General features: G+C 42.2%; 2 protein-coding genes across 6 annotated transcripts; both read left to right on the forward strand.

Moving 5' to 3' along the window:
• Window positions 1-5,465: 5,465 nt before the first annotated feature.
• serinc1 (serine incorporator 1) lies at window positions 5,466-26,381 on the forward strand. The gene is made up of 10 exons (XM_058613521.1): window positions 5,466-5,625; window positions 6,100-6,261; window positions 18,406-18,599; window positions 18,777-18,856; window positions 19,070-19,207; window positions 19,730-19,899; window positions 19,974-20,064; window positions 24,216-24,357; window positions 24,734-24,958; window positions 25,486-26,381. The coding sequence occupies exons 1-10, from the start codon at window positions 5,587-5,589 to the stop codon at window positions 25,622-25,624; spliced, it is 1,380 nt and encodes a 459-aa protein (XP_058469504.1). The 5' UTR covers window positions 5,466-5,586; the 3' UTR covers window positions 25,625-26,381.
• A 23,558-nt stretch (window positions 26,382-49,939) lies between these two features.
• LOC131443671 (NLR family CARD domain-containing protein 3-like) lies at window positions 49,940-65,384 on the forward strand. Of its 5 annotated transcripts, none has more exons than XM_058613503.1 (17): window positions 49,940-50,133; window positions 52,656-52,748; window positions 52,830-52,949; window positions 53,371-53,493; window positions 54,249-54,341; window positions 54,423-54,545; window positions 55,301-55,393; window positions 55,475-55,597; window positions 56,015-56,093; window positions 57,592-57,781; window positions 57,866-59,666; window positions 59,763-59,936; window positions 60,034-60,207; window positions 60,298-60,471; window positions 60,569-60,742; window positions 62,942-62,988; window positions 63,069-65,384. In XM_058613503.1, the coding sequence occupies exons 2-17, from the start codon at window positions 52,672-52,674 to the stop codon at window positions 63,593-63,595; spliced, it is 4,092 nt and encodes a 1,363-aa protein (XP_058469486.1). In that variant the 5' UTR covers window positions 49,940-50,133; window positions 52,656-52,671; the 3' UTR covers window positions 63,596-65,384. The 5 variants fall into 5 exon arrangements, with proteins under 5 accessions (XP_058469486.1, XP_058469487.1, XP_058469488.1 ...); XM_058613504.1 differs by having other exon boundaries at window positions 55,304-55,393; XM_058613505.1 differs by having other exon boundaries at window positions 54,252-54,341.
• Window positions 65,385-72,089: the final 6,705 nt, after the last annotated feature.

Below are 72,089 nucleotides of genomic sequence, written 5' to 3' on the forward strand. Positions count from 1 at the left end.
TTCGAAAGGCAATCTTAAAGACTCCCGCGATACTATTATGCTGCCAATGTGTAGAAAATCTTGCATTGGGTGGATGATGAACATGACTCCCTGCCTGCCTGGGTACAATTAGAAGGGGTGACCTCACACCTATCTTTGCGCTCTGTCCTATGCTCCCAGCTTCCCCTCCCTCTGATGCCGGGAACGAATCCGATTGTGTTTGCCTCACTGAAAATATGGAGCCAACTCAGGAAGAACCTTGGTCTGCAGGGCCTTTCCATCCTCTCCCCACTTTTTAGAAACCATGCCTTCAAACCCTCAAACACAGACCTGACGTTTGCAACTTGGCACAATAGGGGTATCATCAGCGTTAAGGATCTGTACACTGAGGGTATTTTCTCGTCCTATGCGCAACTCTCATCAAAATTTAATTTGCCAAACTCTCACCTTTTTCGTTTTTTCTAAATCAGAGACTTTATTAAAAAGAATTTTCCCCACTTTCCTAATCGCCCCGCTGAATCCCTAACAGACACTCTGCTGGCTGTAGACCCCAAACAAAATAAATGCTTTCCAGGGTTGTACGACTTCCTTTGGTCGACTACTTTAGAACCTCTTAATAGGGCTGGGCGATATGGACCAAAACTGATATTGCGATATTTTTTGTTTGAATGGTGATATTCGATATTATAACGATATTTTGAACAAAACCATGGATGTATTATAAGAACTGGATAGAGCACCGCCCCCTTTGCCTTGAAGACAATTTTGTCATGGTGAGTTTCACGTTTGTAAAACCTTCCTAAAGGCCATAAAAAGCCCAGAAACATCTTATTTCCCAGAGTGACGTCACAGCTGTGTACGAGTACAGCAAAGCGCGGTCATGTGGTGTCTCAGGAATGGCTACTGTCAGGGAACCGAACCGTTTCTTTATGAGAAATGTGAATAAATGAAGGCAATGATGGGTTTTCTTTTACATTTTTTAAAATAACAAAATAGGTTTTAGTTATTTGTTCGTCGCTCATTAGGATTTATTTTCAAACTTATTATCGATGTATTAACGAGCTGCTGTGTGGATTCATGCTGACATCGTGAACATGGGACAGATGACGGTGTGATGACCTGAGACCTGCGCTCACTGATTCCAGGGGAGGCTGCTTGTCTTATCGTCACTATCGGTTCATAAAGTTACTGATAAATGTGATGAACACATGAATTAGAGTGAAAGAATCTGGAGTTATAAAATTACGTTTAACATGTTGTTATTGTTCCTAATAATATGATCATGAGTCTTCAGGTTTATTTTAATATTTTATGATTATTATATTTACCATAAATTGTAATTATAATGATAAGTTTAGATGATGATGATGATAAGCTTCATTTGTAAACCACCTACAACAACAGTTAGAAATTTAAACTTCGAAAATTAAACCACAATACAAAGCAAAGCAATGAGACCAAAATCATATTCATGGTTAATATTCAATGGAATAGTTTTTTTTTAAATCATCATAAAAGTACTTAATGTTGTCATTATTTTCTCGGACAATAATATATAAAATCCCTGAGTTCTGTGACATTTTGTATTTTACAATATTTTTGATGATTATCATACAGTTTATCAGTGAATGGAAGAAAACAACATAATCCCTGTAACAAACAAATATTCACGGTCAATTAAATGAACCATTAAATTGATCATTTTAACCTGTAATGACATCATTATACTTTTCACTTTACTGTATTCACTATCGTTTACATTAATTTACAAATCCATGGTTTAAAGACCGAAGCTAACGTGACATCAGTATTAATGAAATCTGCTTGTGCACGTCAGTACTGTACTCCCATCATGCCTTTCACTGTGCAAGTCGAGCACTACTGCGCATGCTCTATGGGCCGCACAACCCGGAAATAGTGAGCAACTCCAAAGGAATGAACGGCGCCAAAGGGGCGGAGCTCTATCCAGTTCTTATAATACATCCATGAACAAAACTGGTTAGCTCGCTAGCTCCCCGGTTGTCCGCTCACCCGACAGCTGAGTGCTGAAACAGCTGAACAGCAGCCGGAGTGTACTGTACAGAAACCCGCAGGCAGTCCTCCACAGGATTCATTACACAAATGCAAAGCTAGCCAGGTTTTATCCCACGGTTAGTGATGCCTGTAATAGATGTAATCACTCCCCGGCTAGTCATTCTTATATGTTTTGGTCTTGCCCTAAACTGGCCCCTTTTTGGCAGAGTATTTTCGATACCAAAGGTGGGGCTTATGGTCAAACTATTTCGCTAACCCAGTATTAGCTATTTTCGGCTCCCCTCCTGATGTTCACCTCTATGTGGCTATGAAACAGGCCCTGGCTTTTTCAACCTTGCTGGCTCGCTGCCTGATTCTGCTTGATTGGAAGCTTTCCTGCTCCCTACATCATATAACCACTGGGTCAAAAAAGTTCTTTACAATCTGAAACTTGAAAAACTATTGTCTTCACTGAGTGGCTCCGTTAGGAGATTTCTTGACACATGGCACCCCTTCTTGGAATTTGTTAACTCCCCTGACCTATCTCTGGATGTGGAGGAGGGATAAACTCCTGTCCTTTTTATCTTATATTGATTTATTTACTTATTCATTCATTTATTTATCCTTTCCATTCGTTTTCACAAATTCTTATTATTGGTTATTTTCTAATTTATTTTAATTTTATTTGTTTATTTATGTTTATATTCATTTTTTTTTTCTCCCTCCTATGTAGGTGTGTGCGTGTAGTCCTAGTCCTGACCTGAAGTGGGTGGGTTTGTGGGGCGGGTAGATTGGAATGGTTCTAGAGTGGCTCACTGTTTTATACCACTAATTGTATTTTTTTTCTTTTTTCTTTTGTAAAATCTGAATAAAAAGAGTTAGAAAAAAAAAAGAGTCTTGTGGGAAATAACTGGTTTTCTTCTTGTTTCCTGTAATGTTCTAAGACAACAGTGAACAGTCAAGCTGTGAATGAATGCTGGGGTGATTATATGATAGGGAAAGGTCAACGTAAGGGTTGCACATAATGGCATCTGTTAGGGTAAACATTAGATAACATCTACTAGGGTCATAAACATTAGGTATGTGTCTGTTCTTCTCTTCTACGTTGATGTTTGTGTATAAGTGGTGAAGCTTTTTTCAGGAAGGGGAGAGACCATTTTAGACCGTCCTTGGTGACAGTGTCTCTCCTCCATGCAAAAATCCATGCATGCAGTAAAGATATGATTTACTCAACACTGATGACTCAAGAATTTCTTTCACAGTCTCCATAAAATTCTGAGACTTTCCTGATACCGTTCATCACTCACATCAGCAATGAAACTGTCTCCACTGTCCATCCATGCTGACCCTGCCTCTGACTCTCTCTCTCTCTCCGTATATATATATATATATATATATATATATATATGTGTGTATATATTTACATATATATATGTAAAAATATATATACAGACTGTTTACTATATGAAGAGGGATGGACATGTTTTTATAGATAACTGAAATAAACTTAGTTTGAACCCAATAATCAAATGCATTTTGATCAAGCACTGTTTCTATGCACAAAATACTTTTTTCAAAATAAACTTGTGCACCTTATAGATTAAATAAAGAAACAACCCAGAGATTAGCTCAAATATGAAATCAAATATAATAGCCTCAGAAGGGCTAAATATCAGCACTGGGTGTAAAGTAATTCTTTGAGGTAACTTGATGTTGGTCCACAGAGTGAAGATAAAATAGCCAACAAGAACTCAGCAGCTCCTCAGTACTGACCCGCCACAGCAAAAGTAGCAACAAGTTGGCTCAGCGCTAGCCGAGTAAACAAAGAAAATTGATTGAATTCATTTTTTTTTATTATTTTTTTTTTTTTTTACAAAATTAGGGATTTTCGTTTTTTCAAAATGATGCAAGTTGAAGTTTGAAGAAGCCACTACATGCTTCAAATCACAGTATTGTGGGTCTTAAAACCATAAACTTTGTATGTGAATTGGGGTTGTTTGTTTGGCAATAACACATTCCAGTGCTTAATCAGCTGCATCACAGAGGGAACACATGGCTACTTAATATGCAGCTGCTGCTGCAGAGGCTCCTCACTGTTACTGCTGCTTATTACTGTTACTGCTGCTTCGAATGAAGATGGAGGAGGAACAACACACTGCAGAAGAAGTAAACATCTTAAATCGTCTTAACGAACACAGAGGCTTCTGGTGATGCTTCTGCTATGTTCGGACTTTATCAATAATGCGTTATCATTTAAGCTAGTGGACTTAATCATTCTCCAGAGCTTGTGATCTTCTTCTGGGGTGAGTTTTCATTAACGTTGTTAATCTACGATGCATTAGTATTCATTCAAAGTCACATACAGGGATTCAAAGTCTTTTCCCACTGTTTCTGAACGTTATGTGGCTACATTGTTATTATGGCAACCACCTGTGTTAAAAATGATAATTGTGACAATGAAATTAAATTTTAATTAAACAGGGCATTTGTATGTAAAAGTTACTGTTAAAAAAAAGTTTGGACACCCCTGCTGCTGCATGTGAGCGTCTGCTATTAATATGAATAACAAACCAACCTACTTTGTGTATGAAGTATTGACCGTGATGCTAATGATTTAGAAACTAGCTGCGAGTTAGCACATCATTATCATTCAGCTCATTCAGCAACACTTTGACTGTGACTGATCCATCCACACTACACCACAGAGCAACTTAAATGTATTTTATATTATTTGATATTGGCATCTATCTTTGATCCTTCTAACTCTTAAGTATATTACCTTTCTTGTTTTTCATTTTAATTAAAGTGCTTTATGTAACAGAAAGATCAATAAAGTAAATTCTGATTCTTATCAGTCCACTGAAGTGCTTAAGGCAAGTAACACTACATTAACATGTATTACATTCATTCCGTTCTCTGGGAACCCCCTGGGACCTCTTCATAGAACCATCGAGGTCCTTAGGCCTGCTATTGATAGCCATTGTTCAAACTACTACAATAGTATATATTGTAATATCAGATGTCACTGACAGCTAGACTGAGAGGGGATTGTGCTATGTAAATTTGATGTTTCTGTCTCTTGGCTGTGTAAATCTTCTTCATATATACTATATATATTCTTCAAATATGTTGTATATTTTCGAATATGTGTTCGACATTGATGGAAATCTTCGAAATGACACTTTCATAATCTGTAAATAACTCTCACAGCCCACTTGCTGCTGGTTTTTACCATTGCTTGGCACCTCTGTGAACTCCTTCAAGAAAACTATTTAAGGGGACAACCTCATGCTGTCATCAAAGCAAAATGTCAGTACTTTGAAGAATCTAAAAAATATACTTCATGTGTTTCTTTATAGCTCCTCATACTCTAATCAGAATAATGTGATGAAAAAAACACTGAATGACAGGAGTGTGTCCAAACCACTGTATAGAAATAAAACAGAGTTTGTCCAATAGAGGGCAGCATCCCGCGAATGCTTTATAATAATCTACGAGTGGTGTGTCAGAAGAGGAAGAAGGGCGAAGCGTCCTCCATCTTCTGGAACAACAGTCAGACCGAACGAACGGAGATTAAGACAAACATCCGCAATCATGGGAGCTGTTCTGGGACTGTGCTCCATGGCGAGCTGGGTGAGTTCACCAACACACACTGCTAACAATGCTAACGATGCCGTGTGTGTGTGTGTGTGTGTGAGACTGTGTCTGCCCTCAGACCATGACTGCGCACTTACACGGAGGACGGGCCGCGGCTCGCTCTCTCTGTGTGTGTGTGTGCGCGTGTGTGTGCGCGCGCGCGCGCGCGCGCTCTTAGTGTTGTTGTATTCAGACACACAGCTGTGTGTGTGTGTGTGTGTGTGTGTGTGTGCTCATTGTTATTGACGTGTTCAGACAGACACACAATGCTGTGCTGTGTGTGTGTGTGTGTGTGTGTGTAACTGTCTGTGTACATAGAGTGACGCAGTATGCTCACGCTGTGACTAGATCCTGCGTGTGTCAGCTAAATCTGTTTAGATATTTTGATGTTGCAACACACACACACACACACACACACACACACACACACACACACTTGGTAAACAACTCTCTCCCCGCGTGTGTGTGCAGATCCCGTGTCTGTGCGGCAGCGCCCCCTGCCTGCTGTGTCGCTGCTGCCCGAGTGGGAATAATTCCACAGTGACTCGTCTCATCTACGCCTTCTTCCTGCTGCTGGGAGTGGGAATAGCTTGCATCATGCTGATGCCTGGTATGGAGGGTCATCTCAAGAAGGTACTACACACACCTTCTTGTGTGTGTGTGTGTGTGTGTGTGTGTTTCTGCCCTGTTGTCTCTTCATTATTAGCTGCAAAATTCCCTGAGTCAAGAAAAATCTTCCTTCTTTTTTTTGTTATGTGCCCACCAGTGATGCAAAATGACGCAAGCCTTGGTCCAAGGTGTGAAACGACAATGCTAGTTCCACACTTTTTAGACCCAGGCGTAGGAGGAACGGGACCTTATTCCCAGAATGTAAACGGTGTCTAACCGTTACGCTTACAGGTTCTTGCTCTGCAGAGTAAACTGAGAATGACAATGACATGTCTGCGAGGGGAAAATACCTGCCTCTCAGTGAAAATGAGGGGCTGGCTGGTGGCGGTGGGCAATGTGAATGTGAGTTTTTATAAAATGAAAATGGAGGGGAAGACTACTACTACTGATAAATCATTTGCTCAGTTAATCACCAACTATTTAAATCTTAATTGTGACTGTTTTCGTTTTTCTTTGCCGCCGTACACCAGAGAAACCAGAAAAGCACAATATCTTTGCTTTGTTGACAAACCAAGACATTTGAAGATGTCATTATTTTGAGGATTAGATCAACATTTCTTTTATATTTAAGGACAGTTTATGGTCATAATTACAACGGAGTATTGGGGCCACATTGAGAAAACATTTTTTCACAGACTTTGAGAAAATTTATGAGAATAAAGTTGTTTTAGAAGAGGAGAGTTGTTAAAATGAGGACTGTGGAGCATTTCGTGGAATTGTACTTTAGAATAGGTTTCACAAACAAGGAGATACAAGGAGATCTTTTGGCACATCAGCATCACATAGTCATAAGTATCAGGACTTTACTGAAAGGTTAATGGCTGCTTTTATGGAGGGGGAAATAGCTTTAACTGGTCCACTGCAGTATTATCCGTGGATGCATCAGCTGTCATTCAGAGGTGTTTTGTGGTTTCTCAAGAAACAATACGACTGATAATTAAGGATATTTCGGATCCAGAAGGAGTCGAGGTCCGGCAAGCACAGCTTCTCCAACGCCAGCAGTACACCTGCAGAGACCCTAACGCCTTATGTCATATGGATTCATAACATGATAAACTAGAGAAACCACAAAACCCCTCTGAATGGCACTGATAACCCTGCAGTGCACCAGTTAAAGCTATTTTTTACCTCCACAAAAGCAGCCATTTCCTCTAAGTCCGCCTGTTCTTTGTGCGGAAAAGATGCATTTTCTTGCTCTCCTCTTCTTAAACAACAGGTTAGAATATTATGATTTTATTCGTGTAAATTTACGACTTTAATCTCATAAATTAAGACTTTCTCAAAGTCTTTGAATTTTTTTTCCTCAATGTGGCCCTAATACTCCATCGTACAAAACAAATCAGATAATGATAACAATCATGTTTTAACCCAGTGCATTATCTGTCTCCATAGACTGAATGACCTGGGGAAACATTTGCATTATTTCAAAAGTGAGCCCACTATTACTAGCATTTCAGCACCTCCAGACCCAAGCTTTAAAGGGGACATATTATGCAAAATCAACTTTTTAACCATTTAATACTTATATTTGGGACTCTGGAGGCCCTACCAGTCGCCAAAGTGTGGAAAAAGAATACTCAGTCCTTTTTTCATGGTCCCCCTTAGTGTAAGTATAGGTGATAAAACACGCAATGTTGAATTCCCTGCACTTATGACGGCAGCATGAGCATTTCACCGCGAATGTTACCACCCACCAGTAAGTTTACTTGGAGAGCTCCACCTTAGCTCCACCTTGTCCCTATAAAATGCGAGAGTGCAGGCGAGGGAGGAAGAGCGGTATTATGTCAACGCGGAGGGACAAGTGTGCTGTTGGTGGCTGCACAGTGGAGCACAGTGTTTTACACAAACTTCCAGCCTCAGAGGATTTTATATATGAACCTATTTCACCGACGTACAAACACATCCATTTTTAAGAAAAGGTCAAATAGAGCTCATAACTGACCATTCTGACACGTCCTAATTAAAAATATTTGTTCAGCACGTCCTCCATGACCGGAGCACAGACTCAGTCTGATACAGTCACATACAGCGGCAGTTTATGCAGCAGTCAGCGGTGGTGATCAGTGGTGCTGTCCCTAAGTGTTTCAACTGATTTACAGTTGGTCAGTGTTCGGCTCGATCCTTGTGTCCGACGTCTCTTCCTGTGACGACACTCTCGCTGCCATGTTGATATTGTCAGAGAACTAGTGGAGGGAGGGGGAGAGGAATGGAGCAGAGGGAACAGGAGCTGAGCGAGTGAGCGCAGTAAAAAGGACAAATCAGAAACCCCCTGAAAGAAGTGGGCGTGTGTTTGCCTGTGTCTCATTTGCATATAAAGGGACCAGGCACAAAACCAAGCGTTCTGAAAGGGGCGGGTTTAGCAGGGTTATTGAACTGCTATGGTGCTTCATCCTTATGGTATTTTGACCAAAGCATGTCACAGACATGTTCATTAGGACACCAAGGAACTATTTTAACTTGGAGAAATAGGGTATAATATGTCTCTAATGAAAGGGTGATAAAGGGACACTTGAGCTGCTTTGAACATTCATCTGCTGTTCTGTTTATTGTTACAACTAACAATTATTTTCATAGTCATTTAATCTGTAGATTATTTTGTTGATTAATCAATAAGTTGTTTGGTCCATTAAATGTCAGAAAAAATTAAAAAATGTTGATCAGTGTTTCCCAAACTAGTAAATGATGTTCTCAAATGTTTTTTGTCCACAAACCAAAATGGCTCAGTTTTAAATATGAAGCAGAGTGACATTTTCACATTTGAAGGGGAAGGTTGTAGTTTCAGGTGACATCTGACAACGCAGAGGTGCTCGTCTGCTCACCCCCTCCCTTACCTGAGCGCTACGGTGGCCTCCGCTGATCAAATGCCTTGTCATCTGTGACTGTATCAACAGATGAGGTTTATTTGAGTATATTGTTATTGTATAGATCATAAACGTGTATGATAGCTAAACTTATTGTTATTTTTTTCATATCCTGTTAGCATTTGGGCTAGCGGTTATCAGCGTAATCATGATCCACGATGCAACTTGGACAGCAGTCTGCTTGGAACAAGTGCGTTGAAAGTCCACAAACAACATCCTCGCATAACTGCCAGAGTGTTCAAGGTGTTTACACACTGTGTGGAGGGCTGTGTTGATGGCATCCCCTGTGGACCTGTTGGCTCTGTACGCGAATTGGTGCTGATTGAGGCCGCAGGCAACAGAGATTTTATGTACCTCAGAACCAGTCTCTCAAAGCACTTCATCACAGTTGAAGTGAGAGCCACAGGTCTGTAGTCATTCAGGCCACTGACCGACGGCCCCTTGGGGATGGGTAAAATGATGGCAGTTTTTAGGCAGCTGGGGACTGTGCAGGCAGCCAGCGAGAGGTTAACAATGGTGGTAATAACACCTGCTAGCTGGTCTGCATAGCCCCTCAGTACCCTCCCCTGGACGCCATCAGGACCAGCAGCCTTAGATGGGTTCGCACCTTCCTTACCTCCTCCGTTGTCACTGTGGGGGCCAGGCTGTCAGTGGGCAGCAGTGTGGGGGCATCCTCCTCCAACCTTGCGAAAAACTGATTCAGCTCCTCTGCGAGGTCAGTGCTGGTGCTAGTGGTGGGAGCACTGCCAAACACGTCGGGGGTTCCCCTCTGCGAAGTGCCCCTCGATTTTCCTGGCGTAAGCTGCTTTTGCCAGCTTAATGCCCCTTCTCAGGCTGACTCTACGTGAACTGTACAGCTCCTTGTTACCAGACCTGAACGCAGAGTCCCTGTCCCTCAGCAGCTGTTTCACCTCACAGTTCATCCACTGTTGGATAATGTCTGATGAGCTTCTTCTCTGTGACATTATCCATGCACGTTTTAATGTAAAACAGAACCGTGGATGAGAAGTCTGTGAGGTTGTCCTGGGAAAAAATGTCCCATTTGGTGGGGTTGAAGCAGTCCTGTAGCTGTGGGATGGTATTTCTGGACCAAACCTAGTTCAGGGATGGTTTATATTATAAAAACCACTCAGTGACCTTTTTCCACATAGAAGATTAGCCCTAATGCCTAGGTTGAAGTACTCAGAGGTCAGAAATGTAACTCAACAGTTTACAGGACATAATACTCAATCTTTTCTATTCAACTCAGTGTTAAATCTCACCATATAACTAGACTAAATAAATATTCAATAACAGATTCTTAACTATTTAGAACAAAAGTCTCAACAAGGCAATATTAGAAATGAAGGGTTAACATACCAGTTTATTGAAATGTCCAGTAGTAGAAAATACAGCCAGTAAGTTGTGTGACACACAGTTGATGTGTGGGAGCTTCTGTTAAGCAGACCAACTCAACGGTGAATGGGAGCTCTGTCCCTTATATCCAAGATATCCCACCAGAATACAGACACTTTACATTTACATATCCATTGTGATTTACTCAGGAATGCTATTTCCATCTGAGGACCTTTTAATCACCATAGGGTCTTTTCACATGACAATTGAGCCACCTTGACTTGTCTACTTCCTGCACTGAGAACATCAGACCTACACACTTCAAATGAGACAGTGTTTACACTTCAGAGTGGTGGGACTTTCTCCAACTGATGAGGTTTGAACCTAGTTGATTAATTCATTTACAGATAATCAAACAACAGAATATACAGAGTGATGACGTTTCGTCTATTGTCTCCAGGGTGTGGTCTCACTGTCTTACACTAGCACATCACGCATAAAGTAAATGTAAAATGAGGGCAGATTTTTCTCTTACTGAATGTCATTCCCAGTCAAACACTGTTGCTGCTGTTGCTGCTGCTGGTGTGTGAAGCACTCTGCCGAGTGTGCAGTGGTGACTCGCTGTAATGCTGATGAATGACTGTTAATGTCCTTTTTTATCCAGTTGTTGTTACTAGTTACTATGGTGAATGTTACTGGAGTAGCTGTAAAATAACTTTTGAACCCATCCATCACAGGAGAGCTGTGAGAAATGTGTGAATTCAGTGTTGAAGTGTGAACACTGTCTGTTCTTTGAGTGCTATACTGTGCAATTTTCCTATGCACCTATTTTTTACAAATAAATGATTTTTACAAAAAGCCAAAAAATAATTGATTTGCATATAATGGGTAAAATCATTACATGTATGAAGGTGAAAAGCATGACATACAAAGATAATATGGTAATTAAGATACATATTTGCAAGTCAGTCAAGGTTTTCATTCTAAAATGATGGCTTCAGAACAACACTTGGGCACATATTGGTGAGACCTAGGGGTGGAAATTGATAGGTTTTTATCAATATCAATGCCATTGTCAATTCTGCCTATCAATCCACTTCCTTATCAATTCTCTTATCGATTCCTGAGTAGTTAATCGAATGGAAAAAAAGGACTTCAACACCATGACAAGATTTGGTGTAGAAAGAAAATATAGTCTAAATAATTGTATAATCATTCGAAATAAGCTATCAATCTTCTCGTCCTGGCTCTTAACTGGTTAAACCTCAATGTGCATCTGAGACATGGCTTGTGCCGTTTCTCTTCCAAGCTGGAAAACGATAGAAGCCTATTCCTTTGTTCTTTTTCCCGTGGCGGTCGTGAGCATGACTATGACAATTTACTACGCAGCAGCTCCTACAAAGTATGCTATACAACAATAACTTTACGCACTGCTCCTGCCAAAGATACTGACCGTTTCTTAATATCCATACTTGTGCGTACTTGTGTACTCCTGTACTTGTGAAAACGTCATCAGTCTCAGTCCAATTCTCAAGTAAGCGAACAGCGGGGACGGTTCTCAAACCCGGAAGTGTTCTCGCTCCGCCCATTTTACCAAGTATGCATCGGGTGGTGACTTGAGCATACTTGGGAAGGCCATGTATCCCAGAATGCATTTTGGCGGAACATAGCCGCAGATAATGCAAATATAAACCTGAAATAAATATGTCCCGGAACACAGTTTTAATATCATTTGATGGGGGGAAATTAGTGATTTAGAATTCAAACATGTGGTTTGTGTATTAAGATATGATGTATTTATAGTTTGGCATCGACGTTTGTTGGAGGTGATAAGCTCCGCCTCTGCAATAATCTTTCTGGATCTAATCTGCCCCGTCTGGGCGTGCAGATCCCTCCAGCAGTGCTGAACACCCGTTCAGAGGCACAGCTGGATGCTAAAATGCACAAGTATTTTCGTGCACATTTGAGAGGAGTGGCAGAGTCCCAGAATTTAATTTCCACCACTCAAGAGGGTTGTTGTCTCCGCTGATCTCTGTCATTCTGGTATAGACATCAAGCTCATGTTTGATTTGCTGTGCATTGGTCATCCTTTCCCCAGATCCGGGGGGGCAGGGGGGGGCACTGACCTCTGCTTTCTTTTTTGTTTGGATGCTTTCGAGGAGCCTTTGCATGTCTGTACTTGGCCGCTTCTCCGGTGAATCTACCTCAACTTCAGTCTCAGTGTGTTGCAAAGTCTCCTGCTCCTCGATGTCCTTGATGAGACGTTCTTTCACCTCAGGTGTCATCGCCACAAAGGTGTCTTTGAAACGAGGATCAAGATATGTGGCACAGTTAAGAATAATCTGTTAATCCTTGTCTGGGTATCTTTTGTTCAGATCCTGTAGAACTTTCTCCTTCATTTCAGGGCACAGGGGGGCATCATCTTCAGATGCAGCAAGGCAAGAGGATATGTCCCAAATGACCACTTGAACTGCAGAGATTGTGGGGAGTTTCTCTCCACTGAGAACATCTGTGAACCGTTGCAGTGGTCCAAGCACCTTCTTGTCCCTAGGCATGAGATGCCATTTCTTCCTCTCTGTGGCCAGGGCAGCACAAACAGCCTGCTGCTGCTCCAAGAACCTCTCTACCATGTCATATCATGAAGCAGCTTTTTCTGAGGTAGACCCAAGTCCAGCTGTTTTTCTAGCAGTAGCCTGGATATCTTTGGTGACAAAGCAGAGACAGTTTTCCGTAGTCTGGATAAGGCTACGGAAAACCCTGTCGACAGCCAGCGCTTTGTCAGTGGCCAAATCGAGATTATGTCCAAAACATGGTATCCAGGTGTATCTTTGTGAAAAGGCTTTTATGATGTTTGATGCATTGTCAGTAGTGACAGCTGACACCTTGTTTTTGTTCATATTCCAGTCTTCCATCGTTTCATCTAGGACTTCCAGTAGGTTTTCAGCATTGTGGTCACTGTTCATCTCAGAGCACCCCAAGCAACATGCATCCATCTCCTAGCTCTCTGTTATCATCTGCACAGTGATGGTCATGTAGGCATCCATGGCCCTGCTGGTCCAAAGATCAGTAGTACAGGAGAAGTACAGTACTTGTTGGGTCCTGCCATCTGCTCCATAACTGCCTCTCTGGTTTCTGTGTAAAGCCTGGGTATTTCTTTATACATAAAGAAATTTCTCCCAGGAAGACTAATATTAGTCAATGAGAAAATAAACAGGGCATGCTAACCTGGTATTCCACATACAGTTGTGCTCATAAGTTTACATACCCTGGGAGAATGTATGATTTCTTGGCCATTCTTCAGAGAATATGAATGATAACACAAAAACCTTTCTTCCACTCATGCTTAATGGTTGTATGAAGCTATTTATTGGCAAACAACTGTTTACTCTTTTTAAATCAAAATGACAAAAGAAAGTACCCAAATGACCCTGATCAAAAGTTTACATACCCCAGTGACTTTCACCTGATAACATGCACAAAAGTTGACACAAACAGGTTTGAATGGTTAATCAAGGTTCCCATCCTCACCTGTGACCTGTTTGTTTGTAATTAGTGTGTGTGTTTAAAAGGTCAGTGAGTTTCTGGGCTTCTGACAGACCATTGCATCTTTCATCCAGTGCTGCACAGACGTTTCTGGATTCTGAGTCATGGGGAAAGCAAAAGAATTGTCAAAGGATCTGCCAGAAAAGGTAATTGAACGGCATAAAACAGGAAAGGGGTATAAAAAGATATCCAAGGAATTGAGAATGCCAATCAGCAGTGTTCAAATACTGATTAAGAAGTGGAAAAACAGGGATTCTCTTGAAACCAAACCACGGTCAGGTAGACCAGTAAAGATTTCAGCCACAACTGCCAGGAAATTGTTCGAGATGCAAAGAAAAATCCACAAATAACTGAAATACAGGACTCTCTGAAAAATGGTGGTGTGGCTGTTTAAAGATGCACAATAAGGAGGCACTTGAAAAAAAATGGGCTGCATGGTCGAGTCGCCAGAAGAAAGCCATTTCTGCGCAAATGTCACAAAGTATCCCGCTTACATTACGCCAAACAGCACAGAGACAAGCCTCAAAACTTCTGGAACAAAGTCATTTGGAGTGATGAGACCAAAATTGAACTTTTTGGCCACAACCATAAACGTTACATTTGGAGAGGAGTCAACGAGGCCTATGATGAAAGGAACACCATTCCTACTGTGAAACACGGAGGTGGATCACTGATGTTTTGGGGATGTGTGAACTACAAAGGCACAGGAAACTTGGCCAAAATTGATGGCAAGATGAATGCAGCATGTTATCAGAAAATACTGGAGGAAAATTTGCACTCATCTGCCCTGAAGCTGCGCATGGGACGTTTTTGGACATTCCAACATGGCAATGATCCAAAACACAAGGCCAAGTCGACCTGTCATTGGCTACGGCAGAACAAAAGTGAAGGTTCTGGAGTGGCCATCTCAATCTCCTGACCTCAATATCATTGAGATCTCAAACGTGCAGTTCATGCAAGACAGCCCAAGAACCTACAGGGACTGGAGGCTTTTTGCGAAGAGGAATGGGCAGCTTTGCCATCTGAGAAAATAAAGAACTAAAGAAGCGAATTTCTACCGAAGCGGCGCTGTGGAGTTCGTTCTTGCCGGCAGAAACACACGAACAGCCAATCAGCTAACAGACGGGCGGACCCAGCGTACGGGAACAGCCTATCATATCCCCAGACGTCACCAGTAACAGGCAAACAGCCAATCATTCAGCAGCTGTGTAGTTCGGTTGCAGTAGTTGCAATGTGGGTTTGTTTACAAGGGAGTATAGCGTACAGTGAGACGCCGGGAGTAGAGAGACGGCCGTTATGTAGCGGAAACTGGCACCAGTAGTATAGTAATCCACGGTAGTACCGTCGTGTGAGTATAGTAGGAACGTCAGAATTTGGTACCGTGGGTATCGTGCAACTCTATACTCTACAATGCTGTAATATATCTATTTCCCACACTGTACTGTATATTTTAATAAACATAAATTAATAAATTAAATTAAATATTTAAAATGTGTAGATATAAACAATATATATGCATTTATTAAACATATTTCATTATGTTCATTTACCAACACTGTAGGTGGCGGTAATGAGGCTTAAGCACTTGGCGCCACCCGCCTTTCAGACAGTACAGTAGAACAAGGAAGTAGCTGCTGTTCATACGAAAAAATGACCTGTCCAGCAGAAAACACGCGACGTCAGCGTCAGTTTGTAATCGTGTGCCCCTCATCAGTGACTCCACTCAGTAACAGCGATGTTTACTCTTGTTATCTCCCGGCGTCTGCCGCGAACACGTTTTTCAGCGCCGTATTTCCTTTTCTTTGGTGACGTATGGTCGGGTACTGGTGTTCCTTTTTCAGCAGCAAAATAAGTGTGGTCCTCCATTCTCAACATGTAAAATTATCCACGCTCAGACTTGTCTCGGCGGTCTCTACAGCCAAGTAGGTCTAACTGCAGACCCGTAGAACCACTACATGAAACCCCCCCAACTACACGACACGCCTACTCAACACTGATTGGGTCGCAGAAGAGATCGCGTCTGAAAACGTGATGACGTTTACTTTTATTGAAACTTTATTGACACAAGCATATCTCATGGACACTCATTGACAAGAGACTTTTATCCCGGTGTGCGACAGTAATAGACTATTCTGTAAAAGAATATTATACTCATGTTGACTTTTATGAACACAGAAATGTACTTTGTATGCAATTTGTGAATTTTTGTCACATTTATACAATATAATTATCACGCTTATACAATAAATTATCACGTTTATAATATATAATGTCACATTTATACAATATCATTATCAAGTTTATACAATATAGTGCAGTAGTCTCAGACACGCGGCCCACGGGCCAATTGCGGCCCGCGGGATGATATTTTGTGGCCCCCCACTTGATATCAAAGTTTAATGTAAGTGCTGTCCGCAGTGGCATTAACGAAGAGCAGCGCAAGAGGGAGAGAAAAAAGCTGCAGACTGGAGCAGCTGCTGATTCAAAACAGCAGATACACAAACACACACACACACACATCTATATCACAAGAACCAAAACAACACGCATGAGTAAGAGGAATTCTCAATGGCATTATGCGCGGATACACAAATCCACCTGTTTTGGTGATAATTGATTACATCGCAAAAGTTACCTGAGAGAACACTATGGCGAGACAGATCTTTAGTTTTCACACGGATCTCGCGCTATTCTTAGCAGCGAGAGGGTCCGTAACTTTGCCAGCAACCTGAGACACAAACGTTTGATGGACATAATCACCCGCCCCACCACACTCGGTCATGCTGACACACCACAAAATCACTCTGCCAATTCAACACCAAACATCCACAGAACACAGCGGGGCACGATAACAACACTCAGAACATGCACACCACACATCAAACTAAAACACATCAGTCAATAACAGTTTTATTAACACACAAGAACCCACTCCCATGAGTCTCTGCGCCATCAGCGCTCACCGTCCGCAAACGGTACTGCTCCAGTCATTACAATACAATGCAAGGCCTATCTGACAGCATCATGAGGAGGGATGAGAAGCCCACTCTTGGATGATATAGGCCTGACTACTCCATGGCTCTCTCCGTCGCGAAGACCATGCTCCAGCAAAACTCCAACCGCATACTGTACGGCTGGCTATGTGATCGCACAGACGCCCAGCAACACACGCAAGAGTCGCTGAAATCCGTGCATCGTCTGCAGCTGCGCTGGCCCGCCACACCCGTAGAGCTGCAGTCTCTCCACCCGCAGGTGCCAGGGAGAAAATATCAGTCAAGTGAACACTCACTGCAACCAGGATATAACCGCGGTGTTCAACAGAGTTAATGGCCCGTTAGTGGGAAGTTCGACTGACTGTGGGATTGCGGTAATGTCACGAAGACAGGAGCCAAGCGTCATAACATGCGTCAAGAGTGAGTCATTGACGGATGTAATGAAGAGAATCCGGTCATTGTTCAAAATAAAACATTGTTTAGTCGCAAATATTCATGCAAGTTGTGTATTATTAGCTTATTAATAAAGATTGAGAAGACTGGACAGTTGTACTTTTTGCTTTTTTTGAATACTTACTTGATGCGGACCAGGCTCACCCAGACTCTAACTCATGCAGCCCCCAGGCAAATTGAGTTTGAATCCCCTGCTCTAAGGCTTTCCAGTTTGAGCCTTGCTTCCTTGGACATGTGGCTCTGAAGCTGTTCTCCAAGCTGTGTTATCTTGCGGATAAGACAAAATAATGAAGTATACAGCTATTACATAACACAGGTGTTCATTATATGGATAGTAAATTCGATTTTTGCTCATATATCCTAGGAATACTACAAAATGTACCTTTTAAGAAGCTAAAAAATCTGAAAGCTTGTTTTACTGTACGGTTTGGAACGGTAAAGCCCTGAGTCAGGCTTGTGTTTTGACTGTGAACGGTTAGTGCCGTTACTTGGTAGGCGGAGTGTGGGCTGTGGCTGATGGCCATGTAGCGTGAGGACATCGAATGCAACCCAACCGACAATAACACAATGGACAACAACGGAGAATATCAAGCAGCTCATTTTGTCTCAGCAAGACAGGGTTAGGGTTAACCCTATACTTTGTATAAAATAGTGCTTCCTGTGACTTCCATGGGATATTTACACCAATCGCAAGGGGGTGACGTTTTTCTGTCACCCAATCATCCAACTGTTTTGGGTGGAGCCACCCTGACCATACTGTACCATTTTACTCTAGTACCTCAAGGGAAGGGTACCAAATAATTGAACGGTTGGGGCTGGTGGTTTTGGTACTATTCCTCATGTAAAGGTAAAAAAATATGTACCGTACTTTACCAAACCTAACCGTTCCACTTACGATGAATGTCCTTAATGTGCCGCTGTAGATTCCAGGTTTCTGTGAAGGAGGCGTGGGATCGTCTATTCCTGGTGTGGAGGGTCATGTGAACTGCGATGTGCTGGTGGGGTACAAGGCTGTTTACCGTGTCTGCTTTGGCATGGCCATGTTCTTCCTGCTCTTTTCCCTGCTCATGATCAAAGTCAGGAGCAGCCAGGACCCCAGAGCCGCACTGCACAATGGGTGAGCATCTGTACACCCACTCATCAATCCGTCGTCTTGGTTTTACTAAATCGGTGTAAAACTACCCTTTGAACCGTACTCCTTCAGACAATTAGCCATGTACCCCCTATTCCCACACACTTAAAAAAGAAACTTGCATCTGTCTGTCATTGTTACACATTTTTATCTTTTGATCAGGTTCTGGTTCTTTAAGTTCGCTGCAGCCGCTGCCATCACCATTGGATCTTTTTTCATCTCAGAAGGTCCCTTCACCACTGGCAAGTATTCCTGTCCATTGTTTTTGACTCATAGATAAAATGTAACTGTCAAGTATCTGTGCTCAAAAAATTCAACTAACTTCAATAATATTGTTTTAGTATTATTGTTCTGATTCCAGAATTGATGTTGTATTATTTTCAATTCAGTCCGCTGTAAATGGTGGTTTATGTGGTGGTGAAGTAAATGAAACTGTCTGTGTTACTCTACTCTAGTGTGGTTCTACATGGGCATGGCTGGCGCCTTCTGCTTCATCCTCATCCAACTGGTTCTTCTCATCGATTTTGCACATTCCTGGAATGAGTCTTGGGTGGAAAAGATGGAGGAGGGCAACTCTCGCTGCTGGTATGCAGGTATGGTGACACGGTTATTATTCATTGGTGTCATAAGCTACTTCTACAAAAAGGGGAAACCCACACTCTGGCTGGTTTGTCTGTTCAGGCTGCTGAAGAAACAAGGCAGCATAAAATAGTTTGTTGCGACGCCACCTACTGTTTAATTTGCCCTGCATTGCTTGACATAGACTAGGCCTACACAGAACAAACATCGAATCCTAATTACTTTTATTACTACTATTAATTACTATTAATGACGCGGCAGAGAAAACTCTCCGCTGGCACGGATGTGACAGGGATGCAGAGGTAGGCTTTCGCCAGACGGCTCGGGTTTTTGAACCTGCGCTCGTTAAGTGTCCACCAGAGTGCAGGACCTTCACTGGGTGAGATGCCGTCTTCATTTGTGTAGCACACTTTATGATGTTTTTTTGAATAAGCAATGTAATAACTTGAAAGACAATGTGCACTTCACAAATATACATGAAAAACAGCTGGAACATATTATACATATTTATTTATGTGTGTTGTGTGTGTTCACAGCTCTGCTGTCAGTCACTGCTGTGAACTACCTGCTGTCTCTGGTGTCTCTGGTCATGTTCTACATCTACTACACTCACTCTGATGGCTGCACCGAGAACAAGGTCTTCATCAGCATCAACATGCTGCTCTGCATTTCAGCCTCCATCATGTCCATCCTGCCTCAGATCCAGGTCTGTATCTCATCACACTGTGTAAAGCTGAGTGAGTGATGTTCCTGCTAATGTCTGTTCTTCTCTGGATGAAGGAGTCTCAGCCGAGGTCTGGTCTGTTGCAGTCCTCGCTCGTCACCCTCTACACCATGTACCTGACCTGGTCCGCCATGACTAATGAGCCTGGTAAGTATATGGTTTTCATGCATCCATGTAGGTCAGTGAAATGGCACTAAAATGTTAAGGGGCATAGCTAGGGATGCACGATATACATATCGACCGATTTGGGGGGAGAATTACATCGTTTTTTATCAATCCGGTACATTTAAATAAATAAGATAAATTAATGAAATTGAGAAAATTGTTTTGACACGCTGGTTACGTCATCTATCGCGGCTTACTAGCGGGACCCAAGCCTGGCCCGTCACTGCCTGATTAATAATGAACATGTCAAGACCAGTGTGGTTGTTTTTCCATCGCTGTTTGCAAAAGCTGTTCAGTGAGGATTCCAAGAGGAGGAAAGAAGACTAAGGGTTTTAACACAACAAATCTTATAGCTCACCTGAAAAGTCGTCATCGCAGCGAAGCGGTACTGAAAGAATACGAAGCAGCCTCGGTAACAGTGGTTAGTGGTGCTAAAGCTAAAACAACAACACGGTAGATGTCCCCATTTATGGAGGACCGAAAGGGCCAAAATTAAATAAATAAATACACCATTAAATAATTAATTAAATGTGTCATTAATTAATTAAATGTGTCAATAATGAATTAAACATTTAATTCATTATTTAATGGTGTATTTATTTTGGGTCCATACCCATTTGGCAGGCGTTTGAAAACTGTAAACACATTTCAGGAGACAGTGAAAAGGCTGAAGCCATTAACGACAAAGTAACGACAACGTTACACCCCCCCAAGCCATCACTTCTTCTCTGATGTGTCCCTCCATGCCTTCTATAACAACAACAATAATAATAATAATAATAATAATAGTAATAGTCAAAATAATTTTGTTTTCTTATTTTGAACTATAATAGTAACATTTCTTTATTATATAATATTTCTGTAAACCTTTGGTTGATGATTCACTTTATTTTTGAGGAGGTACTTTGTTTTATTTATTTCATTAGATTTTTGTAATTGAGGTTGACATGTCAATGCATATCATTTTATATATAAAAAAATATTTAATTTCACAAATACCTTACTGTTATTGTTATTTACAGCAAATGACCACATATTTTAGTGTGATGACATGAAAAAAATAAACATTTGAAGAGCCAAAACTTGTTTGCTGTTATAGGCCAGAGCTACTAAAACATCAGTTTGTGCACTGCATCATGCACAAACGGCAGATTATATTCAGATTATATTAATTTATCGGTTATCGGTTGAAATTTTGCATATCGTGCATCACTAGGCATAGTGACAGTAACTGAAATACTGTGAGTCTGATCAGACCACACGGTCAAACAGTGTGTTTCACACAGTAAACCAACCAATATGTATAAAGACATCAGGTTATAAAGAGATGCTTGTAGTTACCTGGTCAAGCTTATATTATGCCATACACTCAGATCTGACTTGTGTTTTCACCTGGGTGTGTCGGCCTGATACATGAATTATACATAACCATTTACTGTAACGATATGCATACCAAAACCGAAATCACGAGACAACTCCCAGGGTTTGTGTTTCCACTCCAGAGACAGCCTTATGAGTTGTCAAACATTTTAAAATGACTGTTTAGGTAATATTTAAAAAAACTGCGCGGGCACGCCTCGCCTCTCCTGGGCACGACATGGTTATTTTGCATTCCCATTAGCAATAGTACCTGGTACTTTTTTCAGTACCTGCTCTGGTGAAGTTCCAAGCGTGCTGAGGCAACACTATGTATGATACAGACTGCCGGCCACTGTTTGGAGTGTTGTCACTGGAAGAGTCATGAGCACGACATCTGACACAAGAATCAAGCCGAACAGCGAACTGTATATCAGTTAAAAAGACTTAACAATCCTAAAAATGTGGTGTACATTCTGTATCTGTATTTAGCGACAGCACTGCTGATGGCATCACGAACCCTGCCGCTGTATTTCAGTTCAATGACTGTGTCAGATGGCATCTGTGCTCCGGTCATGGAGGAAGTACTAAACAAATATATTTTTAATGAACTGATTCCAGTGATTCAGTCACACAGAAAACAGGCCTACTGTTTACATTAATATGTGTAAGCTACTGTATGTACAGTAAATGGCGCGATGTCATAACAGCACTACACAGTGAAGCTTGCCAATAAATTCCACATGAGAATGTCATATCAGTGGTGAGTTTTTATGAAAGTGAGGATAAAGAGGTAGACGATGGATGGATGGACTTTTACGCTGATGTTTACACTGTTGCAACTAGACATATTTCAATCAAGGTAGAATGATTTAAACACAGTCAATAAAGTACTAAATAAGGTCTTAGTAACTTTAATAGAAGAAATTAGTCTTTTTTTAAATAATTTTTGTTTGATTTTATAATGATTTTGTGTTTGCAAGATTTAACAAAAAACAACAAACATTTTTATCCAGCATTTACATTTATTTACTCAAATTTGCTTTAATCAATAGCATATAATAGTATAAATAGCCATCACTGTCAACTTAAATCACAATGTCAGTCAGAATCTAATGTTAAATGAAAACATACTTTTTGATTTACTTAAAATCAGCAGCAAGCTTCCTCCCCCTTTCCAGACTCTTACTGCATCTCATTGTATTCTTTATTTATTGATGGCTATCCAGGCATGAAGATGATTTCAACAAAGAGATGACAATTTAAAGCTTTAATTCCAGACATTTTGGTGAATTTGTTTAGAGGGAGACTGTAGGTGAGAACACAAATGTCTGCAATGGTTGCTCTGGACATTTTCCACAATGTCCTGGTCTGATTTTCTCTGTGTAATTCTCACTAAGTGATAGTAAGTGGCAAGTCTCTTGTCTGGATGTTCCAGGAAATATAACTTTAACTCAGACAATATCCTCCTGTGTTATTTTTTAATATGAGCGTCACATTTTTAAAAATGTCTGAACAATTATCTGCTTATTTTACAGAAAATCTGGTCTGAAAAGAGCTTATGCCATGAACCTAGAGTTAAAACCTTAACTCTAGGTTAACTCTAGGTTGACCAACTCTGAGTTTTCGGTTTCAGAACAGCTGATCAGCATTAGTTCAATCAACTCTTAAAGTTAAGTTAAGTGTATGCGTTGGGAATTTAAAAAGCCATCATCAATGGAGCTCTGATACTACGATTCACCATGGCAACGGGTAAACAAAGAGCACAGCCTCCATTTTAATCCAGTTGAGCAGAAATATTAACGACCAATGACCATGACATTTATGTGAAGAGACGAGTCAATAAATGAACACTATTACATGTTATACAGTGTATTCCACTCATTTTATCATTTAACAGACTTTCATTAATGGATGTTGAAATGCTGCAGTCCTACCATTATGTGACATTTGATCTGATATTTATTCAGCTGTAACTTGACGGGGACAAATGCATGAGAGAGAAACTGAAGATGAGAATATGGATCAAAGTGATAAAACATAGTTGACTTATGGACCTATCATTCTAAAGTCCCACTCAAGTGTCAATGTTCAAACTGACTCACTTTTTGAACTCGATTTTACATTCAAACATTTTGCTCAATGCTATTTCATGACTATATTTCCACGTGTAAATATAAACACAGTCACTGAAAGTTTGCGTCTGCAGATGGATTTTAAAAGTCACTTCTAAACGACAGTGAAGTTAAAGTGTTTCCAGCTGCATCAGAAATATTCACATCAGCTATAATCTCCATCATGATGTCTACAGTAGCAGAGAGTGTCTACAGTGATGATGAGCCTACAGTAACACACAGTCTTAATGTCACACAGTCACAGTATTGTCCACATCCATGATATATTCATCATAAAAGCGCTTATATCAAAGAAAGTCCTTATGAAGTAACCATGGTGCAAACTACGGGGGAGCCAAGGGGGTCTCAGCCCCCCTGACTGAGACATGAGCTCCCCTGGAAACATGATTTGTAGGCTGTATTCACACCAGCTCCTTCTAAATTGAATCGTCTAATGTGGAACGCCCTTCTTCACTGGTTTTTCCTTTAATTGGGCTCACCTTAATTTGGCAAACTAATTATCACAGGTGGCTGAGATTGATTTCAGTGACTCAAAGAGCCCTGAGACACAGTACCATCCATGAGTTTAATGAAAAATCTTTCTACTCATCTTCTTACTTCTTACTCATCCACCTGTAACGAGACTCTTTCTTTCTCTCACAGACAGGAAATGTAACCCGAGCCTTCTGGGTATTATTGGGCTGAACAGTACCAGACCTGCAGGTCAGGACCAGGTGGTACAGTGGTGGGATGCCCAGGGCATTGTGGGATTGATCCTTTTCCTAATGTGTGTCCTGTACTCCAGGTGAGGACATGTGTTAACATAAACATAAACACATAGACATGAATGTGTGCAGGAAATCACTAATCTCTCTCTGTTCATTCTGTTCTTCTATCTGTTCATTCTCTTCTTCTCTCTGTTCATTCTGTTCTTCTCTCTGTTCATTCTGTTCTTCTCTCTGTTCATTCTGTTCTTCTCTCTGTTCTCTGTTCATTCTGTTCTCTGTTTTCACCGCTCTTCTCTGTTCTTCCTGTCGTTCTTCTCTGTTCTCTCTGTTCATTCTGTTCTCTGTTTTCACCACTCTTCTTCGTTGTTCTCTCTGTTCTACTCCATTCTTCACCGCTCTTCTCTGTTCTTCCTGTCGTTCTTCTCTGTTCTCTCTGTGAATCTTGTGCTTTAGTATCCGTAACTCCTCCAACGCTCAGGTGAACAAACTGACTCTGACCACTGATGAGTCGGCTCTGATTGAGGACGGGCCACAGAGCGACAGCTTTGAGGAGAGCGGAGGCCTCAACAGAGCTGTGGACAATGAGAAGGATGGAGTTACCTACTCCTACTCCTTCTTCCACTTTATGCTCTTCCTGGCTTCACTCTACATCATGATGACGCTCACAAACTGGTACAGGTAGGTTTGCAGGTTTCCCCCTGTGCTTGGCACTGAAGGGAAAGTAGCTATACATAATTGAAGACAAGAGCACAATCAACACAATAACGTATACAGTGGGTAGACAATAAATGGATAGATATTAGGGCTGAACAATCAATCATTTACAAAATCTAAATTGTAGTTGAAACAGTGCAAACAACAAATTGCAAAGCAATTAAAAAAATATGTAATAAAATAAAAAACAGTGTAGTGATTTCTCATGTGGTAAGGCTTCATCTAAATCTGTTAGATATAAACAGCTGATGCTTGACTTAAATGATTTATTGCAAATCAAATTTCAATTTCAGTATATGTCAGGAAGACCTTTAATAGTCAGGCAATCTCAAATTCTCCTTGCATTATTTTGTCACAGCAGCTCCACAAACCCCACAAAGCATACAACAGTTTACATCCACCGTTCCTTCCCTGTTCATGCTTCTTTCTGTCAGTCTGACCTGTGTCTGTCTGTGTGTCTGCTTGTCTGGGTGTGTGTCTGTGTCCTGCAGCCCCGACTCGAACTATGAGGCTATGACCAGCAAGTGGCCGTCAGTGTGGGTGAAGATTTCGTCCAGCTGGATCTGCATCGCCCTCTATGTGTGGACTCTGGCGGCTCCACTGGTCCTAGTCAACAGAGACTTTGACTGAAACACACAAACTGTCCCACTGCTCATATGCACACTTATGCTCTGTTTTCGCTCATGTCTAGTTTCAGTAGAACAGTAGGTAGCTAAGCGTGTGCCAGTGGTCATTGGAGGGGGCGTGGCTGTTGTTGTTAGGTGACTGCATTGAGGTTTCCTCTAACCACAACTCTGTCCCATCCAGTGTACTGTCAGTGTTGTAGTGCACCCTAGTGCTGTTGTAAATAATTCCTCCTGTGTTCCTTTGCTTTCTAAATTCCCACAGCTGCATGTGTTTCCTTGAAAACTTGATGTGACTTTAACGTTAGCTTTAAATAAAGCTTCTACGAGCAGCAGCAGGAGGAAGGCGTTTGTTCAGTGCATGAACAGAGAGCTTGAACTTGTAGTATTACATTTCAAAAGTTGTTACATGTAAAAAAGACAGGAAGAGTGCTGTTGAGAGGAATGTATGTGTGCAGCTACCATAGCTCCATCAGCTGCTCTGTGTAGCATTGTGTGTGTTTGTGTGGTATTATAGTTGTCTGCTGTTGTGTTCGCCAGCACATACACAAAAAAACGTGTCAATTTGCGTTGAATTTTGACTGAAAGTGATTCAAACTAAGTTATTTCCCAGTGTTCAGACTTAGCATGTAACTCTTCATAGAGATTGTGATTAGACAGTATATTTGTTTGATTGTCTCTTCATGTGCTTTTATCCTTCTATGATTTTACTCTTGATATGAAAAAGTATGTTGTAACTGGGTTAATAAAACAGATGAAAACAAGCTGAGTCTCCAAGTAGCTGAGTCATGTTCTGTATCAGTGATGCTGCACTTTGTGGAACTAATGCCATGAATCTCTGTACAGGTTTATTTTTTATTTCTTTCATTTCAGTGGGGATGTGAATATACCACTCTGTTGTTCCAAGACAAGTTAATGGTATGAAAGTAAATTCACAAGCTCAAACTGATAATGAAAATGAGCATAGTTTGTTTTTCAACTAACATTATAACAATATGTGATGTAGTGAGGCAAACCTATAAATGGGGACTGTGAGAAGGTACCGTGACTGGAGGTCTGTTTTCGACAAGGATGGTTTAGCAGAGGTAATGCAGAGGTGTTTTATTTTGCATATGCCCATCTCCAAAGTTGATACCGTGTGGGGTATTTACAGTGAAAGACAAATGTATAAATATTTACAAAAAAAACAAAAAAACTCCCATTCCAACAGATGGGTCAAAATAAAATAAGGGGGAAATAAAAGAATCATAACTCAATAATACCGTAATTGCCTTTACAGAACCGCTCTCTCCTGAGTTTAAAGGCTTCCTCTTCATTCTGTGTCCTCTCATCTCCCTCGACTTCCCCCAGACTGTAGGAGCTGCCTCTCTTAAGGACTGTACCACCTTACAGGTAAGTCTAGAGTAGACATTTTACCTAGAACAACTCACTAATCAAACTGATGCACTTCAATTAAACCCCAACAATAAATGTAGATGTTACAGAAAAGCAAAATGCATTAAATGAAACAAATTATAAAGGCCATAAGTGCAATACTGCTACTGCTACTGCTACCACTGTGCACTCGGGGCATGTGAAGTTGACGGACGTTCACTTCCAGCAATACCAGCATAAAGCTCTGCAGTCAGGGTGCACGCTTCCCTTTGCGACAGACTCCCCACGCATGATGGTAAGTTTGCTTGAAGTTTTCTTGATCTCTTAAGAGGCGTGGCGGGAAAGGAAATCAGCAACGACATTACTTTTGCCTGACTGATACTTCACAGAAAAACAATAATGCTGCATCGCAAGATACCATTGTTTGATTCTGGCATTTTTGTCTCATCCGGTGCAGCCACTGCAGGGCCCGTTGGTCAGTCTCCAAGGTGAACTCCTTGCCCACCAAGTAGTAGTTCAGAGTGTCCAAGGCCCACTTCACTGCCAGACAGTCTTTTTCGACGGTAGAGTACCTGGTCTCACGAGGGTTCAACTTCCTACTGATGTACTGCACTGGCTTACGGTCTTCACCCTAACCCTGGAGCAACACTGCTCCAAGGCCGACTCCTGAAGCGTCTGTCTGGACAACAAACGGTAAGTCAAAATCAGGCCGCCCTGTGCAATCAGAAAGGCATGACAGTGAAGTGGTATAATCCAGAAAGGGCTCTGAAAGCTGTTAATTCCTGCACCTTTGGTGCCAGTGGTACCTGCCAGTAGCCCTTACACAGGTCCAGTGTGCTCAGGTACCTGGCCTTACCCAGCCTCTCCACAAGATTATCCACCCGAGGCGTCGTGTAGGGATCAAAGGCAGAGATGCCGTTCAGCTTGCTGAAATCCACACAGACGGCACCGAGGCGACTGGGCTGTACCACTCACTGTGGGATGGGACGATAATGCCAGACTCCAGCATGGCCTGCACCTCCTGCTTGAGTGTGGGGATCAGCTTGGCTGGTACCAACACTGGAGTTATATGGTCTCTCTTTCTAGTTCCTGTCAGAACTGGTGCTGCAGCATTTTGAATGAACTGAAGGGTTCTAACAGACTTGTTGGAACATCCTGATAATAAGGAGTTACAGTAATCTAATCTAGATGTAACAAAAGCAGGAACTAGTTTTTCAGCATCCTGTAAAGACAGAATGTTTCTAATTTTCATAATGTTCCGCAGGTGGAAGAAGGCTGTTCTGGAAATGAGTTTTATGTGTGAATCAAATGACATTTCCTGGTCAAAAGTAACTCCAAGGTTCCTCACAGTGGAACTGGAAGCCATGGTGATGTCCAACTAAAACAGCTTAGCGGTTTATATGTGGGGACAGGGGCTGCAGCATACACACGGGCGTCAGAAGAAGTGGCTTCGTCGCCGTAGGAAACGTTGATCGATCTGTACTCGGCCTTGCAGCCTCTCGATGCCACCACACCGCACCGTCGTCTTCTCGCCGCTGACTTCCGGACACAAGGGCAGAGTTTTACTCTGCCTGCTTCTGTATGGGCCTTGTAACAGTTAGTCCTGGTTCTTCCGTCTAGCAACAGCTTCGGCATGGTCACTGCGATCGATTCCTCTGCTTCTGCTGAGGAGGGCAAACAAAACAAAACAAAAAGTACGAACTAAAACAAACAACTGTCCATAATCACAACTCACTGAAATGTGCAATAACCACAACAAAACTCATAATAACATGTGCAATAAAACCATAAAGACAAGGTCAATAAAACCCTGGGCAATACGGGGTAAGATAAGATAAGATAGCTTTATTTATCTCACAGTGGAGAGAAAACGGCGTTACAGCAGCTCAACGATAGATAAAAAACAAACAAACATTATACAAGTAAGTAATACAAGTAGGAAATTATTTACATACGTATATATATATATATATATATATAAATATAAGTATAAATATAAATATACATATGTAATAAGGTGCTAAGAATGTGGTAAGAATGTACAATGAGTGTAAACAGGGCGTTATGGCGTTATGACAGACCAAAAATTAAATGTGATAACAACAGGGACATAAACATCGTTATAATATTTATACACTGTTGTAGAGTCGTACTGCAGTTGGAATGAATGACATGCGGAGGCGCTCTGTCCTGCACTTAGGGTGTATCAGTCTCTGACTGAAGGAGCTGCATAAGGCCTCAACAGTCTTGTGTAGAGGGTGTGAGGTGTTGTCCATGATGGCCGATAGTTTGGCCAGGGCCCTCCTCTCATGGATGATCTGAATGGAGTCCAAAGGACAGCCACAGACCGAGCCGGCTTTCTTTATGATTCGTTCAGTCTGTCTTTGTCCCGCACAGAACCCCCCCCCCCCCCCCCCCCCCAACACACCACAGCAAACAGGGCTACTGACGCGACCACAGTGTCATAGAATGTCCTCAGTAGTTTCCTGCACACCCCAAAGGAACGCAGTCTCCGCAGGAGATACAGACGGCACTGACCCCTCTTGTAGAGTGAGTCTGTGTTGTCAGACCAGTCCAGTTTGTTGTTTAGGTGAACACCCAGGTACTTGTATGTCCTCACCCTCTCGATATCCAGTCCCTGGATGTTCACCAGTGCAGGGATTTTGGGTTTCCTGCTGAAGTTGACCACCATTTCCTTCGTCTTGCTGGCGTTCACTTGAAGGTGATTTAGCTCGCACCAGCTGACAAAGTCCATGATGGTCTGCCTATACTCCAGATCCACCCCCCCCCCCCCCCCCCCGACACACGCCCCACGATAGCGGTGTCATCTGAGAACTTTTGGAGGTGGCAACTGTCTGTGGAGTACCTGAAGTCTGAGGTGTACAGGGTGAAGAGGAAGGGGGAGAGCACTGTGCCTTGGGGGGCTCCCGTACTGCAGACCACCATGTCGGACACACAGTCCTGCAGCCTCACAAATTGGGGTCTATCTGTGAGGTAATTGATGATCCATGCAACCAGCCGGTCGCTGACACCTGCTCTCTCCATCTTCACCCTGAGTAGTGATGGTTGTATGGTATTAAAGGCACTGGAAAAGTCGAAGAAAGTAATCCTCACGCTGTTTCCAGTGCCCTCCAGGTGGGACAGCCATCTCTGCAATAGGTAGATGATGGCATCATCCACCCCGATGCCAGGCTGGTAAGCAAACTGCAGAGGGTCCATGCTTGGGCTCACCAGAGGGCGGAGGTGATTGAGGATTATCCTCTCCAGTGCCTTCATCAGGTGTGATGTTAGGGCCACAGGTCTGAAGTGGTTGAGCTCCTTGGGGTGCGATATCTTGGGACCACACAAGAAGTCTTCCACAACGTGGGGACATTCTCCAGACTCAGACTCATGTTGAATAGGTAGCAGATGACCTTGCTGATGCCATCAGGACCTGTGGCTTTCCTTGGGTTTATTTTCCTCAGCTGCACTCTCACCTCCTCCACCGTGATAGTGAAGGGAGGAGTGGGGGGTAGCAGAGATGGAGGTGATGGTGAGGGGCCCAGAGGTGTTGGTGACAGGGGGGGCGGCGTCAAATCTATTGAAGAACAGATTCAGGTTGTTGGCCCAGTCTCTGTCTTCAGGAGCAGGGTCTCTCGTCCTGACCTTGCTCTGCCCCGACATGGCTTTAAGTCCCCTCCAGACCTCCTTGGCGTTGCTCTGCTACAGGTGGTCTTCCATCTGCTTCCTGTAGTTGGCCTTGCACTCCCTGGTCTTCCTTCTCAGGTCCCTCTGCACTCTCCTCAGTTCCCCTCGATCTCCAGATCTGAAGGCTCTCCTCTTTTCCAGCAGCAGAGCTCTCATTTCTGAAGTCACCCAGGGCTTGTGGTTGGAGTAACACCGCACCATCTTGGTGGGCACATAGGTCTCCTCACTGAAGTTCAGGTAATCTGTGAAGCGTCCCAGGACACCGTTGAAGCCACCATTACCCTGTGGGTCACAGACCACCTTCCATATTGTGGTGTCGAAACAGTCCCTGAGCACTTCACTAGTCTCCTCAGACCACAGCTTCACACTTCTTTTGGTGGGGGGAAGTTGTTTCACCATGGGAGTGTAAACAGGACGGAGGTGGACGAGGTTGTGGTCTGAACGACCCAGCGGGGGGAGGAGGGAGGAGGTGTAGGCACCCGCTGTGTTTGCATACAGCAGGTCCAGGGTTTTATTGTCTCTGGTGGGGCAGTCCACGTATTGATGAAAGTGGAGGAGAGTGGCAGACAGGGAAACGTGGTTAAAATCCCCAGAGATGATGAAAAAGGCTTGGGGGTTGGCTGTCTGTAGCTGCGACATGACACCGTGTAGAAGCTCACAGGCAGCAGCGGCATTGGCCGAGGGAGGGATGTACAGATAGAACGGCCGCATGCTAACTGCTAATAACTCAATGTCCCTTGTACACCGCTGCTCCTTAACGTGAATGTGTCCAGGGTGGCACCACTTGTTGTTGACAAGTAGGTGTGTGTGTACCTGTGTGTGTATGTATATGTATGTATATAATACGTATAATGGGTCATTCCTACAATTCGGTGCCATTTCAGTCCCCATGACATTATATGGTATATTTTGTTTAAAATTATGCTAATATTCATTTAGAAAATCACATTTTAAATAGTAAGATCATTTCTACCATAAAACATAGCAATATGTAAAAAGGATGAATTAATTAAGATTTTATTGCGTGAGTTGTCCCTATTCATGTTTGCTCAACTACACTTACAGTGTAGTAAGTAATAAAGTAATAAAATTAAAAAAATATATTGTTGTATGATCTTATTTGGCAATTTTCTGAATAAATGTTATTTTTTTATATGAATTCATTTTTAATGCTTTAAAATTTCAAAATGATTTATGTCCCGGTTTTGACGTCCCCCCCGTTACTCTGATGGATAACCCTTTAAATACACCCACTGACTATTCCTCAAGTCACATGATCCTCAGGAAGTAGCAGAGATATTTGGAGGGAACTTTTCAACAAGAAGCAGAGTAAGTATCACTCTTCAATCTACTGTTTTTTAGCCTTTTAGAATGGCTCACTGACTCGGCAAAGCTTAACACGTCCATTCTGTTACTCCATTTTATTGTTGTAATTTATATTTTTTTGCAAATATTAAACTATGGTTAATAAATATGTTATAAATCCTCCTCTGTGGACACCTAGTGCTAGCATGTTGTTCATCCCATTAGCAGCTATGGCTAACTTTAGCCAAAAATGTCCCCCCTGTTACTGTCCACCCTGTTACCATTTTGCACAGTAACAGGGTGGACTCATAATGACAGGGTGGACCTAAGAAGGCTAATGAATAATTATTTCCAGCATTTGTTTGTATTTTTTCTTTTTTATATAATTTTTTTATACATTTGTTGTTGTTGTTTTTTTTTACATACTTTCAAAATGTCTGATTAAACAACATGCATCTTTTTGTCAGTGAATGGCACCGCTGTCTGCTGCAGAAAAGCAACGGCGCTACAGGGCACGGCGTGATGCAGACCCTGAAAAACGGGCTCAATACCTAAATAAAGAGAAAGAGAGGTAGAGAAGTGACAGAGAGGAAGGAAGAAAAAGGAAAGTGTCAGACCTCAGTGAAAGAGAGAAGAGAGCACAGAGAAAGAAATCCACAACAACTTTGCAGCTAACGCCTCCTTCAACACCTGAAAGTCCCCCACATAACGAAAATACCCCCAAACCAGGGCCCTCAAGGTTAGACGAAAGTTGATAGTTTAATGATAAGAGAAGTAAAATCTAAAGTTGTCTTATCTGATGGTTTTGCCCTTACTATGTGTGTGGCCATACAATTTATTTTAATGTGACTATATGACCGTCTATCCTTGTATTGTTGTATACAGAACATGTATCCACTAGTCATTGTAAATTGTAACAACATTCTTGTGTTTTAGGCAATATGTTGTTGGGCAGAGGAATGCCAGACAGGGCAGAAGGAGGCTACAGAATGAAATCGAACAACTGAAGAGAGAAAAGAACAAGAAAAGAGAAAAGTTGTAATGTCCACCCTGTTACATGTTGTCCATCCTGTTACTGCTGTGTCCACCCTGTTACCCCTGTATTTGTATGATAATAAATTCAAATGGAATAATACTTTTGCTTGTTTTTGTGGTTACTAATGTGGTGAATGAATTGAAAAACTCAAATTGTCTAAAAATGGCGCAAAATTCAATTCATTTCTTTTTTATTGCAAAAGAAATATGTTGAAACCAAATTTTGCCTTAAATTAGAACATGTTTTTTTCAAGATAATGCTTATACATGGATATTTTTTTAAGTACTTTCACTGAGCAAATGAGGGACATTTTTTGTTCTTAGAAAATGTAAATATCACAATGACTGTGCATTCAAAACACTTATTAATAAAGATGAGAATGTCCCATAACAGGGTGGACATTTGGCCCATGTTGTATGTCAAGAATTTGGTCAAAAGTATTATAATTCAATATCCTGAGCTGGACCAATAGCATTTTCTTGTAGTTTAATAATTCCTCGTTCAGATGAAATAATAAATTCTTGCATGGTTACATTTTTTTTAAAGAAAGTCACAATGCTGAAATGGCACCGACTTCTTGTTCATGTGCAAGTGAGAGAGCGTTAATATCCACATGGTTGTTATTTTTTGTTTATTTTGCTACATTTGATTTGAGCACAAAATGACTGCTGCTTTGAACAGGAAATCAAGTGTCAGCTCTTATCTCTGCATCAACTGGAGTCAAACATTAACAGAACAGACCTTAACACAGAACAACAATGCTGCCATCTTCAGTCAAATGAATGGATTTCTTAGATGTGTCACGGGGTTCTGCTGCAACTCCTCAATAGACCCAAAGATAATGGTGTAGTCGACTGATGTTGTGTTTCCCTTTTTATTTGTCCAACCCAAGATGCATACCGTGAAAAATATTTACAGGTGAAAAATTAAAAAAAAATATGAAAATTGTCCCAAAATGATATTTCCAAGAAAAAAACCTGTACAAGTCTCAATCAAAATAATTGAATTCAGTTGTGAGCAAAAATAGGTGTGTTACCTCCTCTGTAACCCAATATACACTGCTCGAGTGGGAGGTAGAGCGCTCTTTATATAGGTCCTCTGCCCCTCCCATCCAAACATCAATTATCCAAAAATCACAATAAATGAACACAAGCATGATTAATATAACAAACAACCCAGATGAAAATAAAGCCAAAATATGTCCCAAATTAACGGTGCCACAATAATTATTGTCCCCACCTTTAATAAACCAAATGAATAAATAATAGATAGAATAGAATAGATGGATAGATAAAAAAAACTACAAACAAAAGTGACGACACACTAAGCGTCCCGCCATCATCGTCATTTAAGTGCGCTGCTGACGTAAACAATGTTTGGGGTGTGAAGATGGACTGGAGGCGGATGCGGAAGCGGATGAGACGGACTGAGTTGGAGGAAAAAATTGAAGAAGCTACACGGTTTTGTTTTGTTTTTCTCTTATTTTGTTTATTTGATTGTTTGTTTCCGCGGTATCTGAGTGTTTTTTGGCGGTTGGCATAAACTGGTGTGTGACAGGATCGAGATGGCAAGCCAGGAGGATGACGATGACAGGGTCAAAACAAACGGGAGGAAATAAATCAAGGCAATAAAAGAGGGTGGAGAGAAGACAGTTTAGATGAGGAGCGATGATTTAACCTTAAAAAAGTAGCAAGGGAAGAATTCAAACTGATTCTAAAATTTCAAAAAGGAAGATGAGCACATCAGTTTAAGCCCAATCTTGCTGTCACGGGAATTAAAAAAGAAGGTAGGGGAAGTGGAAATGACTAAAATCCTGAGAGATGGAAACTTGTTAGTAATCTGTAAAACAGAAGAGCAGAAAAATAAAGTATTACATATCGAAAATATTTGCAAACAAAGGATATGTGAAAGAAGGGTACTCGGAGAGAACCGGGTGTTAGGGGGAGTTATAACGGGCATTCCTGTTGACGAAGACTTTGGATTAACAGCATGTCTGTGCTATTAGAGTTTCAGGCGTCCACACTTCCTGCATGAGTTTTCCGGTCAGACTCTATATTCCTCCCCCACTTCGATGTTACAGATGTCAGAGATATGGTCACATTGCAGCGGTGTGTAAAGGAAAGCAGAGGTGTCCCAAATGTGGAGGTGAACATAGAATCGAAGAATGCGGAGAAAATACACAAGAGAAATGTTGTAACTGTGGTGGAAACCTCAAGGTGACATATGGGGGCTGTGGAATCAGGAAATGTAAAAGCAACAAACAACATAAGCTATGCAGAAGCAGCTAAAAGAGTACAGGGACATATGTGACGACCCCGAGTGGGCGGGGTTGTGTAGGTGTGCCTCTCTCCCTTTCTCTTTGTTTTACACAGGCAGGCAATCAAGCCTATGCTTCATAGGTGTGTGCAGTTACCAAGGAGGCGGGGCTGTGCCTTTAAAGCCCATCAGTCCAGCCGTGCTCTCGCTCTCTCTCACCATTTCCAGCCTGGCGTCCTGCAGCTCACATTGTTTTGTTCTTAGTTTCACATCCAACACTCACACACATCCATGCACCTGCATTTACAACTGATTCACCTGATTACAGATATAGGTTATGTTTGGTTTAGATTATTATTTTGATGATAAATAAATGTTAAATTGCCGGCATCTCTCTTGTACCTGTTGTTTTGTCAAGTCATCTGAGCCAGTCTTGACAAATGGGGGCTCGTCCATTGTAAATAATTAGTTTGATTTGTTTGCAGGTCATAGGAGAGTTCTTGTCACCAGTCAGAGGTCGGTGAGTTACTGAGTCGATGCACATGTCCGGTGGTTCCCGTTAGGCTTAAGGACGCTTTCTCCTTTGAGATTGTGTCAGTTTTTTTTTTTTTGTAGTGTTGTGGGGAGCGGCTAGTGTTGGTTGCCTTGGCAACCTTCTCGGGGGCACTCTGTGGGGTCGCCTGTGTGTGGTCCCGCAGGTTTTGTGCTTAATCAGCCCGCTGCAGAACCGCATGAAGTCTAGGGTAAGTTTAGTAAGATCCGCGTTAGGCAGTTTACCGGGGGGCTTTTGTGTGTCCATCAGTGAGGATCTGACTCTGAGGTGGAATATGGACAGTTTATCAGCTTTTTATGAAGCGCCCAGGGCAGTGTTTTTGTTGGACTCCTGTAAAAAGGATCAGTTGGTCGAAATTGCTGAGTACTATGATATAGTGTTACAAGAAGGATTGCTTAAAAATGAGCTAAAAATGTTTGTTTTGTTATCGTTATTTGAGAGAGGCGTTTTGCAGAAAGAACCTGTTGAGGCGGCGACCACGATGAAGCCGGTGTTGGTGAGGCAGACTAGTGTGCTCTCGTTTGAGCAGCAAAAGGAGCTGTTGGAGTTGCAATTAGAAGTCGAGCGGACAAAACTGAGGGTTTCTGATCGCGATAGAATGTCTGTTGGTGCGTCAGGGTTTGTAGCCGAGCGTGAGGGCAGAGACCTGACGGCGAGTCTGCGCCTTGTGCCAAAATTTAATGAGCGGGATCCGGACACTTTTTTCATTTTGTTTGAGCGCGTAGCCGAGGCTAAACGGTGGGCAGATGCAAATAAAGTTCTCCTGTTGCAATGTGTCCTCACGGGCAAAGCGCAGGAGGCGTATTCGGCTGTGTGCACACAGGACAGATTAACATATGCATCTGTAAAATCAGCTGTCCTTAAGGCATATGACTTGGTTTGGATACTGGGTTAAAGGGGATAAGCAGACAAATGCTGAGTTTGTGCGTGACTTATCGACTCACTTTCACAGCTGGTGTGCCGCACAGAAAGTTACCACATTTGAGCGTCTGTCTGAACTGATTATAATGGAACAGTTTAGAAATGTTGCTCCATTTGAATGAGAGGGATCCAGCTACAGCAGTTAGAGCGGCCGAGTTAGCAGATGATTTTGTTTTAACACACAGGAGTAGTTTCACTGAGATGCGCGCAGGAGCGGGGTTTAAAGGCAGTGATGGTGGCGTTACACGCAGCAGATTTTCTAAACCTACGCCGGCTGGGAGAATGCCAGCTTTTGTGCGCCCTGAACATTCCAACGTGTGTCATTTTTGCCATGGAGAGGGTCATTGGAAAGATCGATACCCTTTGTTAAAAAATAAAAATGTGTTTACCTCAGGTCCGGCCATGTTGTGCACAAGCGGACGAAACAAGGCCGTGATTGTGGATGACAGTGACAGGTCTGGGTTTGAACCTTTTATTATTGACGCACAAGTGTCCTTGGTGGGCAGTGACGAGAGCGTTAATATTAAAGTGTTGCGTGACACAGGAGCTAGACATTCATTCGTTGTGCTGTCGGTGCTTCCATTTTCCAATGATACACAATCTGGTGATTTCATTGTGATGCGTGGTATGGAGCTAGGCTTCGTACCAGTGCCGCGACATGATGTGGAGTTGGACTGTGACCTTGTTAAAGGTGTGTTTTCTCTGGGTGTACGTCCAGCGTTACCTTTGCCAGGTGTCTCAATGATTCTGGGGAATGACATCTGCGGTGGCCGAGTCTGGCCTAGTGGTCCTCCGTCACCTGTGGTTGTGTCCAAACCGTTAGAGGTGGAATCTGACAGTTCAACGCTGCAGGTTTTTCCTGTTTGTGCTGTGACGTGCGCTCAGAGTAGCCGTGAGTCTGTGTCCTCTGCTGGAGAGGTGAAGGTATCTCGAGAACCGGTGCCGTTTGATTTGCCCTCACTTGTGTGTAAAGATGAGTGGTTTAAGGCACAGAAATCTGGCACTACGCTGTCCACGTTGTGGGATCAAGTTTTGCTGCGTGGTCAGATGGAAGAGGTAGCTCAAGCCTATTTTGTTCAGGATGGTCTCTTACTCCGTAAATGGCTTCCTTGTGATGGAGACGTTGTGGGTCAGGTTGTGGTGCAGGTTGTGGTGCCTCAGGATTTTTGGTCGCTAGTTTTAAAAACAGCACATGATGAAAGTGGTCACTTTGGGGTGCGTAAAACTTACTCGTGTGTCATTAAAACATTTTTTTGGCCGCGTGCCAAGAAGGATGTGGCTGCATATGTGAAGACTAGTGATGTGACGTTCCGTTTCGAGGCTTCGAAGTGTGTGCCGCGTAGGGGAGGGGGCGTTTCCGCGATGCGCGTATCGAGGCTTGCTTTATTTAGGGGAGGAGCCAAAAATGATGACGTCCGAAGCCTCGCTGCCCGGCTGTACTTTGCTTCGTGAAGTGCTTCGTGAAGTGGTTCAGATTTTGCGCGAGGTTTTACAGCTATATAGACCCCTCAGGCTCCATTCAAAATGTGGGTTTTTGAAAGAGAGTTGCGGTCAGTTGAGAGTTTGGATAGAGTTTGGATACTACAGTTTGGATAGCGTTTATATAGTTTGGAAAGTTTAGGGAGAGAGAGAGAGATTTAGGAGAGTGAGGAGAGTAGGATAGGTGATATAGGATGGAGCCAGCGAGGCTCATCATTGTCCAAGTTACACAAGCATAATCTGTGCCCTTTTCCTAGTTCCACAAGCACTTTCACTGTCCTCTGCCTGATTACGCCCATGCCATTTTCAGAAAAACATTGCACAGCCTGCCATATTATGATGTTACCATTTTGGGAAGATTTACACACACAGAATACATTCAAACAATGTATTAAACACATATGTACAGAAATTCTTTGGTCATACATTTTTTGTAATTCATAGTCATTTCTAACAGACACAAAAATTCAATGCATCACACATTATGTGGTTCGGTCTACTGCATATCATGCGCAAAGCCAAGGCGCGTTAGAGAGGTTCCATCAGACGCTTAAATCATTGCTGCATGCATTTTGCACAGAGTTAGATCGGGACTGGGAGCAAGGTCTCCCATGGTTAATGTTAGCAGCAAGAGAAGTAGTGTATGAGAGTACGGGCTTTAGCCTGAATGACTTGGTATTTGGGCACTCTGTGCGCGGACCGCTGACAGCGCTGAAAATTGGGTTACATTACATTACATTACGTGTCATTTAGCAGACGCTTTTATCCAAAGCGACTTACAATAAGTGCATTTAAACATTTGGGTACAAATAAGAGCTAGAAGTAAGTAAGAGCTTCAAGTAAACCAAACTATGAAGTGCTAGTCATAAGTGCGATGTATAAGTTTTTTTTGGGTTTTTTTTGTCGTCGTCATCGTCTTAGTCGAGGTAGAGTCGGAAGAAATGTGTTTTTAGTCGGCGGCGGAAGATGTAGAGGCTTTCCGCTGTCCGGATGTCAATGGGGAGCTCGTTCCACCATTTGGGAGCGAGGACAGTGAACAGTCTCGAGTTCTGCGAATGCCTCTGCGATCCTCTCAGTGAGGGGGCAGCGAGCCGGTTTGCCAATGCAGAGCGAAGTGGGCGGGCTGGGGTGTAGGTTTTGATCATGTCCTGGACCGGATCCGTTTGTAGCATGGAACGCAAGCACTAGAGTCTTGAAGCGGATGCGAGCAGCTACAGGAAGCCAGTGAAGGGAGCGGAGGAGAGGTGTAGTGTGGGAGAATTTTGGTAAGTTGAAGACCAGTCGAGCTGCTGCTTTCTGGATGAGTTGCAGAGGTCGTATGGCACACGCAGGGAGACCAGCCAGGAGGGAGTTGCAGTAATCCAAGCATGAGTTGACAAGAGCCTGGACCAGAACCTGTGCCGCCTTCTGGGTTAGAAGAGGCCGTATCCTTCTGATGTTGTGCAACATGTATCTGCAAGATCGAGCTGTTGCAGCAATGTTGGCAGTGAGGGAGAGATGGTCATCAAGTGTCACACCCAGGTTCCTTGCGGTATGAGAAGGAGTTACCACAGAGTTGTCGAGGGTGATGGTTAGGTCTGTGGTGGGAGAGCCCTTTCCTGGGAGAAAAAGAAACTCAGTCTTATCGAGATTGAGTTTCAGGTGATGGTCAGACATCCACTGAGAGATGTCGGTCAGACAAGCGGAGATCCGTTCTGCTACATGTGTGTCGGAGCTGGGAAAAGAGTGAATGAGTTGGGTGTCATCGGCGTAGCTGTGATAAGAAAAACCATGAGAAACACAGAACCAAGAGAGTTGGTGTACAGAGAGAAGAGGAGAGGGCCCAAGACAGAACCCTGAGGGACCCCAGTAGCTAGAGGACAGGGTTCCGACACAGATCCTCTCCAGGATACTCTGTATGTTCGGTTTTGAAGATAGGACGAGAGTAGGGTAAGTGCAGAGCCTGAGACACCTAGTTCTTGAAGGGAGGAAATAAGGATCTGGTGGTTAACTGTGTCAAACGCTGCAGAAAGGTCCAAGAGGATGAGCACAGAGGAGAGGAGAGGAGAGAGGGTTGGTTCCCACTGAAGCTCCACGAAATTTGATCGACTTTGTAAATGGGTTTCGACACAAGTTATTTGTGGCAGGGATGTTGGCTAAAGAGAAACTGGGGCAGTCTCAGACCAAAATGAAAGCTCATTATGACCGGGGTACAGAGCGCCATGAGTTTAGTCCTGGGGATCAGGTCCTGGCTTTGACGCCGGTGGTTATTTCACCTTTCCAGGCTACATTTTCCTTTTATCTTATAGCTACACCAGGTCAAAGAAAGTCTTCTCATCTGTACCATGTTAACCTGCTAAAGCCGTATTATCAGTGTTTGAAAGGTGACAGTGCCATAAAGGGTTCTGTGGGTCCAGTGCTCGCTGTGGACACTTGGAGCGTAACCGAACCACTAGACCGTGTCCCTGAGCCTGATGACAGTTTGGGGAGTGGCAGATTAAAAAACTCTGATTCTTTGTGCAACCTGGACTCTTCATTAGCTCATCTGCCTGAGTCACAGCGTGTCCAATTGTTGGGACTGATTGGAAAATTTCATAGCTTTTTAGTGACGTGACCCTTTGTTGTGACCCTTAACTTTCCCTGCATTTTCTCTCTTGCTCAGCCAATGTTTCAGTCTCTTAAATAGGCTTCCCGGTACCAGGTTGCAGAGTACTGGGGCAAGTGGGTGAGTTTGGGTTGGGATCTGCGGAAAAAGAGGGGGTACTTATTTTTCATTATTTGTGTTTTTATTATGTAAAATATTTGGTGGTGGTATATGTTGGGACGGTCACTCTTGAGTCTTTGGGGGGGGGGGCTGACAACTGATTCACCTGATTACAGATATAGGTTATGTTTGGTTTAGATTATTATTTTGATGATAAATAAATGTTAAATTGCCGGCATCTCTCTTGTACCTGTTGTTTTTGTCAAGGCATCTGAGCCAGTCTTGACACATAAAATAAGGAATGTAAACGACAGAATGAATCAATCCCAAGCATCAGGGATAGGCCTCGCTGAGAAGAAAGACAAAGAATTAGCTCTTAATATAGATGCATTGATCTTATTTATTGCCTATGTCATTAATTGCACTGATCAAGCGAAACACAAAACAGAGAAAATAAAAATAATCGTGAAGGGAGCAGATAAGTTTTTGGGGATAAAAAACTGGAAATGTAAGGGAAACTTGGAAACTTAGGGGACAGAACAACAAACTGATTGTCATGCAATGGAATGCCAGGAGTTTAATTGCTAATGGACAGGAATTTAAACAATTCATTGACAAGTATTCAGATAAGCCAGATATTATATGCATACAAGAGACATGGTTAAAACCTCCATTAGAATTTGTAATCAGAGGTTATGAGGGTATCCGTAGAGGCGGAGGCAGTGGAGGGGAATGCGCAATACTTGCATATTAGGTAAAGGAAGGGAGTATATATATATATATATATATATATATGTATGTATGTTTGTATGTATGTATATATGTATATGTATGTATGTGTATATGTATATATGTATGTATGTATGTGTATATATGTATATATGTATGTATATATGTATATATGTGTGTGTATGTGTGTGTATATATATGTATATATACACAATCCATGTAAGAAACTTTCAGTAGAAGCAATGGACGAATTTAATGTGTACATTGAGGGGAAAATGATATGTTGTGGAGATTTTAATGTGCATAGTACACTGAGGGGTAGTAAAAATGATGATAATGGGATAGTGATTGAAGAGATAATGGATGGGAAAAACCTGGTATATGTAAATGATGGAAGAAGCACAAGAATGAATATCAGATCAGGCACAGAGTCAGCGTTAAATCTTACACTGGTGTCAGACTCTCTAGCAGCTGTGTGTTCATGGGAAGTGATCAGAGAAACAACTACAGGAAGTGATCAGAGAAACAACTACAGGAAGAGATCAGAGAAACAACTACAGGAAGTGATCAGAGAAATAACAATAGGAAGCGATCAGAGAAACAACTACAGGAAGCGATCAGAGAAACAACTACAGGAAGTGATCAGAGAAACAACTACAGGAAGTGATCAGAGAAACAACTACAGGAAGAGATCAGAGAAACAACTACAGGAAGCGATCAGAGAAACAACTACAGGAAGTGATCAACTACAGGAAGAGATCAGAGAAACAACTACAGGAAGTGATCAGAGAAACAACTACAGGAAGTGATCAGAGAAACAACTACAGGAAGAGATCAGAGAAACAACTACAGGAAGTGATCAGAGAAACAACTACAGGAAGTGATCAGAGAAACAACTACAGGAAGCGATCTACAGGAAGCGATCAGAGAAACAACTACAGGAAGTGATCAGAGAAACAACTACAGGAAGCGATCAGAGAAACAACTACAGGAAGCGATCAGAGAAACAACTACAGGAAGCGATCAGAGAAACAACTACAGGAAGAGATCAGAGAAACAACTACAGGAAGCGATCAGAGAAACAACTACAGGAAGTGATCAACTACAGGAAGAGATCAGAGAAACAACTACAGGAAGTGATCAGAGAAACAACTACAGGAAGTGATCAGAGAAACAACTACAGGAAGAGATCAGAGAAACAACTACAGGAAGTGATCAGAGAAACAACTACAGGAAGCGATCAGAGAAACAACTACAGGAAGTGATCAGAGAAACAACTACAGGAAGTGATCAGAGAAACAACTACAGGAAGAGATCAGAGAAACAACTACAGGAAGTGATCAGAGAAACAACTACAGGAAGAGATCAGAGAAACAACTACAGGAAGTGATCAGAGAAACAACTACAGGAAGTGATCAGAGAAACAACTACAGGAAGCGATCAGAGAAACAACTACAGGAAGCGATCAGAGAAACAACTACAGGAAGTGATCAGAGAAACAACTACAGGAAGAGATCAGAGAAACAACTACAGGAAGCGATCAGAGAAACAACTACAGGAAGTGATCAACTACAGGAAGAGATCAGAGAAACAACTACAGGAAGTGATCAGAGAAACAACTACAGGAAGTGATCAGAGAAACAACTACAGGAAGAGATCAGAGAAACAACTACAGGAAGTGATCAGAGAAACAACTACAGGAAGTGATCAGAGAAACAACTACAGGAAGCGATCTACAGGAAGCGATCAGAGAAACAACTACAGGAAGCGATCAGAGAAACAACTACAGGAAGCGATCAGAGAAACAACTACAGGAAGCGATCAGAGAAACAACTACAGGAAGAGATCATAGAAACAACTACAGGAAGCGATCAGAGAAACAACTACAGGAAGTGATCAACTACAGGAAGAGATCAGAGAAACAACTACAGGAAGTGATCAGAGAAACAACTACAGGAAGTGATCAGAGAAACAACTACAGGAAGAGATCAGAGAAACAACTACAGGAAGTGATCAGAGAAACAACTACAGGAAGCGATCAGAGAAACAACTACAGGAAGCGATCAGAGAAACAACTACAGGAAGCGATCAGAGAAACAACTACAGGAAGCGATCAGAGAAACAACTACAGGAAGTGATCAGAGAAACAACTACAGGAAGAGATCAGAGAAACAACTACAGGAAGCGATCAGAGAAACAACTACAGGAAGTGATCAACTACAGGAAGAGATCAGAGAAACAACTACAGGAAGTGATCAGAGAAACAACTACAGGAAGTGATCAGAGAAACAACTACAGGAAGAGATCAGAGAAACAACTACAGGAAGCGATCAGAGAAACAACTACAGGAAGCGATCAGAGAAACAACTACAGGAAGTGATCAACTACAGGAAGAGATCAGAGAAACAACTACAGGAAGTGATCAGAGAAACAACTACAGGAAGTGATCAAAGAAACAACTACAGGAAGAGATCAGAGAAACAACTACAGGAAGTGATCAGAGAAACAACTACAGGAAGTGATCAGAGAAACAACTACAGGAAGCGATCAGAGAAACAACTACAGGAAGCGATCAGAGAAACAACTACAGGAAGTGATCAGAGAAACAACTACAGGAAGAGATCAGAGAAACAACTACAGGAAGTGATCAGAGAAACAACTACAGGAAGAGATCAGAGAAACAACTACAGGAAGCGATCAGAGAAACAACTACAGGAAGTGATCAGAGAAACAACTACAGGAAGAGATCAGAGAAACAACTACAGGAAGTGATCAGAGAAACAACTACAGGAAGTGATCAGAGAAACAACTACAGGAAGCGATCTACAGGAAGCGATCAGAGAAACAACTACAGGAAGCGATCAGAGAAACAACTACAGGAAGCGATCAGAGAAACAACTACAGGAAGCGATCAGAGAAACAACTACAGGAAGAGATCATAGAAACAACTACAGGAAGCGATCAGAGAAACAACTACAGGAAGTGATCAACTACAGGAAGAGATCAGAGAAACAACTACAGGAAGTGATCAGAGAAACAACTACAGGAAGTGATCAGAGAAACAACTACAGGAAGAGATCAGAGAAACAACTACAGGAAGTGATCAGAGAAACAACTACAGGAAGCGATCAGAGAAACAACTACAGGAAGCGATCAGAGAAACAACTACAGGAAGCGATCAGAGAAACAACTACAGGAAGCGATCAGAGAAACAACTACAGGAAGTGATCAGAGAAACAACTACAGGAAGAGATCAGAGAAACAACTACAGGAAGCGATCAGAGAAACAACTACAGGAAGTGATCAACTACAGGAAGAGATCAGAGAAACAACTACAGGAAGTGATCAGAGAAACAACTACAGGAAGTGATCAGAGAAACAACTACAGGAAGAGATCAGAGAAACAACTACAGGAAGCGATCAGAGAAACAACTACAGGAAGCGATCAGAGAAACAACTACAGGAAGTGATCAACTACAGGAAGAGATCAGAGAAACAACTACAGGAAGTGATCAGAGAAACAACTACAGGAAGTGATCAAAGAAACAACTACAGGAAGAGATCAGAGAAACAACTACAGGAAGTGATCAGAGAAACAACTACAGGAAGTGATCAGAGAAACAACTACAGGAAGCGATCAGAGAAACAACTACAGGAAGCGATCAGAGAAACAACTACAGGAAGTGATCAGAGAAACAACTACAGGAAGAGATCAGAGAAACAACTACAGGAAGTGATCAGAGAAACAACTACAGGAAGAGATCAGAGAAACAACTACAGGAAGCGATCAGAGAAACAACTACAGGAAGTGATCAACTACAGGAAGAGATCAGAGAAACAACTACAGGAAGTGATCAGAGAAACAACTACAGGAAGTGATCAGAGAAACAACTACAGGAAGAGATCAGAGAGACAACTACAGGAAGTGATCAGAGAAACAACTACAGGAAGCGATCAGAGAAACAACTACAGGAAGAGATCAGAGAAACAACTACAGGAAGCGATCAGAGAAAAACAACTACAGGAAGTGATCAGAGAAACAACAATAGGAAGCGATCAGAGAAACAACTACAGGAAGTGATCAACTACAGGAAGAGATCAGAGAAACAACTACAGGAAGTGATCAGAGAAACAACTACAGGAAGTGATCAGAGAAACAACTACAGGAAGTGATCAACTACAGGAAGAGATCAGAGAAACAACTACAGGAAGTGATCAGAGAAACAACTACAGGAAGTGATCAGAGAAACAACTACAGGAAGAGATCAGAGAGACAACTACAGGAAGTGATCAGAGAAACAACTACAGGAAGCGATCAGAGAAACAACTACAGGAAGCGATCAGAGAAACAACTACAGGAAGCGATCAGAGAAAAACAACTACAGGAAGCGATCATTACCCCATAGAGAGGAAAATAGGGATTGACTTTGAGAAAGGAGATATGGACAGGAGTCAGAGATGGTCTTTTAAAAAAAGCAGACTGGCAAAAATTTAAATATATTACTAATAAAGAAATGCAAGCAATACATGTTAGCAGAAGTGTGGATGAGTTAATGAGTCTGTGTGTAAAACTATTGTAGAGGCAGCAAATCATACAATTAAAAAGAAGGAAGGAAAGAATAAAATGAGAATTGTACCTTGGTGGTCAGAGGAATGTGATAAAGTTATTAAAGAGAGAAATAAGACTTTTAAAAAAAACATAACTTTCAAAATCTTATTGATTATAAAAGGATGCAAGCAACTGTGAGAAGAACCATAAAACATGCAAAGAAAGAACATTGGAGATTATTTTGTAACTCAATTGGAAACAAGAATCAATCAAATCCTCGCCAAAGAGATTAATAAAGCTCTGGATTGTGGCATTGCAATTACCACTGACATGTGGACTGACGATTACAACACACAGGCATACACCGCATTTACCGGTCACTTCATCAGTGAAGACTGGAAATTGAAGAGTCGCGTCATAACGACAGCCGAATTTGACTCTACTCTTAAAGACACAGCTTACAACCTTCACAAGCAGGTGATCGAGGAGCTGCTTGACTTCGGTATTGAACCTGATCGTTTACCAAAAGTCATGTTCGTGAGTGACCAGGCAGCCAACATCAACGCTGCCCTCCGCAGCCACAAGTGGATGCCATGCGCAGCCCATGTCATCAACATCGTCCTCAAACACACATTTGATGTCAAAGAGAACACACCAGCATACATGCATGATGTGAGTCATGTCATTGACAAATGCAAAAGCCTTGTGACTTACCTAAAGAAGTCCAGTACTGTTGTACACCTCCCGCACGCTGTGATACAGGAATGTGAAACACGGTGCAACAGTAAAGTTGCAATGATGCAGTCAGTCAGCAAACAGTACCGTGAAATCCAACAAGCCATGGAAGACAAAGATCAGCTTGACAGACTGGATGGCATTCAGCTGGACGTGTTGAACACGATCACTGAGTTCTTGATGCTTTTTCAAACTGCGAGTGAAGAACTGGAAGGTGACAAATATCCAACTATCCAACTAGTGGTTTTATAAAGCTTGGGACATTTCTTTGTCCACGTTTCAAGTCCCTCAAGATGTTTCCAGCTGAGGAGAGAAACGCTGTCCACGACCAGGCCAGACGACTTCTCAGAGAATTTGACAGAGCGCTAACACCACCCCCAGCGGGGGAGCCAGATGCCACTGTCCGAGGTAGGTTGCGCCAGATTTCATCAACAATTTCCTACGGCGGAATAATGTAAATCAAAATAGTAAAACTATGTTATTCAATTTTATTTTTTAGTTGAAAAGAAAAAGAGATGAGTTCAGCGAGTGGGAGGATTACGGTGAAGAAGATGGCGAGAAAGACGAGGTTCAGCGCTACATTGACAGCCAGTTCTTGTGGGATGGGGATGATCTTCTAAGTTTGTGGGAGTCGCAGTCAAAGGCCTTCCCTCTGCTTGCCAAGGTAACAAGGATGATTCTCTGCATCCCAGCAACAAGTGCATCGAGCGAGCGGACGTTCAGCTCAGCCGGCCCGGGTGCTCGAGTCCAGGCGAAACAGACTAAACCCCGGCACAGTTGATGCCATTCTTTTTCTGCACAGTGCCGCACGTTAAATGCCTTCAAGAAAAAAAGCCATATGTGGTACAGTTTATAATATTATATGTGCTATAAGAAACCTTTAGAAAACAGGTGTAGCCTGAAGATGGGCGCTCTGTTATAGCCTATGTGGTTAATATGTTCTTTTATTCTTTTTATTACAACTAATACCTACACAAATGCAAGCATCATTTTATTTTATTATTTATTTATTGTTTATTTTTATACGTAGGCTATATATATTTATTTTTATTAAGATTTTAATTTGTCATTTCCAGTGCCACTCTATGGGCTGTTTTTGTAGTATCTGATTCAGCTAAATTGTCTAGACTGTGTTAGAGATGTGCATTGAGAAGTAAACAGGAACTTCCTCATGAGAGAGTTGACTTTGCATCACCTACAATCTGGGTACAACAGAAGTCTGTATGCCAGACCTGAAAACAATGCTTGTAAAAGAAGCGCAGATGCTTCCTGTGTTGACTCAATGGCACCGATGTCAAAACCTGAGCACTCTAAGATGTACGATCGTGAGAATGTATAGAATGAGCTGACACAACTTGTTTCCCAGGAAAAGGGGGAACCGTCAAATGTGGGCTTTAAGATAAGGATGTTAGAGAAACCCTTAAAAGTATGAACCTGCTCCTAAGCAGGCAGAATTGTTTGGAGATTCGGCAAGAACATTCTCCCGAGCTGCTGCAGAGCTCGGTCTGATGCTTGACTTAACCAAATCAAATCCCTTTTGTTCCGTACGAGTCTTGTGTCAGAGGGGTTCTTTCTACACCATCAACTCATCACCTATCGTTCGTAAGAAGAAGGAAGCCTGATTAAAAACCACATTTTCAAGCACATTTGTCAGACAGAATAAAAGCCTTATTCAATGACATATTTAACGTGTATTTAATAGCGGCGGGGCGGGGTGTGAAAATAGATACGGTTGTGAGTGCGGGATGGAGCGGGTCAAATGATTAAATAAATGCGGGACCCGCGGGTTGGAAATAATCCCGACCCGCGCATCACTATTTGAAATGCTGCGACACAAATTTAGGATGAGGGCTAAGTAAGTTTGAAGCAAGTTAAATGTTAACAGGATGATTATGTAGCAGCAGCAAGTGTGCACCCTTGACGGTCTACAAATGTTGCTGGAAACTGGCAAAGCAGTTGTGTATGTGTGTGTGTGTGTCTGTGTGTGTGTGTCTGTGTGTGTGTGTGTGTTGGAGTGTGTGTGCGTCTTTGCGCTCTACTAGCGAGTGTGTGTGCTCATTAGTTACAGTCGCTCCGTCACAGATGTCAAGAATACATCTCATCTTACAGCCAAACAGCAGAGACAGTAGTTGACCGTTGATTTTTATTGTGTCTTAAAATGGAACAATAATCACTGCGGTCAAGTGAGCCGTCATTCGTTTTTAAGTGCGCCCGTGCACTCGAACTTACGGTGAATGCTGGGAGTCGGCTGAGAATCAGCGCTAGTTTGATACCGAGCGAGATCACTCGTCAAAATAAGACGTTACTAATACAAGTGCAATCAATCATGCTGATTTTAAGACATTGGGTCACATTGTCCAGAAGCTATTGAACTAAATATTTTCCCTAATTTATTTAGATTTTTACTGTACAATAACAACACATTTGCCCATACGTTCTGACAATGGTTGGTACAGTTGACCTCAGGAGCATGCTGACTACTCCCTCACTCATTATCAACTATTTTTACTGTATACATTTTGAGAAATTAATCTGCAAAGTTGTCTCTTTTTTCTCAGCATTGTCAGAACTTATGGGCCAAAGTGATTTTATTGTACAGTAAAAATCGAAATAAATTAGGGAAAATGTTTCGTTCAAAAGCTTCTGGACAATGTGACCCAATGTCTGGAAATCAGCACGATTGATTGCACTTTTATTAGTAACGTCTTATTTTGAAAACCGACCTCGCTCGGTATGAAACTAGCGCTGACGTTCTCATTCGACCGTAAATTCGACTACAAGGGCGCACTTAAAAACGAATGACGCTCACTTGACCGCAGTGAATAATCTGTGATGGAGCAAAAACCTCCTTTAAGCACAAACACAAATGTTCTCCACATAACATGGAGTAGAACGAAACAGGTTCATTAAGGAGACAATCCTTTACTAGTCTCCCATAGAAAACCACGTCACCATAGTATCACGCAGGCTTGCTGTGATGACTCCGCCCACTTTGAGGAGGCGCTATGAAAACAACATGGCTGATACTAAACGGAGTCGAGTCGATTAGAGTAAAGTTGAGATCAGAGCAGTTATTTGATCACATTCATCACATTTCCTTCAGATGAGACTTGAGAAAACTTTGGTCTGTGGTTTGTTTCCTGTTCAGCAGCAGAATCACTTCACAGACGTTCAGCAGCTTCATGACGATCATTTCCTGCTTTCACAAGGTAACGAAACTAAACTCATCTCATCACACGTGACTTTGAGTGGACGTGATGTTTTTACTGTGAAGCTCATGAATCTCACGTCACTGACTCTTGTTCAGTGACTGAGGTTTTTACACAGAATGAATTGACCCTGTAGTGACTTAGAGAGGCTTAAATGTCTGGTGTAATACTGCAAACTTGTCTTATTATGGGATGTGAACATGTCCTGCTTCCTCTGAACGTGAAGAAGGCCCAACCCTTTTGAAGCAGCTCTGCTGACACAGTATAAATGCTGACATCTGCTGGTTGACATGTGATATTACACACTGGAATCACGTGGATGCTCAGAACCCACGAGCTGAACTTCTGTATGGTCTTAATTCACTGAGTGATGGTTTGACATCAAACATATTTAAATGTAACATCTATAAACACAAACTCTTGTTAACGACCAGATGTTGTTTGGAGCTCAAACGTCACCTGGTTGTAACAAAAGACTTTTCTACAAGTTCACTGTGTTTGTTTTTGTAGAGAGAGTCGTGTTCCTTTGTCACAGCTAAAGAATCAATCATGGAGTAAAAGTGACAGCTACAGTGAAAAGTGGAATTTCCTGTTCAATAATTCCTAAGATATGAACTCGTTTTCTTTTACTTTGACCTTTGTCTGAAAAGTGGATCCTCTCTCAGCTAACTTGGCTAGTGCTGCTAACTGCAAAACAATCACAGATCCATCATGTTCTTATGACTTAACTCCGCCTCCTCTAATTCACTCTCAGTCTCCATCAGCTGTTTAGTTTATTTCACATAGAAACAATATAAAAAAACAAATAGACGATAACACATAAAAGTACATGTGACGTGCAGCAGAAACACAGATTGAAAAAGAAATGCACTGAAAATGAAAAAGTTGTGACTTTTTGTCGACGTGATGTTTTTACTGTGAAGCTCATGAATCTCACGTCACTGATTCTGTTGTTCAGCGACTCAAATGTTTGGAAATCATTGGTTTAGAGGACATTTGTGCTTTTGGTGAAAGAGAAGTTCTGCTGGACTGAAAGATCAGATAGTGACTGATAATTTTATGTTTCCAGTGAAAACAGATTACAGCCATTGTAGGTGAAAAAAAAGGATCCAGAGGACGAGGTCATATTTTGATAAGTTTTAAGAAACTAAAGTTAAATTAAACGTTTATTCTCAATCATCACAATTAACGACATCTCTTCAAAGTCCAGATGTTTAACATACATATGTACAGTTGAGGGCTTCACAGCCATCGTCCGAGAAGAACCCCTTTACTCAAAGAGCGGCACATCACAGCAAGACTGAAGTTTGCCCGTGAACATTTGAAAGGTAAAGATGAGTTTTGGAAGTCTGTGCTTTGGTCTGATGAGACTAAACTGGAACTGTTTGGGCACATGGATGTGGCGTATGTTTGGCGAAGAAAGGGAGAGGCCTTCAACCCAAAGAACACCGTTCCCACAGTTAAACATGGTGGTGGGAGCATCATGCTGTGGGGCTGTTTTGCAGCCTTGGGCACAGGGAGCCTTGTTCGGGTGCATGGCATCATGAAAAAAGAAAATTATGTTGAAATTTTGAGAAATAATATGCAGAAATCTGCTCGTAGTCTATCCATAGGTCGTCACTGGGTCTTCCAACAAGACAATGACCCGAAGCACACATCGAAATTGGTTCAACAGTTCATTAAGGATACAAAAACCAAGGTCCTGGAGTGGCCTGCACAGAGCCCAGACCTCAATCCTATTGAGAATCTGTCTCAGGTGCTCAAGCTGAATGTCCATGCTCGGAAACCACACAATTTGGACCAGCTGGAACAATTTGCAATGGAAGAATGGGCAAAAATCCCTCAGGAGACCTGTGCCAACCTAGTAAAGAACTACTTTAAGAGGTTGTTGTCAGTTGTGGCTCAGAAAGGGTACACTATTGACTATTAATGGCCAGGGGGCTAAGAATTTTGGTCTCATTTTTGCCCTTTTTTGTTTCAATTCAGTGTATCAATAAAATATTCTCATCAAACTTAGTGGACATTTTGTCTTTGTTATTTTGGAAACAAATGCAATACAAACACTTGTTGTTAATGGTCATTTCCAGAGAGAAATAAAGAGTTTTGTCTAATTTCACAAGGGGGGCTAATAATTTTGGCCTCAACTGTATCTATCTATTGGGCAGCTTCTTACCTGACCACCAGAGGGCGGGCTCTTCTGTTAAACCAGTTGACTCACCTGCAGTGAAAGGCTGTAAAATGTGATGCAAACAGCGTCTTGAGTGAGTTGTGAGTCGAGCTGTGACGTTCACGAACGAGTCAAATCTTTTTAACGGCTCTTTGAAATGAACCAGTAACTGAGTGACTGACAGTCCATTATTAGCATAAACCAATGGGCTGTGCCGATTGTTCAGTCAGCCAATGAGGGTCATGTCGGCCAATTCTGTGGTTAAAAAAAGTCTTCTTGCTGACCGGCCCACATTAGGTCAATGTGGTCCACCCATGTTTGCAGAACTTGTAATGAGCAAGTTTTATTCTCCCAGCAGGTGGCGCTCTGCTATGAATCAGATCAAGGACAGTGAAGAGGAAACTCCGCCCTCTAAAACCACTCTGTGTGAGGAACATGAGGGTCAGAGGTGAGATGAGGATCTCATGGATCATGTGACTCGTCTCCATGTCACAGCTCAGTGTTTTATTTACACATCATGTGTTTGTAGGAGGATCCATCAACAGAGACCAGACTCTGCTGGACCTGGACCTGGACCTGGACCCAGCTGTGTGTCCATGAAGAATGACTGGTCCATGGATCAACCTGTGACCTTCAAACAAGAACAGAGGTCAGATGATGGAGGGTGGAGGTCTTCACAGGTCAACAACTCAAATGATCCACCATGTAGCACCAGAGACACCTAATATTTGAGAATTCAGACCCAGACCCATGCAGACCCAAGACATTCTGGACCCAAGTCCCAAACAGACCCGTCCCCATTTCATCTCAGATCTGGACCCATGAAAAAATAAGAAATGTTGAATAATTGTGGAACAGTCCTGGCTCACGTGCTTGGGTTTGTAAAGTGATCTGACTGAAGATGTGGAAGTCTTAAATGTGTTAATCAGTGTAGAGTTTGACACCATCTGGGTCACACTCAACCATTTCTGACACAAACCTGTTTTCCTTGTGTCTCCTGATACTGTAGATCATTAATGAGATCCATCACAGCAGATGTTGTATTTACATGTCATGTCCTGTGTTTGTAGGACGATCCATCAACAGGGACCAGACTCTGCTGGACCTGGACCCAGCTGTGTGTCCATGAAGAGTGACCGGTCTATAGATCGTTATATTAACTTCAAGGATGGACAAGAACATGGTGAACTGATGTAAGAATTTCACACATAGTAACACACACTTACATGATCCTCCACCAGGGGGAGCCTGTAAAGTCCAAAACATGTTGAATCCAGAAAAACACTCTTCTTCTCTTTGGTGGACCAATGTTGTTTTTCTGTCTCCACTAAACGTCTTCAGCCTGTCCTCGTCTCTGAATACATTTCCAGCAGTAAATCTAGTCAGAGTCCGTGATTGGTCAGGGACTCATGGAAAAGCCTCTCTGATTGTGTCTTTGAGACTTCACACATAACAAACACTAGAGACTGTCCTTCAGGGACTTTTGTCTTCAACCTGTCAAACTCATGTCATGTGAACTTAGCTGAAGAAGAATCGTAGTTGCAGCACATTGAAAACCTCGTAGAAACAAATGATTGTTTAGTAAATGACACTTCTTACCTGACCACCAGAGGGCGGGCTCTTCTGTTAAACCAGTTGACTCACCTGCAGTGAAAGGCTGTAAAGTGTGATGCAAACAGCGTCTTGAGTGAGTTGTGAGTCGAGCTGCGACGTTCACGAACGCGTCAGATCTTTTTAACGGCTCTTTGAAATGAACCAGTAACTGAGTGACTGACAGTCCATTATTAGCATAAACCAATGGGCTGTGCCGATTGTTCAGTCAGCCAATGAGGGTCATGTCGGCCAATTCTGTGGTTAAAAAAAGTCTTCTTGCTGACCGGCCCACATTAGGTCATTGTGGTCCACCCATGTTAGCAGAACTTGTAATGAGCAAGTTTTATTCTCCCAGCAGGTGGCGCTCTGCTATGAATCAGATCAAGGACAGTGAAGAGGAAGCTCCACCCTCTAAAACCACTCTGTGTGAGGAACATGAGGGTCAGAGGTGAGATGAGGATCTCATGGATCATGTGACTCGTCTCCATGTCACAGCTCAGTGTTTTATTTACACATCATTTGTTTGTAGGAGGATCCATCAACAGAGACCAGACTCTGCTGGACCTGGACCAAGCTGTGTGTCCATGAAGAGTGACCGGTCTATAGATCGTTATATTAACTTCAAGGATGGACAAGAACATGGTGAACTGATGTAAGAATTTCACACATAGTAACACACACTTACATGATCCTCCACCAGGGGGAGCCTGTCTAGTCCAAAACATGTTGAATCCAGAAAAACACTCTTCTTCTCTTTGGTGGACCAATGTTGTTTTTCTGTCTCCACTAAACGTCTTCAGCCTGTCCTCGTCTCTGAATACGTTTCCAGCGGTAAATCTAGTCAGACTCCGTGATTGGTCAGGGACTCATGGACAAGCCTCTCTGATTGTGTCTTTGAGACTTCACACATAACAAACACTAGAGACTGTCCTTCAGGGACTTTTGTCTTCAACCTGTCAAACTCATGTCATGTGAACTTGGCTGAAGAAGAATCGTAGGTGCAGCACATTGAAAACCTCGTAGAAACAAATGATTGTTTAGTAAATGACACTTCTTACCTGACCACCAGAGGGCGGGCTCTTCTGTTAAACCAGTTGACTCACCTGCAGTGAAAGGCTGTAAAGTGTGATGCAAACAGCGTCTTGAGTGAGTTGTGAGTCGAGCTGCGACGTTCACGAACGCGTCAGATCTTTTTAACGGCTCTTTGAAATGAACCAGTAACTGAGTGACTGACAGTCCATTATTAGCATAAACCAATGGGCTGTGCCGATTGTTCAGTCAGCCAATGAGGGTCATGTCGGCCAATTCTGTGGTTAAAAAAAGTCTTCTTGCTGACCGGCCCACATTAGGTCATTGTGGTCCACCCATGTTAGCAGAACTTGTAATGAGCAAGTTTTATTCTCCCAGCAGGTGGCGCTCTGCTATGAATCAGATCAAGGACAGTGAAGAGGAAGCTCCACCCTCTAAAACCACTCTGTGTGAGGAACATGAGGGTCAGAGGTGAGATGAGGATCTCATGGATCATGTGACTCGTCTCCATGTCACAGCTCAGTGTTTTATTTACACATCATTTGTTTGTAGGAGGATCCATCAACAGAGACCAGACTCTGCTGGACCTGGACCAAGCTGTGTGTCCATGAAGAGTGACCGGTCTATAGATCGTTATATTAACTTCAAGGATGGACAAGAACATGGTGAACTGATGTAAGAATTTCACACATAGTAACACACACTTACATGATCCTCCACCAGGGGGAGCCTGTCTAGTCCAAAACATGTTGAATCCAGAAAAACACTCTTCTTCTCTTTGGTGGACCAATGTTGTTTTTCTGTCTCCACTAAACGTCTTCAGCCTGTCCTCGTCTCTGAATACGTTTCCAGCGGTAAATCTAGTCAGACTCCGTGATTGGTCAGGGACTCATGGACAAGCCTCTCTGATTGTGTCTTTGAGACTTCACACATAACAAACACTAGAGACTGTCCTTCAGGGACTTTTGTCTTCAACCTGTCAAACTCATGTCATGTGAACTTGGCTGAAGAAGAATCGTAGGTGCAGCACATTGAAAACCTCGTAGAAACAAATGATTGTTTAGTAAATGACACTGAATCTTTTCTCCTCAGAGTTGATCAGCAGAGGACAGAGGTTTTCAGTGGTCAGTCTGTCCAGCAGCATGGAGCAGACCTGGACTCCATATTTAAGGTGTGTAAATGTACAAACATGACACTACTGTTAATACTGAAGCAGAGTCCTGGGGCCTCATGTATAAACCGTGCGTACGCACAAAAAGACGGCGTACGCTTGCTTTCACGCACAGACGGCATGTATAAAAATGTACTTGGCGTGGAAGTTTGCGCATCGCAGCGCAAACTCTCGAGCTGCCGTGAGAATTTGCCGAGAGCTCCACAAACTCTTGTCAGGTGGAGACGCTGCAATATTAAGCTCTGAAACTTATCACAGTGTTTGAAAATAATATTATTAATGTGTCTACAGTGACAAACATGAATTTTCTGTGACAAACAATACTGATACACCACGTACGTTTGAACATATGTGGATAACATCAGAGAGGACACTGAAGACGAAACTGATCCTGTGAGCGAACACACACACTACAAACCTGTGTGTGTGTGTGTGTGTGTGTGTGAGAGGGAGACTCACTTATTTACTTTGAGCAAATTACTGAAATTAATTTTCCACAGATGAATATTTTCTTTGTGTAACACAGTGATGTAAACACAGCTGCTGACATGAACACATGAACACATGTCAGTCTATAATGTTTTAAACACAAAATAAAGTTACAGACTCATTTGTTGTAAGAAAATGGGACTTGAACGTTGAGTAGAACATTTTCTTTATCCCATTTTAATCCACACGATAACAAAATAACTACGAAAAAGTTTTGCGCCACCACTGCGCCTTTCATCGGAAGAGAAAGGCGCAGCATCCAGAACACAATCAGTGACAGTAATGAATGGTTACATGGAGTAACTCCGTGAACTCTGTCTGCTTATGTTGTGCGTAATGTGTGTAGATGATGACGTGTGACACTTATAGATTGTTGAAATAATCTGTAAATTCAGCTCACATGGATCAGTCATGTCTAAACATACATGTTACACCAGAAAAAAACATGCACAGGATCAACTATCAATGCACAGCCAGTTTTTTAAGCATCAATATTAATAAGAGAGCAGTCGCTGTGACCCTGACATTTAGTTCCATTGTGTTTATCACTAATTCTAAAAAAAAACGACCAAAATAATCTATTTTTAAAGATTTATACATCATAAATTGACGAGTTGATCGTGCACTTTCCTTCTTTTTCTTTTATTTCCCTCTTTCTTTGCTGCCGCAGTTGTCCTTTTTCTTCAGGACAAAGGCGTTTTAGAGTCATTTGTATATTCATTTGTGGGTGGGCGTGGTGTGTTCCTCATTCATCTCCGCTCAGTTTCACCTTTGATGGGATGTATAAAGAAAAGTGCGCAGGACTTGGCGTACGCACAGTTTTATAAAGCTTAGATTTTCTTTGCGTACGTACTTTATAAATTTGTACGCCGTTTTTTAGTATGAAAGCTGCACACTCTTTTATACATGAGGCTCCTGGTCCTGACAGTCTGGATGCTGCTCTGGGGACCTGCAGGACTTCACTCTGTCACTGATCATCTGAGGTTAAACTTCACATGTTCTGTTCCAGCTGCTGGAGGAGAACATCATCTGCTTTGTGAAGAACGAGCTGAAGAAGATCCACAAGGTTCTGGATACAGATCACACAGAAGTCTCAGAGAGTCAGAGGGAGGATGAGGAGCAGAGGAGCAGCAGAGAGGCCTTTCTGAAGATCACAGAGGACTTCTTAAGGAGGATGAAGCAGGAGAAGCTAGCTGACAGTAAGAGGACTTTTAATGTGAAAGGAAGAACATCTTATTTTCTCAATGATCCACACACTGATTTATTTTCTTGTGTTCTGTCAGAAATCAGAGCTTCAGCTTGTCGACGTGAACTCAAATCAAACCTGAAGAAGAAGTTCCAGTGTTTGTTTGAGGGCGTGGCTAAAGCAGGAAACCCCACCCTTCTGAATGAGATCTTCACAGAGCTTTACATCACAGAGGGAGGGACTGGAGAGGTCAATGAAGAACATGAGGTCAGACAGATTGAAAGAGCTTCCTGGAAACCAGACGGACCAGAAACATCCATCAGACAAGAAGACATCTTTAAAGCCTCAGCTGGAAGAGACGGACCAATCAGAAGAGTGATGACAAAGGGCGTGGCTGGCATTGGGAAAACAGTGTTAACACAGAAGTTCACTCTGGACTGGGCTGAAGACAAAAGCAACCAGGACGTACAGTTCATGTTTCCCTTCACCTTCAGAGAGCTGAATGTGCTGAAAGAGAAGAAGTTCAGTTTGGTGGAACTCATCCATCACTTCTTCACTGAAACCAAAGAAGCAGGAATCTGCAGGTTTGAAGACTTTAAGGTGGTCTTCATCTTTGATGGTCTGGACGAGTGTCGACTTCCTCTGGACTTCCACAACACTAAGATCCTGACTGACGTCACAGCGTCCACCTCAGTGGACGTGCTGCTGACAAACCTCATCAGGGGGAAACTGCTTCCCTCAGCTCGCCTCTGGATAACCACACGACCTGCAGCAGCCAATCAGATCCCTCCTGACTGTGTGGACATGGTGACAGAGGTCAGAGGGTTCACGGACCCACAGAAGGAGGACTACTTCAGGAAGAGGTTCAGAGATGAGAAGCAGGCCAGGAGGATCATCTCCCACATCCAGACATCACAAAGCCTCCACATCATGTGCCACATCCCAGTCTTCTGTTGGATCACTGCAACAGTTCTGGAGAACATGCTGAAAACCAGAGATGGAGGAGAACTGCCCAAGACCCTGACTGAGATGTACATCCACTTCCTGGTGGTTCAGTCCAAAGTGAAGAAGGTCAAATATGATGGAGGAGCTGAGACAGATCCACACTGGAGTCCAGAGAACAGGAAGATGATTAAGTCTCTGGGGAAACTGGCTTTTGAGCAGCTGCAGAAAGGAAACCTGATCTTCTATGAATCAGACCTGACAGAGTGTGGCATCGATATCACAGCAGCTTCAGTTTACTCAGGAGTCTTCACTCAGATCTTTAAAGAGGAGAGAAGCCTGTACCAGGACAAGGTCTTCTGCTTTGTCCATCTGAGTGTTCAGGAGTTTCTGGCTGCTCTTCATGTTCATCTGACCTTCATCACCTCTGGAACAAATCTGTTGTCAGAAGAACCAACAACGAGCCAGTGGTCCATACAAACAAACAAACCTGAACTGAATCATCTGCACCAGAGTGCTGTGGACAAGGCCTTACTGAGTCCAAATGGACACCTGGACTTGTCCCTCCGCTTCCTCCTGGGTCTTTCACTGGAGACCAATCAGAAGCTCTTAAGAGGTCTACTGACACAAACAGGAAGTGGTTCACAGACCAATCAGAAAACAGTTGAGTACATCAAGAAGAAGATCAGTGAGAATCTGTCAGCAGAGAGAAGCATCAACCTGTTCCACTGTCTGAATGAACTGAACCATCGTTCTCTTGTGGAGGAGATCCAAGAGTCCCTCACATCAGGACGCCTGTCCACAAAGACACTGTCTCCTGCTCAGTGGTCAGCTCTCGTCTTCATCTTACTGTCACCAGGAAAAGATCTGGAAGAGTTTGACCTGAAGAAATACTCTGCTTCAGAGGAGGCTCTTCTGAAGCTGCTGCCGGTGGTCAAAGCCTCCAACAAAGCTTTGTACGTGGATCAGTATATAAATATTAATAAGACATATTCTAAAGAGCACAAGACAAACATGTTTAACCTTTTGTTCATCACTGTTTTCTACCTCAGACTGAGTGGCTGTAAACTCTCAGAGAGAAGCTGTGAAGCTCTGTCCTCAGTCCTCAGCTCTGTGTCCTCTCGTCTGAGACACGTGAAACTGAGTAACAACGACCTGCAGGATCCAGGAGTGAAGCTGCTGTGTGATGGACTGAAGAGTCCTCACTGTTCTCTGGAGACTCTCAGGTCAGAACTCTGACTCAGACTCTTTGCTTCTTTAGGTTCTTGTTGATGAAGATGTTTTTTCTGAATCACTGAGTTCATCATATCTTCTTAACTCCAGTCTGTCAGGTTGTCTGGTCTCAGAGGAAGGATGTTCTTCTCTGACCTCAGCTCTGAACTCCAACCCCTCCCATCTGAGAGAACTGGACCTGAGTAACAATGACCTGCAGGATCCAGGAGTGAAGCTGCTGTGTGATGGACTGAAGAGTCCTCACTGTTCTCTGGAGACTCTCAGGTTGGTGCTCAGCTGATTTATATGGACAATTCTACTCTAATTATTTTTTGAATTACATATGTGAATAGATTTTCTTGAACTCCTCCTCAGAATGAGTGGCTGTAACCTCTCAGAGAGAAGCTGTGAAGCTCTGTCCTCAGTCCTCAGCTCTGTGTCCTCTAGTCTGAGACACGTGGACCTGAGTAACAATGACCTGCAGGATCCAGGAGTGAAGTTGCTGTGTGATGGACTGAAGAGTCCTCACTGTTCTCTGGAGACTCTCAGGTCAGAACTCTGACTCAGAATCTTTGCTTCTTTAGGTTCTTGTTGATGAAGATGTTTTTTCTGAATCACTGAGTTCATCATATCTTCTTAACTCCAGTCTGTCAGGTTGTCTGGTCTCAGAGGAAGGATGTTCTTCTCTGACCTCAGCTCTGAACTCCAACCCCTCCCATCTGAGAGAACTGGACCTGAGCTACAATCATCCAGGAGACTCAGGAGAGAAGCTGCTGTCTGCTGGACTGAAGAGTCCTCACTGGAGACTGGACACTCTCAGGTATTCTCCTCTTCCTCCTCCTCCTTCCTCTTCATGTTCATCAGCAGTATTCAAACTTGTCAGCAGGTTCAGGTTGAAGATGTCCTGTTATTATGTTTTCCTCTGTCAGTGAGTATAACCAAACATTTGTGACACCTCGTGAGAACGAGCGAATGTCACGTAGTTCAGCCTGAGAAACGACCAGAACCATGAACTGGACAGATCATCTGCACAGAGTAGCAGCATCATGTAAAAAGTCCTGGTACTGGGTACAGAACAGTCCTGGTCCACTTCAAACAGTCTACGGTCAAACTAAAGTAAAGATGTCTTTATTCTGTGGTGTTTGTAGTGAGTTGTGTACGAGATGTTCGTCATCTAACGGCTACAATCAAGTTGTTGTTGTTCATTCTTCATTCAACGGTGAAAACACACAAGTTTTGGAAGCAGCAGTAACAGCGACGAGCCTCCGCAGCAGCAGCTGCATAAGTAGCCATGTGTTTCCTCTGTGACGCGCAGCTGAAAAAAACACCAAAGCACTGGAAACTAGGTATCGATTCAAGCAAGCGATCAAACAACCGTAATTCAAATACAAAGTTTATGGTTTTTAGACCCACAATACTGCGATTTGAAACACTGTAAAAAATACAAATGAAATCCCTCTATTTTATCTATTTTCTTTGTTTACTTGGTTTGTGCTGGGCCAACTTGTTGCTGGTTTACTCGTGGTGGGTTTCAAATGTATAAACAGAAGTTGTCTTCTGTGTTGTCCATGTGGTGGCGCTGTTGAGTAAATGCGTAGCCTCCTGAAACTGTGGTCTCTGGTTCTGCAGACACCGGCCGTTTCTCAATATCCATACTTGTGCGTACTTGCGTACTCCGGTACTGTTCAAGTGCTGTTCCAATTCTCAAGCAAGCGAACAGCGAGGACCCGGAAGTATTCTCGCTCCGCCCATTTTTACCAGGTATGCATCGGAGGTGACTTGAGCGTACTTGGGATGGCCATGTATCCCAGAATACTGAAGTATATGAACTAAGAAGATTTAATACTTAAATGTATTGATTATTGACATTAATAAGTAAACATGAGACAAGAGGGTCTCTGGGACACATGACAAGTCAGACCATACGTTTTTACAATAGGCATCCTGTATAGGACAGGAAACTTGAGGGTCTGTTTTGAATATGGTTAGTTAGGAAATATAGATGTCTCTTGTTTGACGAAATGGTGATATTGTCCAATTTAAAGATCGTGGGACAGTATGGTATATCCGGACCCAACTTGTTTTTCAAGTTGTTGCATTATGGAAACAGGAGAAAGGCGGGGGTCGAAACATGTGATGCCTGCAAATAAGAATGTTAGAAAATCTATATAAGGTTAGTTTTGCTTTTCTGAGGCAGAATTGTTCGGAGATTCGGCAAGAACACATTCTCCCGAGCTGCTGCAGAGCTTGGTTCTGACGCCTGATTTGTGACTAAATAAAATCCCTTTGTTCGGTACAAGTCCTGTGTCAGTGGGGTCTTCTCCTGCATCATCAACTCATCACCTATCGTTCATAAGAAGAAGGAAGCCTGACAAAAACGACATTACATTTGGGAGGAGCATAGCAGCAGATAATAGAAATAGAAATCTGAAATAAATATTTTTCTTTGTCCCGGAACAAAGTTATAACATCATTTGAGGTGAGAAATTAGTCATTTAGAAATCAAACATGTGGTTTGTGTATGAAGATATGACGTATTTATAGTTTGGCAGCGACGTTTGTCGGAGGTGATAAGCTCCGCCTCTGCGGACGCTCGGCGCTCACTGTGCCCGGCACAGAGCAGCGTGACCTCGGCCTGTCCTGATGAAATGATCCGCTGGCTCAGACGTCGCTGTCATTAGATGCTCGGTGTGATCCATAGATTTGTTGTTGACGTGTTATTTTGTTTAAAAGTTTGTATATTGTTAATGTTTTATTTATTTTAACTTTGAATGTTAGATTTATATTAAAGTCGCACGGTCATTGTATCTGTATTTAAATATAATATGTAAATATTAGATATGTAGAGTAGTAAGCAAGTACATACTTGCTTACTTGAGTATTGAGAAACAGCCACCGTCTTCTCTTTGAAACACACATGTCCTTGTAGTTCATCATTGTGTCCACCAGAGTGCGTCATTAAGACAACAGTTTGGACTCATGTTGGACAGAAACTCATTCAGACTGTTTCTTCCTCCAGGATGGACCATGCTGGAGAGCAGTGGTTAAAACCTGGTCTCAGGAAGTGTAAGTATGGATTTACAGGAAATAACAACATATCAGCTGATCATCAATAAACTGCAGCTGTGTCTCGTTGTCTTCATCAGATTCATGTGAACTGGAACTGGACACAAACACAATGCACAGACACCTCAAACTGTCTGACGACAACAGGAAAGTGACCCATGTGACAGAAGATCAGTCGTATCCTGATCATCCAGACAGATTTGAGTCCTGGTCTCAGCTGCTGTGTAGACCTGGTCTGACTGGTCGCTGTTACTGGGAGGTCGAGTGGAGAGGAAGAGTTTATATATCACTGAGTTACAGAGGAATCAAGAGGAAAGGCGACAGTTCTGACAGTTGGTTTGGACGTAATGATCAGTCCTGGAGTCTGATCTGCTCTGATGTTCTTGGTTACTCTGTCCGTCACTGTGGGACACAAACATCCATCATGTCCTCTGTCTCTCACAGAGTATCAGTGTATGTGGACTGTCCTGCTGGGACTCTGTCCTTCTACAGCGTCTCCTCTGACTCACTGATCCACCTCCACACCTTCAGGACCACATTCACTGAACCGGTTTATCCTGGGTTCCTGGTCTGGCCTGGTTCCTCAATGTCTCTGTGTCCTCTGTAGGACATGAAGAGACAGCAGCTTCAGTGGTGAACGAGGTCAAAGCTCGTCTCAGTCATTCTTTGTTGAAACCATCAATAAATAAAGACTTAAAGTGGACATATTATACCCTATTTCCCCAAGTTAAAATAGTTCCCTGGTGTCCTAATGAACATGTCAGTGACATGCCTTGGTCAAAATACCATAAGGATGAAGCACCATAGCAGTTCAATAACCCTGCTAAACCCGCCCCTTTCAGAACGCTCGGTTTTCGTGCATGGTCCCTTTATATGCAAATGAGACCCAGGCAAACACACACCCACTTCTTCCAGGGGGTTTCTGATTTGTCCTCTTTACAGCGCTCACTCGCTCAGCTGCTTCTCATCTCCCCCTCCCTCCACTAGTTCTCTGACAATATCAACATGGCAGCATGCGCAGAAAACAGCGAGAGTGCCGTCACAGGAAGAGACGTCCTACATAAGGATCGAGCCGAACACTGCCCAACTGTAAATCAGTTAAATACACTTAGGGACAGCACAGCTGATCGCCAGCAGCGCGCAGCGATCTGAATAAACTGGCGCTGTATCAGACCGGTGACTGTATGCTCCGGAGCTGGCGTTCAGTTTAGGCAGCTCGCCGCTCGCCGCTTGCGATCAGCGGTGGCGATCAGCTGTGCTGTCCCTATGTATCCATGTGTCGGAGGTCTGTTCCTGTGACGGCACTCACACATACAGCGCCAGTTTAGGCAGCTCACCGTTCGCCGCTGGCGATCAGCGATGCTGTCTTTTTAACTGATTTTCACAGAGAGTGCAGCACCGCTGATCGCCAGTGGCGAGCGGCATAAACGGCCGCTGTATGTGATCAGACTGAGTCTGTGCTCCGGTCATGGAGGACGTACTGAACAAATATTTTTAATTAGGACGTGTCAGAATGGTCAGTTATGACCTCTATGTGACCTTTTCTTAAAAATGTGTGTGTTTGTACGTCGGTGAAATACGGTCGCTGACTAAATACGGCGACCGCTGGCCGCAGTCTGATGTGAAGTGGTGCGAACACACGAACACACGTTTGCTGACTTTATCCGGCACATTAGCTTCATATATAAAATCCTCTGAGGCTGGAAGTTTGTGTAAAACACTGTGCTCCACTGTGCAGCCACCAACAGCACACTTGTCCCTCCGCGTTGACATAATACCGCTCTTCCTCCCTCGCCTCTCGCATTTTATAGGGACAAGGTGGAGCTAAGGTGGAGCTCTCCAAGTAAACTTACTGGTGGGGCTGTAACATTCGCGGTGAAATGCGCATGCTGCCGTCATAAGCACAGGGAATTCAACATCGAGTGTTTTATCGCCTATACTTACACTAAGGGGAACCACGAAAACATGACGGAGTATTCTTTTTCCCCACTTTCTTCTCACTGACGAGCCTTTCTGTCCCAGCATGCACTGCTTCTCCTCCTCCTCCTCCTCTCCATGCTGCCTGACAACAGTGCCCCCTGCTGCGTGTGAGCAGAACAACACTCAGAGTTACGCACACACACACGGAAAATGAACCACACATGAGCAGATTATGCCATGTGTGGTTTCTGCTGTGATGCAGGTGAAACTGAGTGTGCGTGACCTCAGGATGACCTCTGTCCTCCTGCTGCTCTGTGAACGACAGCGAAGAACGTGTCCACAGTGACAGGAAACTCATGACACTCAGAGGGTTTTTGCACTTTCCAAACATCATCAGTGTCTGTGGTTTCTGTTTCTGTGGCTTAATGAAGAATGACATTTTCAACATCAATAAAAACCACATCATATAACTTTAATCTACTTTGTTGTGTTGATGACGAGGTACTGACACCTAATACAATCTATGTCAGATTAAGTCTACGCTCTTTTAGGTCATAGATTAACAGCTCCATCCACTCACTCTCCCACACCAAAGCCCATAGAGAAAACCAGTGATTTTAGCTGCGGGGACACAGGAGCTGCTGGTCCTCTGCTGCCTCGTGTGGTCACTTTGTGTCACTGACGTCAATCTGAACAAAGGATTTCAAACACTGAAGTGACAAAATAAGACATTTGAACTTAGTGATGGAGGCAGCAGTGTGTGTGTGTGTGAGTGAGTGTGTGTGTGTGTGTGTGTGTGCGCGTGTGTGTGTGTCTGTGTGTGTGTGTGCGCGTGTGTGTGACGCGTCTGTGTGTGTGTGTGTGTGTGTGTGACGCGTGTTCGCTGCAGGGAAACATTTCAACCTGATTGTGTGTTGTGTGACGCGTGTCAGTATGTTAATTACACCTCAGACCCTGAGATCACACATTCCTGTCAGAAGTGTGTTGACATTATATCTGTTTATCTTATCATTACACGAGTTTGAGCTCAATTAAAGGTCTATTTAAATTTCTACTTTTTCTGACTGAAAACTGAAGTTTGTAAACCACTCACTCTCTGCACCAAACTCCAGAGAGAAATGAGTCATTTGACATGACAGCACACAGGAGTCGTTGATCCACTGCTGCCTCCTTCACTGAGTTCATATGTGGTATGATAGGACCTCGGTGTATGAAAACCACAGTGACACAAAGTGACCACACGAGGCAGCAGAGAAGCATTTAAAATGGTGGCTCCAGAAAGCAAATCTTTACTCAAGTTCAATTCAATTCAATTTTATTTGTACTGCGCCAAATCATAACATCCATTATCTCAAGGCTCTGTACAAAGACATCATGGAGAAATCTGTGACAGAACCAGACTCACAGACGTGCAGCAGCTGCCTCGACCGGTTGGGGTGAAAGAGGAGAGGAGGGGGAGAGACAAGGGGGGAGAGGTAGAGACCAGGAGCAGATACACAACAACACCATCACGTTCTAAGCTTATACAGGACACTTAGAGTCAGAGATGTGTCATGATGACATGTTCATAGGACTATGATGTCATTTATATAAGCAGCAGCAGAGACTGTTGATACAAGTTATACTGATAAGCACTTTTAATGATGGCATCATTATAATAATGGTGATGATCTATTCACACCATATTCATATATATTCATATTCACACCCTGAGTGTGAGAGAGTGCAGTCCAGGTCTACAGCAGCATAACCAAGACCTGGTCCAGGTTTCTCTGAACAAAGAGCTGGTCCAGGTTTATCAAAAAGGAAATATTCCTCTATTTAAATATTCATATTTCATTGCTCTTATGACTTCTCATGTGTGACATCAGGTGTCAGCCTTGTTTCACAGCTGTTATATTTAGTGTTAGTCCAGTTTAGTTCTAGTTATTTTAATCACAGAACAGGAAGTGCTGCAGGAAACGGCTTGAATCAAAAAACAGAAGAAGAAAAGAAAAGTGGCAGCAGTGACCTGTTCTAACGGAAGCATTTTTAATCTGGTCCAAGGATGAGGATGAGGATTTGACGTGAGTCATGGCGTCCGTGTGGGCGCCAGAGGAAATGAAAGACACTTATGGTGGAAGAAAGTATTTAAAAAAACAAAAAACGCAGCATCCAAGACAAGAATGTTTTTTTTTTTGCATGAAATAACTCAAAAAAAGTTACTTGAGAAAGTTTCTGTATGTTGTTATAAACCGTTTAGGTCGGTATAATACATGATGTATTTGTTTGTGTTTCCATTAGCAACAGTACCAAAATTACCAGCCCCAAGTTTGTCCAACAGTGAGATAAAGACGTGAAAATGTTCTGGAGATATCGTAGACTAAAACTGACGTAGTTTTTATCAGGTTTTCACACAGGAAACTGAAGTTTGTAAACCACACACACACTCACACACACACACACACACACACACTCACACACACACACACTTTGTGTCACTGACGTCAATCTGAACAAAGGATTTTAAATGCTGAAGTGACAAAATAAGACATTTGAACTTAGTGATAGAGGCAGCAGTGTGTGTGTGTGTGTGTGTGTGTGTGTGTGACCACTAATAAATGACAAACAAATAAACAAGAGCTTAATTTTATGAACTGGTCCTTCAAAGTGCTCTTCGAAACAAAGCCTGGATGGTTTGTGTCCATGAAATGTGAAAGTTATAACTTTGTCATAGAGTGAAAACAACACATACATCATTGGAAAGGTCTCAGCCTGGAGAGTAACATATGTCAGTATGAAGACTCCACATAACTCCAGCTTTTAAATATTGACCTTTAAACTTTCAACTTGGTGCTTACAGAAAGCTTCTAGTATGGTTGTGAATAGGGTTATGAAATTATATTTCTACTGAATATTTGAAATGTCTGGTACAGCCGAAGTAGTAATCATACTCTATCTAGATAAGGTGTGTTAAGAAAGGGCATAGACGTTGCCTTATTTCTGCTATATTCACTATATCCTAGAAATTGCGTTTTGGGGCCGACAGTTTTGTGTCCTAAAGTAGGGCTTTAAAATGATATTTCCTCAGAACATATAAAATATCTGGTAAAACCGAATTAGTAATCACACTGTATCTTTCCCTTTCGGTTATGTATATTGTGTGAACTGCAATGTTATGTGATGAGTGATTTAAATGTCATGACCGAAATAAATAAATAAATAAATAAATAAATCTACATAAGCTAAGTGAAGAAAAAGTACAGTCGTTGTTTTATTGCTGTTAATACAACGACTATTGTGTTTGGGCCGGTAGTTTTGGGTCTGAAATTGACGGTGTAAAATACGGTTATGAAACGATATTTCTACTGAATATATCAGATATCTGTTACAGCCAAATTAATAATTGCATGCATATAGATTATCTTTGTTAAGAAAAAGTAAAGATCTTGCTTATTCCAGATATTACAGCCAAAAGAGGAGTCGCACGTTACCGGCCATACCGGGTTGAGTCCTTAGCAACCACCATAGCAACGTACTGAGATGTGAAACAATCAGTAGGGACTTATTATAAAATCATACCGCCTACATGCTGTGAAAGGTCAGAATAGTCACTGTCTGGTGAATATTTCACCACCTATAGTGAGGCCGGCTAAGCTTTCCTCAATAAAATAAAAAAAGTGGGAGGGGGCGCAGGGGGTTCCCTTCTGGGAGCGCATGACGTCACTGGGAATGCCCACTGATGTTAACTCGTCTCACAGCCTTATTATCCGCCTAGTGTGTATCTGAGCCAAAGAGGTTGCAGACTACTAGTACAGTACCTATGTGGTCATTTGGTTTGGAGGACTGGTTGTTTTTTAAGCACATCAGAGCAAATCATAGTGTAGTATAGTATGGCCAGAGTGTGTATAATGTCTATTTGACCAAATGTAGATATCATGAATTAGAATGATAAATATATAAGAGTTACTTTATTCACCTTCAAACGGAAATTTAAATGTCTGTCAGCTCATCTTTTGACTAGTGTAAAGCCTGATGACTGTAGGTACACAATATCTCCTGTACCTCTGAGTCCTTCAGTGGAGAGAGAGGAGCCTGTTTCTTTGGTCCATCAAGGTGTTAAGTGGTTGATCCGTGTTGTTCAGGATGGCCTCCATCGTCTTCATTGTGTTTCTCTCCACCACATTCCCCCGAATCCATCATGGCTCCAATTACAGAGCCAGCCTTCAAATAGTATTATCTCCAAGAGCAATGTACCAATGATATTAAAGAACACTTCATTTGGTATTACTTTATTTAGTGCAAATATTTGGTATGCTAAAAAAAACATATTAAGACATATTAAGACTCACATTCGACACCTGTGACTGTTTTCCCAATAGTTGTATCGTAGTGGATTTAATGAAATGACAGTATATTAATAGTCAAGAAATGGTTGTAGAAGAACACATTGTGGATGCACACTATCATATAGAGTCCTTGTATCCATTCTCTTCCACTTATCCCTGTTTGGGTCACAGGGAAAACATGCAAGCTCCACACAGAAAGATCCCAGGGGAATCTAATCTTGCTAATCTTGCTGTGAGGCAACAGTGGTAACCACCAAACCACCATGTTGGTGTTTTATGCCATATGGCCAAAATCACAAATGACATTGGTTTTGTGGGGCTTTGTAATCTGTACAGTATGTGACACGCTCTGTCCTTAGGAACCAAAGTGTCAACTTTTGGATGAAAATCATATACAATCATGATTAGCATGTACACTAATCATCCACTAATAAAGGGAGTATAGTGAGAGTAAGGCAGTGATGGAGAATTTTATCATTTTTAAATAAGCCTCTTTCTGACTTCTATACAATGGTGCTGGTAGCAGAGAAGCATGATAGATGGTTTAGAATTTCTGACTGAGACAACTGCAGCCTCTTTATATACTGTAGCAACCGATAACGTAATAACGGCCAATAACGTAATAATTTAAATGTTATAAAACCAATAACGTAATAAATTGCCAATAATGTAATAAAGTTGTTAAGCCAATAACGTAATAACTTTTTGCCAATAACGTAATAACTTATTACGTTATTGGCCTTGCATTAAGAAAATCATTTGATAATGTAATAACTGAGCCAATAATGTAATAACTGAGGTATCACTTTATTTTACTTTCAATTTCTGGAGAGAAAGTGTCACAATTAGCCTTAATATTGCATCTTGCAACAGATGCTTAAATATCTGACCTTGTAGATACCCTTCAACCCTCAAACCCCCCTCCACAGGAGGCCTAAAGGAGCAATTAAGAGTCCATTTGGATTTATATGTCACTCTTAGAGTTTCCAACTCTGTGACCATACAGACGGGGTAGTGCGCTGCAGTTTTCAGTATGGTATTGCAATTCACCTCCATAACACTAGGGGCTGCGGGAATGAGTCGTTAACTGACTAATGACAGCACCGCGGTCTCCATTGGTCTCAGTTGCCTCGACTGATGATAACATTTTTTGTAGGCACACGTCGGGCTACAGAGAACAAGTGTAAAGTTGTTGCCAGTATAATAAACAAAGATTATTGGTGTGCATGTGAATGTTCTCAGTGTTGGTATCAAATAAGATATGCTGTGATCAGAAATCATACATACCAGGATTTGCACGGCTCCCACTCCACCAGTTGCAATTTTTGTCCCTATTCAGTTCAAATCTTTGGCTATACCTCCGTCTTGAATACTCTTTCAGGATTATTACACAGATTACATAAAGACTATCAGCACTTTATGACTGTAGATTCTCTAACATGAGATTTCTAGGAAACGTCAGCAGGTGAATGACTCTGTGTGGGATTATTGAACCTTTAAAACTTTGCATTTGGCAACCCTCTTCACAGGGTAGAACTCTTTGCTCCCTGATACTGTATGTGGGCATTCTGAAAGGGAAAATATGTAGTTATTCTGGTACAGAGCTTGCATGCATCATTGGTAAATTACTGTAATCAATGGACTATAGAGATGGATGATAGGATAAATATATGGGCAGTCATCAGTGCTCAAATTAATCAAAATCAATTCAAATTACCGTTTCATAGAAGAGTAGAGCACTTCACAGCAGAGACTAGGGTATTTTTGTCTTTGAAAACCAAGATCACACCAAAATCATGTGTTAGTAGACGTGTCTGTTTACAAAGAATGGACACACTTACTGTATGAATTAAGGGAAATGTGGAGCAATGAGACCAGTGGGGAAAATAAAAGATCACAGTCTCATTCACTGTCAGCTTATGCTCTTACTTAAGAACATCTAAACTGAGACTGAGTGATGACCAAGACTGGACAATGCAAATCCCACACTACAGGACATATTTAAAATGAAAGGTGGAGCATTCAAACTATAAGCACATTCATTTAGAGTGGCAACAATTAATCAACTATTGATCAACTACTACATTAATCAAGTATTCATTTATTTCATTATGATTTTATCCTCTCGGGTCAGTGTGAATACGTTTTACTCCTCTATGACTGTGTGCTGACTGGACTCTCTAAAACTATTATGGACAAAAATATCTGATTACTTTATTGTGGTATACTTCAATTATATATGTATATATATTTTTTTTTTTTTTTAAACCATATTAAGACAATTATGGATTGACATTACAACACACCTTTCCTTTTCCGTTTCAGCACTGCACTGGGAGCAGGACAGCCTTCTTTCACAATGTCATCTATTACTGGAAAAGATATAAAATATGTGATCATGATTAAATAATGTGCTGACTATTACATCAATGTGAATAACATAAACAATAAAATATATCAGTTTAGAATTGGAGGCTGCTCTTGATGTGTCAAAAGGTATTTAAATGTTATATAGCTCCTGTGGTTTTCTATTGCATCAGAGATGCCTGGCAATTTAAGAATACAAGTTCACCATGAAAGCTCATAACATGCTCTTCTTTCGGGATGAATGGCAGCACACAGTGAACATTGTGGGTAAATTGTACCCTTAAGGATGACCTGGCTTCAGCATGCTATTACAAACATATCTAGCTGCTGAAGTACTGTATTACTTCTACAACCCTTTCGGACTTACATTTTCTCAGTGAAGGACATGATAAAGTGGATGATTTACAGCACTACACTTGTACTTCATATTTAACATTTAACTGTAACATCCTCCACATCCACATTAATAACGTGAAATACTTAAAT

This window comes from Solea solea, chromosome 17 (assembly GCF_958295425.1).
Source record: "Solea solea chromosome 17, fSolSol10.1, whole genome shotgun sequence".
NCBI lineage: Eukaryota > Metazoa > Chordata > Actinopteri > Pleuronectiformes > Soleidae > Solea > Solea solea.

Bases quoted from the DNA above. Each gene is read 5' to 3' on its own strand.
- serinc1 (XM_058613521.1), top strand. From the start codon at position 5,587: ATGGGAGCTGTTCTGGGACTGTGCTCCATGGCGAGCTGG. The intron at 24,358-24,733 runs GTGAGGACATGT...CTTGTGCTTTAG, and splicing joins ATGTGTGTCCTGTACTCCAG to TATCCGTAACTCCTCCAACG. The intron at 24,959-25,485 runs GTAGGTTTGCAG...TGTGTCCTGCAG, and splicing joins ACGCTCACAAACTGGTACAG to CCCCGACTCGAACTATGAGG.
- LOC131443671 (XM_058613503.1), top strand. From the start codon at position 52,672: ATGAATCAGATCAAGGACAGTGAAGAGGAAACTCCGCCCTCTAAAACC. The intron at 52,749-52,829 runs GTGAGATGAGGA...ATGTGTTTGTAG, and splicing joins GAGGAACATGAGGGTCAGAG to GAGGATCCATCAACAGAGAC. The intron at 54,546-55,300 runs GTAAGAATTTCA...TTATTCTCCCAG, and splicing joins CAAGAACATGGTGAACTGAT to CAGGTGGCGCTCTGCTATGA.